The sequence below is a fragment of the Somniosus microcephalus genome, chromosome 3, assembly GCF_052327205.1.
Source record: "Somniosus microcephalus isolate GS21.2 chromosome 3, FLI_Smic_1.0, whole genome shotgun sequence".
Taxonomy (NCBI): domain Eukaryota; kingdom Metazoa; phylum Chordata; class Chondrichthyes; order Squaliformes; family Somniosidae; genus Somniosus; species Somniosus microcephalus.
This window is the reverse complement of record NC_140989.1, coordinates 273,730,855-273,791,802: the sequence shown is the minus strand read 5'-3', so window position 1 is coordinate 273,791,802 and position 60,948 is coordinate 273,730,855. Positions and strand designations below refer to the sequence as shown.

Genomic DNA, 60,948 nt, shown 5'->3' with positions numbered 1-60,948 from the left:
GGAAAAAATTATAAGTAAAAAAGTAATAGGGGCCGAGGTTATGATCTGAAATTGTTGAACTCGATATTGAGTCCGGAAGGCTGCAAAGTGCCTAGTCGGAAGATGAGTTGCTGTTCCTCGAGTTTACGTTGAGCTTCCGTGGAACAATACAAGAGGCCAAGGATGGTGAGGTCCGAGTGGGAATGGAGCGGTGAATTAAAATGACAGGCAACCGGAAGCTCGGGGTCACCCTGACGGACTGAACGGAGGTGTTCCGCAAAGCGGTCACCCAATCTGTGTTTGGTCTCCCCAATGTAGAGGAGACCGCATCATGAGCAGCGAATACAGTATACTAGATTGCAAGAAGTACAAGTAAATTGCTGTTTCACCTGGAAGGGGTGTTTGGGGCCCTGGACAGTGGGAAGGGGGGAGGTATAGGGGCAGGTGTTACATCTCCTGCGCTTGCACGGGAAGGTGCCAGGCAAAGGGGAAGGGCTGTTTAGGGTGATAGAGGAGTGGACTAGGGTGTCTTGGAGGGAGCGGTCCCTACGGAATGCTGAAAGGGGAGGGGAGGGGAAGATGTGTTTGGTGGTGGGATCACTTTGGAGGTAGCGGAAATGGCGGAGGATGATCCGTTGAATGTGGAGGCTGGTGGGGTGAAAGGTGAGGACAAGGGGAACCCTATCGTGGTTCCGGGAGGGAGGGGCAGGGGTGAGGGCAGAAGTGCGGGAGATAGAATGGACACGGTCGAGGGCCGTGTCGACCACGGTAGAGGGGAATCTTCGGTTGCAGAAAAAGGAAGACATGTCGGAAGCACTGGTGTGGAAGGTGGCATCGTCGGAGCAGATATGGCGGAGACGGAGAAACTGGGAGAATGGAATAGAGTCCTTACAGGAGGCGGGGTGGGAGGAAGTGTAGTCCAGGTAGCTGTGGGAGTCAGTGGGCTTGTAGTGAATATTGGTTGATAATCTATCCCCAGAGATGGAGACGGAGAAGTCGAGGAAGGGAAGGGATGAGTCAGAGATGGACCATGTGAAGGTGAGGGAAGGGTGGAAATTGGAGGCAAAGTGAATGAAATTGTCTAGTTCGGGGCGAGAGCAGGAAACGGCACCAATATCGGAAAAAGAGGTGAGGGAGGGGACCTGAGTAGGACTGGAACAAAGATTTTTCCACATAGCCTACGAAAAGGCAGGCGTAGCTAGGACCCATGCGGGTACCCATAGCAGCACCTTTGATTTGGAGGAAATGAGTGGAGTTAAAGGAGAAGATAACCTAGATAGGTGTAAAAGGTGGAAGTTAAGGGGAATTGCTGAAGTGCCATTTTAGTCATTTTCCCTCGATGTGTCCGTTTCTCCTCCCCCGTTAAGTGTAATTGTGCTGCATCCAGTGATTTTCTTTGTATAGTAATCGTTCTCTACTTTAATAAACATTGGTTTTCTTTGCACTGAACCACTGGTCTCGTTTGTCTATATTGCTACTTGTAAATAAGTCCGGTGCTCAGAACCAAAGGGGAAGCGATTCGAACCGCACGGGGCTGGGGCAGCTCAGGCAAATGACTGACTGAGCAGACACAAACCCCAAACCAAAACCCCCTACATAACCAATAATGGAGGTAGCTCGCTGATCAATGTGTTACTTTTTATTGAAAGGCACGTTAAACCCGTAACAATATGACAGAAGAGTGTATATCATGTAGGATTCTGTCTCTGTAGGAGCAAGTATATTAGTCAGGATTAACAAATGACTTGGTAAATACAGAGAGGGTGATCACATTTCTGTAAAGATGGAGTGATAGGATTGTTTTTCCAATCAGCTGGATTCTCTCACCACGGTCGCTCTTGCGAGTTGATCACAGGTATCGTCTTTCTATGTTTGGTTCTGAAATAAGAGCACTGTCACACTGGTATTGATCAGGAGTTCTCTAGGTGAGCACACTGGTACAAAAAAGTACAAGAATTACAGAGTATTTGCCCTAACCACAAAAAAAATTATACTTGATGTCAATGTGGATTTGGGGCAGCAGAGTAAAATATGAAAATGCTGCACTCTTTTGTATGTCTGTGTACCAGCCAAAGTTATTGAACATTTAAATATGTTCCTTTAACATTGTAGCTCCCCTCCCATTCCTGTATTAAGTGTGACACAAATAAAGGGAGCTATTATTTTAGTCAGCGTAAACACCATTTTCAAGGGGTGCTATACTCTGCTGGTATTATAACCATGACCTTTTGCATAATTTATTACTTTACTAGAGTTTACTTTATCTATATTCCTGTACTATGTGTACCGGGGTGGGTGTGTAAAAGTTATGGAAAATTGCTACAGTTAAGAAGAGCGCATTGAGTAATCTAACTTGTGTTACAATACATTATGTAATCTTACATTATTTCAAATAAAGCTAGAGAAATTTTAGTTACGTATAAAGTCGATTCAAATATTATTGCTTCGCACACAACTATTTTTTCATATCATTTAGGACCAGTTATTAAATAGTTTAAAATAAACTTGACATTCTTCAATCTGCTTTTATTTAGCATCTAAAACAAGGCCTTGGACAACGTGGACCACTTTCCATACCTCGGGAGCCTACTGTCAACAAGGGCAGATGTCGACGACGAAGTCCAACACCGCCTTCAGTGTGCCAGTGCAGCCTTCGGTCGCCTGAGGAGGAGAGTGTTTGAAGACCAGGACTTCAAACCTGGCACTAAGCTCATGGTCTACAGAGCAGCAGTGATACCCGCCCTGCTGTATGCCTCAGAGACATGGACCATGTACAGCAGGCACCTCAAAGCACTGGAGAGGTACCACCAACGCTGCATCCGCAAGATCCTGCAAATCCATTGGCAGGATAGGCGCACCAATGTCAGTGTTCTTGCTCAGGCCAACATCCCCAGCATCGAAGCTTTGACCATGCTCAATCAACTCCGATGGATGGGTCACATTGTCCACATGCCCGATACGAGACTCCCAAAACAAGCGCTCTACTCGGAGCTCCGGCACGGCAAGAGAGCCCCAGGTGGGCAGAGGAAATGCTTCAAGGACACCCTCAAAGCCTCCTTGAAAAAGTGTAACATCCCCATTGACACCTGGGAATCCCTGGCCCAAGACCGCACAAAGTGGAGGAGAAGCATCCGAGAAGGCGCCGAACACCTCGAGTCTCTTCGTCGGGAGCAAGCGGAAGCCAAGCGCAGGCAGCACAAGGAGTGCACGTCAACCCAAGTACCCCACCCACCCGCCCCTTCAACCGCCGTCTGCCCCACCTGTGACAGAGACTGTAGGTCCCGCATTGGACTCATCAATCACCTGCAAACTCATTTTTAATGTGGAAGCAAGTCATCCTCAGTTCTGAGGGACTGCCTAAGAAGAAGAAGAAATATGTGTGTGTATATAGGAAAAGATGAGTATTAAAGGAGTACATGTTCCCATTTATAACTATTAATTAATTATTGAGCTTTCCTTTTTATGCAATCTATTCATTATTTGATTATAGTTGCCTCTCCCCATACACACTCTGATACTCTGTGAGGTTTGATATAACACACATTATAAACCTGTTAGCAAAATTGAAGCCCATGGGATAAAAGGGGCACTAGCAGCATGGATACAAAATTAGCTAAATGATAGAAAACAGAGAGTTGTGGTGAATGGCTATTTTTCGGACTGGAGAGAGTATACAGTGGTGCTTCCCAGGGATCAGTACTAAGGCCACTGCAGTTTTTGATATACATTAATGACTTGGACTTGGGGGTACAGGACACAACTTTGAAATTTTCAGATGATACAAAACTTGGAAGTGTAGTAAACAGTGAAGAAGACAGTAATAGACTTCAAGAGGACATAGACAGGCTGGTGGAATGGGCGGACACATGGCAGATGAAATTCATTGCAGAAAAGTGTGCGGTGATAGATTTTGGTAGGAAGAATGAGGGGAGACCGTACAAGCTAAATGGTACAATTTTAAAGGGGGTGCAAGAACAGAGAGACCTGGGGGTGTTTGCACGCAAATCTTTGAAGGTGGCAGCACAGATTAACAAAAGCATATGGGATCCTAGGCTTTATAAATAGAGGCATAGAGTACAAAAGCCAGGAAGTTATGCTAAACCTCTATAAAATGCTAGTTCGGCCCTAACTGGAGTATTGTGTCCAGTTCTGGGCACCGCACTTTAGGAGAGATGTGAGGGCTTTGGAGAGGGTACAGAAGAGATTTACTGGAATTACTCCAGGGATGAGGGATTACAGTTACGTGGATAGACTGGAGAAGCTGAGGTTGTTCTCCTTAGAACAGAGAAGGCTAAGAGGAGATTTGATAGAGGCGTTTAAATGATGAAGGGTTTAGATAGAGTAAATAAAGAGTGCCTGTTTCCAATGGCTGAAGGGTCAATAACCAGCGGGCACAGATTTAAGGTGATTGGCAAAAGAACCAGAGGCGACATGAGGAAAAACTTTTATACGTAGCGAGTGGGTAGAATTTGGAATGCATTGCCTGATGGTGGAAACAGATTCAATTGTAGCTTTTAAAATGGAATTGGATAGATATTTGAAGGAGAAAAATTGCAGAGATATGGGGAAAGGGCGGGGGAGTGGGACTAACTGGATTGCTCTTCGAAAGAGCCGGCGCAGACTCGATGGTTGAGTGGCCTCCTGTGCTGTACTATTCTATGATTCTATAATTTATGGCTCTCTCCATAACAGGTCCTTCACTATAACATGTAATTTAACACAATCTCTAATCATTTTTATGGCTTGCTTTCTCTTTATTACACACTGTTCACAATGACATGCTGTTCATCTGGTTCCCAGAAGAGCTAGTGTAATTGTAGCTTTTCGCAGTTCTTTACATTTGCTGTCTCTGTCCGAATTCTAATGTGATGATTATTACTGGATGTCAGCAACCTCTGCCTGCACTTGGATTTAGCTTTGAAGGAGTAACATACTAAACAAGTTGTCCCTGCGTAACTGGGTACTCTCTGAATGTTTTCACAGATAATGTGTGGTAAAACATAAGTGTATTTCTAACCTCTAATCAATTAAGTATCATTTACTGTACTTGAGCCAAGCTCAAGTACAGTAAATGGAGCTGGCCTCGTAAAAAGTGAAACATTCTTTGTGACGAGAAGACACAGAGCCAAGGATTCGTGAATCTAAAGTTGATACATATATTAAGGGTCTTTTTAAAAATAAATCATTCCTTTCCAAATCTACAATAAAAACAAATCTTAAATTTTAGGATCTTACAGGAGATGGTATCTTTGGATCAATACTATTATTGAGAAGTGCTTAGCTGCTTCCTCCATCCTCAGATTATATATTTTTTTAAGTTTTCAATATTTGTACAAGATACCATTGGCAACAGGAGTGAACATTCTCGAGCAACCTCATACACCTCCATTGCACAGCATGACAATTTCTACAGTCTCATTCGAGTTAATCATGGATGGGGTTCTGTGGGTTGTTTCTCAGCATCTCTGCAGAGTTGAGTTCTGCTCTTTAGAGAGCTGTTCCTGCCCCATGTCACAAGTCATACTTCACACCAGTCCTAGAAGTCACTGAAATACTGTTAGAAGCTACTAAATTTTCATTTTACCCATGTGAGCAATTTAACACTGGTTGCAATCCAAAACATCAGACAGTTAAACTGCAGTTGTTTCCATATTTTCTTCATTTCTGTAAGGTGAAACAAAATATTTAAAGCTTTAACTGTTGCTGCTGAGCATATTCGTATAATGAATAACAAGGAGTCGCTGTAATCTAATTGAAGGGTTTCCACACAGCATCATATTTGTGAACTTGTGACTCCCACAAGTTAGGTCACAGCCTTGAAATTACTCCTTTCTATCTGTTTTACATTATATACACAGGAGGCTTTTGTTAAGTCACTTGTTAGCCTTATCATTTAAACCGTCTTTGTTTTATCCATGGAAATAATATTTCACTTTCCATGGGCAATGGATGAGGAAATTCTCCAGTTCATTTGTGTACACATTTATTTGACATTTGCTGATTCTTCAATGATTTCTTCAACAAACTTGCTGTACAATTATTGAGAGTAACTTTTCTGACTTCAGTTCACTATAGGTATGAAATTCCTATTATAGTTTTAAAATACATACACTGAATCCTAAACTCAGATTAAGTTTTATTTAAACTAACCAGCTGTGTAGTCTGAAGGTGTACTTAAAGATGTCAAAATCTCTTACTCTGAGGTTTTTATCATTTAAAATTTTTGTTCCCAGCTCGTATGTTTCATTCTGCAATTTCTTCAGGGTGCTGATTTGAAATTAGCCATGTTTTTCAGAATGTTTTCTGACATGGTGCAACCAATTGGTGCACACTCCCCCAAAAGTGCGAAGCAAATTTGGATAAAATTACTTGTTTTAAATTTGGAAATGTAAATGGAGGGTTAAGTCCCATAGTGCAGATCATGAGAAAGGTTGAAAATAGGAGGAAAGGAAACAAGGTAGGCAAAGTAGTGATGAGGTGAGATGCATCTTGGGACCTGTCAATTATAGGATGAAATTGAGGGAGGTTAGAGGTTCCACAGTTTTGATCTCCTAGGAAAGACCAAAGTGGGAGAGCTATGGAAGAATGAAAGGCAAATAGCACAAAGTGGAAACCTTGGACAAACGCTAAGAACCGAAAGTTGGGTGCGAGCAGGTAACTTTCTACAGTGATTAGACAGGGAGTAGATAAGGGTGAAAGAAAAGAGTAAAAAAAAATCCTGACAACCGTATTGGAACATCCACATCAATAGGTAAAGATCTTTGAATCCTGGATGAGATGCCCCAGCCCCAATTCCTGCTGTTGAAGCAAAGACTCTGAACTTAAAACGGGAAACTTCCCAGCCACTTGTAGGTTGGTTGATAGCTTAACAGTCATGGCTCAATGGTAGCACTCTCGTCTCTAGGTCAGGTTGTGGGTTTGTCCCACTCCAGAGACTTGAGCATAAAATCTAGGCTGATACTCCAGTATTACTGAGGGAGTGTTGCACTGTCAGAGGTGCCATCTATTGGCTGAGACGTTAAACCGAGACCCCATCTGCCCTCTCGGGTGGACGTGAACAATACCAAGGCATTCGAGAAGAACATATGGGACCTTTGAGCACACGCTGCCCACATTTTTTCCTACTATTAATGGTTGGAAAATCATAGGCAGTACATGCCGTAATTTCTGATACGCTAGTGGATAAGGTCTCTGCCAGTAGCACAGATTCGTAAAATTACCCTTGTAATGGGTACAAAGATTACCTTGTAAGTGGAGTTTTTTCTTGTTTTACTGTAAAAGGAAATGAATATTGTTAATGTATTGATCATAGCTCTTAAATAACTTACATCATTTCTTTTTTTCCTCCCCACCTTGATCCCCCACTGTGTCACACCACATTCTGCAGTCACAACTGCAACCAGGCCACTTGCTCGCAAACCTCTGTAATTGCTGCTCTTGGGCAAGCCAATCGGATGTGCACAAGAGTAGCACAGAATGATGTTTGATGTTTAGTTCCTTGCTCTGAGGTCACATTTGAAGGCAGGTTATCCTAGTTCTGTGCCCAGGCACGCTGGATTGACTGAGCCAACGAATATCAGAAAGTTAGACATGTCAGAGTGCATGCCTATAAAGGAACCCACTCCATTTTCCTCCCATTAATTGAAATGGAAGGAAAATCAAGCATATCTTTGTTTGCAGCCGCTCCTCGTGGTGGAGCTCAGATCAGGAAGTAACCTTCAAGGAAATTAGGGATGCTAACTCGTATCTTATCATTCCAAAGATCCCATGGCGCAAATTCAAAGAGAGTAGGTTGTTCTCTCCGTCTCCTAGCCAGTTTTCATCCCTCAATCACCACCACCAAAACAGATTAACTAATCATTTATCTTGTTGCTGTTTGTGGGATCTTAAGGTGTGAAAATTGGCTGCTGTGTTTGCCTATGTAACAACAGTGACTGCAGTTCAAAAGTAATTCATTGATTGTGAAGCACTTTAGAACATGCTGACAATGTGAAGAGCGCTATATGAATGCAAGTTTGTATGTTGGCTTCTTTATTTCCTGATGTCACTTAAGCCTCCAAGAGGAACGGCTAGATGCTTCCTCGCAGGGAGGAAAGAAACAACAGATGACAAACCTTGAACCACTATCCCTCATCTCCTAAGGCCTAGCTGTACAGCAGCATTTGCAGAGGCCTAGTAGCAAGCTTACCTAACCACTCTTAACGACAGAGAGCAGTGCAAGGCTTACAGATGACTAAACAAGAGAAAATCATATTTTATAAATTAATAAAAATTATTTTCATAAAATCTTACCTTTTCTACACTGACGTATAAAAGCCCAAACTACGAATGACAGAAGCAGCAAAGCGAGTAATGTTCCAGTGGTTGCTCCTATAGATTTACGCGGTTCCCACATTCTGTCAAAAGTATAAACTGCACCAAAACAAAGTTTAAAAACAAGAGGATTAATTAAAGTGTAGGAAAACACAGTGTCATAGTAACAGCACTGTTAATCCTATGTCGACGGACAACAAGGAAACAACAATTTACTCTCAGAGAAAATGTTGCTAACACTGGGATTTGACCACAGAATTTAATTTCACCTTAGACCCCTAGAGACAGAGAAAGGTAAAGCATTAGGATCGATATTATGTTATCTGCTTGCACTGGGCTTATAAATTGACTGTATATCTCTGAGAGCCGATGGACCCATTGACATCACGATTCCACTGATGAGTTTAATACTTGATGTCATACCATGGTTCTGGTCACAAAATTCCAATGTGACTCATCCTAAATAGAATTGAATTATCTGTCTAAGTTGCTTCCTTATATTGTTGTAACTTTGGTTGTATCAGTTGGTAAGTCAATGCTTTATATTGAAAGAATGTAAAAATAGCCATGAAGGTGCAACCAGATATCACATTTGTGAAACAGGCTCATTGTTATATGTTAAGCTCCCATTTCAATAATGCCTTCATAATGTGCTGAGATCTTGATGTATCTAATTTCTGAATCACTAGCTGAATCCCAATCTCCTCTCATGAACTGATCATGGAAATCTGGCAGATTTTTACTGCAGTAGAATCATGAGCTCAGTCCAATGTAGGCCACATTGGTTCATCTCATTGATTGAGCCTCATTACTTCATTCATGGTAAGGGCTCTGGATATGATCATTTTCCTACAGGGTAATTGTAGTGTATGTGCTTTAAGTCAGAACTACTTTTTACAGCTCCTGTATACTGTAGTACCGGCAGTAACCACACTGGTATATAAGCTGTGCGCATGCCTCTGTACCCCAGTCTAGAGATTACCCTCCTCCAGTAAAGACCTGTTATTTGTTTATGTACAGCATCCGTGTAATTATTTATCCACTGAACCACGGATCTAACAGTGGCGACGAGTGTTGATGCGAATCTACCTGCAACATAAAAAAAAAGTCGAGTCCAGGAACACGGGCATCGACCGCGAGCAACCGCCCAGCAGTCAGGCAGAGATCCAGCTTCGCTGGGGAGGCTGTGGAGAGCCGGGCTTGGTTCCCCAGCCACAACGAGCAGTAAGAGACCGACGACAGGTCGAGAGCAGACCCTTCCCGAGCAGCGGCGGCTGGAGCCGACAGACGGCAGAGAGAGAGAGCCGAGCAGCATCGACGGGGTAAGAAAGAGGGTGAAGAGAGCAGGGCGCAGCCGGGGGTTGATCACCGAGCGGCGTCGAGGAAAAATACTGCAAACTGGAGAGAGAGAGGGTAAGAAACAGCCGGGTTCTAGACTGAGCGGCGTCGACAAATATCAAGAGAAGAACGCGCAGAGCACAGCCAGGGATCACGGGCTGATCAGGGTCCGCAGGGCGAAGCAAGGGGAGATGCCATTGAGCCGCGGAGAAGCAGGGAGAGCACGGGAGATGCCATTGAGCTGCGGAGAAGCAGGGAGAGCGTGGGAGGCACCATTGAGCCGCGGAGAAGAAGGTAGAGCGCGGGAGACGCCATTTTGCGAAGCCGCAGCGGAGCAGACGGGCGAGCGCGGGAAGGAAGGAAAGCGCGGGAGACGCCATTTTGTGCCAGCGGAGAAGAAGGGGAAGCGCGGGAGGCGCCATTGGTCATAGTTAACGCACAACCAAGGATGCCGAAGAGTGGCAGTATCTCTACGTTCGACAATGAAGTCGAAGATTGGGTGACATATGTGGAACGTATTGAGGTGTACTGCAGGGCGAATGAAGTGCCAGATGCTAATAAAGCACTGGTTCTGTTAAATTCCATGGGTGCAAAAACTTATGGGTTACTGCGAAATCTAATAACCCCAGAGAAGCCGGTAAACAAGAATTTTGAAAGCATAGTAGAAATCCTACAGGACCACTTAAACCCCATACCGCTGCTGATAGCAGAACAATTTAAGTTCCATAAAAGGAACCAACACAAAGACGAAAGCAATGCTGAGTACCTAACGGAACTGCGCAAGCTATCGAAATACTGCCAGTTTGGAGCGGGACTAGCAGACATGTTAAGGGACAAGTTTGTGTGTGGGCTACAAAAAATGAAGGAACCCAGAAACGGCTTCTATCAGAAAAGGACCTTATGCTGGACAAAGCTTTCAGTATGGCAGTATCACACGAAGCAGCCGCAAGGGGCGCTGCAGAGATACAACGGAGACCGCAAGAATATGGCACCAATGAAATGACCTATGGAACAGGGAAGTGCTATCGCTGCGGCAGAACGACACATGACCAGAAAGATTGTTGGTTCAAGGACTAAGTGTGCAGACAGTGTGGGAAAGCAGGACACATAGCAAGAGTCTGCAGGTCTGGGAAGAAAACCAACAGTAAGAAATCTCCACAGGAGAAGTACAAAAAGGTACACCAGGTGATGGACAGTGATTCAGACGAACAGAAAAGTGACACAGACTCCGGAACCAAGGAGCTGGGTTGTCTGAAACTACATAATGTAACCGAAATGGAGGATCACCAGACTATCTGGGTTACACTCAAGATAGACGGAGTCCAAGTGGAAATGGAATTGGACACAGGGTCAGCTCTAACAGTCATAAATCAAAGAGACTACAAGCGGCTATTTTCACACAGACCCTTGAAAGCTACAGAGATTGTCTTGAAGACGTATACGGGGCAAAAAGTCTACCCCAAAGGAAAAATAAGGGTGAAAGTGACATATAAAGGTCAGGAAATACCTAAAATGGATATATATGTATTGCCAAATGGAGGACCACCACTGCTAGGACGTGAATGGATCCGGAAGATACATTTAGATTGGCATTCCATACAGGCACTGAAGGTGGAGGCCAAAAAGGATGACGACGTCACACCTGGACGACTGTCAAAAATGCTAACTGATGCAAAAGAAGTGTTCCAGGAGGGACTAGGAACACTAAAAGGAATAACAGCAACAATTAAAATAGAGGATAATGCAAGCCCAAAGTTTCTGAAGGCCAGACCAGTGCCTTATGCGATCAGACCAGCGGTTGAAGCAGAGCTGGAAGGGTTGGAACGTTCAGGAGTACTGTCCAAAGTGGACTGGAGCAAGTGGGCTACACCCATTGTTCCTGTAATGAAGAGGTCGTTGAGTAATACGCCTGGGGAACCAAAGAAGGTCCGCATCTGTGGGGATTTTAAGGTGACAGTGAACCCAGTCCTTCACACGGTGCAATATCCGCTTCCACGTAGTGAGGATATTTTCGCCTCGCTATCTGGTGGTAAACGCTTCACCAAAATTGATCTAGCCCAGGCGTACTTGCAAATGGAGGTAGAAGAAGCTTTGAAACATTACCTTACGATCAACACCCATAAAGGTCTCTATCAATACAACCGGCTGGTGTTTGGAGTAGCCTCGGCTCCGGCTATCTGGCAAAGAGCGATGGATCAGGTCCTGCAAGGGATTCCAGGGACCCAGTGTTATTTGGACGACATCTTGGTCACGGGCGAAAATGACGGTGATCACCTCGCTAACTTGGAGAAGGTGCTCGCCAGATTAAAGGAATATGGGCTACAAGCTAATCGCCACAAGTGCGAGTTTTTCCAGAAACAGATCTCGTATTGCGGCCACGTCATCGATGAAGAGGGGTTACATAAGTCCCCTGACAAGATTGAGGCAGTAGTCAAGGCTCCAGCACCGGAAAATGTGTCGCAACTGAGGTCGTTCCTCGGGCTGGTAAACTATTACCACAAGTTCTTACCAAATTTGTCTACGGTATTACACCCGTTGAACACCCTACTGCAAACAGGGGTACCATTGAAGTGGGATGATGAACGTAGACGAGCTTTCCAGAAGTGCAAAGAATTGATTACATCAAAAGGGGTGTTGGCCCATTTCAACCCAGCACTACCAATTCGTTTGGCATGTGATGCATCACCCTACGGCATTGGAGCGGTGCTGTCGCACAAATTCCCAGACGGGTTGGAGAGGCCAGTAGCCTTTGCGTCTCGGTCACTAACCTCAGCCGAGCGCAACTACGCCCAGATTGACAGGGAGGCCCTCAGCCTAGTATGGGGAGTAAAAAAATTCAACCACTATCTGCATGGACAGAAGTTCACCTTGCTGACTGACCACCAACCACTTGTCTCCATCTTTAATCCTAAGAAGGGCGTGCCAGTAATGACTGCACAGCGGTTACAAAGATGGTCCCTGTTTCTAGGGGCGAATCAATATGAAATAGAATATAAAGGCACGAGACAGCATGGGAATGCTGATGGGCTATCGCGCCTGCCACTGCCTACTGTGGAGGAAGCACCAGCAGTGGACCCTATCGAGATATTTTATTCGTCGATAATTGAACAATTGCCAGTAACAAACGCGGATATAGAGAAGGAGACCCACAATGATCCGACGCTGTCACGGGTATATGAATTGACGGTGAGGGGATGGCCAACACATGGCGACTCACTGTTGCCAGCATTCTTATCCAGAAGAGAACAGCTGTCAGTATGCCAGGGGACAGTGATGTGTGGATCCAGAGTGGTGATTCCACCCAAGTTAAGGGAGAGAGTGCTAAATGAGGTCATCTGGGGGGAGTGAAAATGAAAAGCCTAGCTAGGGCTTATGTGTGGTGGCCGGGAATCGATCAACAAATCGAAGACCTAACTAAGAGCTGCTTAGGATGCTAAAAGGTCCAAAATGCACCACCACATGCCCCTCTACACCCATGGGAGTGGCCCTCCTCTCCATGGCAATGGGTGCACATTGATTTCGCTGGTCCATTCATGGACTCAATGTTCTTAATAGCAGTGGATGCTCATTCAAAGTGGCCTGAGGTGATAAAAATATCTTCAACCACTACAGAGAAAACGATTGCAGTCCTACGGACCACATTCACCAGAAACGGTTTGCCAGAGCAGATCTGCTCTGATAATGGACCACAGTTTGTGTCCGACGAGTTCCAAAAATTCATGAAAAGGAATGGGGTAAGGCATTACACATCCGCCCCGTATCATCCAGCCACCAATGGATTGGCTGAGAGGTTCATACAAACCTTTAAGAAGGCGATAAAGGCCACGTGCGATGAGGAAATTCCACTACAGCATAAGATGGACAATTTCTTATTAGCCTACCGAAACGCGACACATGCAGTTACCAACCAGACCCCGGCCATGATGTTCTTTAACCGAAGGTTGAGATCTCGTCTGGACTTGCTCAGACAAAATGTGCGAAGAAATGTTGAGGACAAACAATTCCAGCACATCAACGAGAAGCTGACAAGGAGCTTCAATGTAGGGCAACCAGTCTTGGCCCGGGACTATCGAACAGAGAAGTGGCAACCCGGAACGATATGTACAAGGCAGGGACCATTAATGTACACAGTAGCTGTCGGGGAGAACATTGTGAGACGCCACGTCGATCAGATCTTAGCATCACAGGAATGCGTCAACCCCATGTCTCGAGTACCTGGGGATGAACCCGACATACCGATAGCATCTACTTCAGACCCAGTAGCAGTGGAACCCGATGAACTACCCGATGAAAGGGGGTCAGAATCGCCTCTGCACCAAGAACCTCCGGAAAGGCGCTATCCTGAAAGGGTCAGGAAGCCGCCCCAAAGACTGAATCTATAAATGGACTTTTGTTATTGAATGTACATGTAAAAATGTAATTGTTATTTGAATATTAAGGGGGTATTATTAATCTAAAAAGGGAGGAATTGTAGTGTATGTGCTTTAAGTCAGAACTACTTTTTACAGCTCCTGTATACTGTAGTACCGGCAGTAACCACACCGGTATATAAGCTGTGCGCATGCCTCTGTACCCCAGTCTAGAGATTACCCTCCTCCAGTAAAGACCTGTTATTTGTTTATGTACAGCATCCGTGTAATTATTTATCCACTGAACCACGGATCTAACAGTAATAGTTTCAACATTGAGTACTCTAAGCTCAGGTGTTCCCTCTTCTCTACACCAAGAATTTACCTAACATCAGAAGAACACCCCCTACTGTACCATTGTAGCATTTTACTACTTACCACAATGGCATGAAAATCAGGTGGATTCTATAAAGGGTGAATGATCCTCTCAGCCAAATTATTGGCCAGGCGGTGAAGACAAAAATCTACCCCTAGGTGTCAAAAGTTGAAGAAGGGCTCCACTCTCAAGCACTGAGATCCTTCACCTTGACGAGTATCAACTTCACCTAAAAGATCTACTTCTACAGCAATAATTTTATCTTGCAATGATTGTCTGAAGGATTTATTCAGGCCTTTTGGACCCTTGAATACACCAGCAGCCTTTATTGGCCCTGGAGTGTCGCCATTTGCAGTGATGACACAGGAAGGTGCTGGGCAGCATTCCTGGGGTCAGGGGAGCAACACTATACCTTTACAGATGGACATCCTTCCTATTCGTTATTCAGAAGCTCCACAGTGGCGTCTGACTGATCTATGTAGCTCAGACCCTTTGGCACAACTAATGTCACTTGTTGAGTTGTAAATGAAATCTCCAATCTGATGGGAGCAGTTCATCAGTCCTTGTCCAGGAATATCTGGGAGTTCACACTTTACAACTGAAATGTACATTTTGGAAATCAATGCATAGTTATAGACATATATTAAATTACTGACTAACTTACAATCATAGATGATTTTTGTTCTCACTTATATTCTAGGTATTGCAGTAATTGTGTGTACCTTCACAGGTGGGGGGCTGCGCTGTCCAATTCCCAGAAGCTCCACACTCCAGTATGTCTGCCCCATGAAGCTCCAACCCTTCAGTACAGCTAAAGTTACACGTTGAGTTGTAATTGAATTCTCCAATTGGATGTGTACAATTCATGAATTCTTGTCCGAGAATCTGCGGACTTCCACACTGTACAACTGAAGAATACATTCAATTAAGCACACATTAAATCAAGCTACTGTAATAGGCTTAGACAATCTTCCATCTACTTTCTTATTTTTTCTAGTATTACTGTAACTGATTGTACCTTCACAGTTGGCTTTCTGCCCTATCCATCGTCCAGAAGCTCCACACTGAAATCTGTCTGATCCACGAAGCTCAAACCCTTTATCACAGCTAAAGTCACATGTTGAGTTGTAACTGAAATCTCTGAAGGGATGCGAGCAGTTCATGAATCCTTGTCCAGGAATCTCCAGACTTCCACATTTTATAGCTGAAACATGAACGTTAAGAAGTTTGATGTAAACTCAAACACGCAAAAAGTTACTCATTTACATAATTCAGCTAACATTCTAAAATCTGATTCTGAATTTTCTCTTTGGGGGAAAAATTCAGTTGATTGCGCCTCCTGTTAGCGCCTTAAGAGGGCGCCAATTGGGGCACAAAGCAACTAGAGGCCGGGCGCGGCAATGTTGTGCCGCTCGCGAAATTAACTAGACATTATGCGGCAGCGCTAAACATTACCGCCACGATCTCCTGCACCGGCAGATTGGGACGTCAGTCGAGTGCGCAACGCCCCGTTAGCGCCCCGTACCGGATATTTGAGTGGCGCCCCCTGCCTTACCGCCTGCCACTAGCAACGACAGGTTGTGGGGAGCGTTATGCTGTCAGAAAGGGACTAGGGGAGCGCTATTTAAAGGCGACCACTTCCTGCCTTTTTTTGTCGGTGACATTTTTGCACCACGCATTCTGAGAGAGAGAGAGACTTCTGAAGAGATTCAATGCTGTGTGAAGGAGTTTTGAGTACTGAGCAGCACTTTGCAGGTTTATTTTGATTTGCCCTTCCTTGCTTCGCCAGCACTCTGAGGTAGCGCCTCACTCTTCGGCCTTTGCACCTTAAGACAGGTGTGAAGCGCCTGATTTAGCGCTCCAATCACCTCCAGGGGAGATAAAAGCCAAGTTTGCTGTCGGAGGCGATAATTAGCGCCAGGCACTAAACTTTGCGCACGGCCGATAACGGCGCCCCAAATGGGGCGATACTGAATTTTTCCCCCTTTTTGTCTTGTTTGACCCTGTACCTTCACAGCTGGGTGTCTCCGCTGTCCATATTCCTGTCACATTGCACCGGAGACTCTGTGATCCCTGCAGTGTAAACCCTGCTGCACAGTGAAAGTCACACGTGGAGCTGAAGCTGAACTTTCCATTAGGATGGGTGCAGCCCATAGTCGCTTGGTCAGGAGCATCGAGAGTGACACACTGCTCAACTGGACAGGAGGTATTGGAATGATACATGAATTATTACGTAATTATATATTATAATAATTAGTTGTCTAAGATCAAATATTTTCTTGTGTTGATACCATTCAGTAGTTGGTCTTGAGTGTGACAGATTAGAGATCTGTCCTGTTTCTTATATAAAGACTGTTATTTTATATTTTTTTGTGTTTTAGTGTTGTTTCAAAGGGCAGATGAGTTTTCTCTATCTAACTAGACTGCCTAACAAGCATTAATTGCTAAGTCTACATAGACGGCAGGAACACTTAACATTGATTACCAGGCTATGAGATGGTAACAGAGCTCTGACCACTGTCTCAGACTAAAACAGACTATTCACAAGCTGAGCATCCTGTTCAACCTCAAGCTGAGCTTCCAACCCCATGTCCTCTCCATCACAAAGACAACCTATTTCCAATTCCGTAATATTGCTCACCTCTGCCCATCTGCCACTGAAATCCTCATATATGATTTTGTCACCTTCACACTTGGTTACTCCAATGCTCTTCTGGACAGCCTCCTATTTTTTGCATTTCATAAACTGCAGCTCACCCAAATCTCTGCTGCCTGTATCCTATCCAGCACCAAATCCTACTCACCTATCACCCCTGTCCTTACTGACCTATATTGTTCCCTAGTACCTCAAATTTAATATTCTCATTCTTGTGTTTAAATCAGTCCATGACTTCACCCCTCCCTGTCTCTAACCTCCTCCAGCCTGACAATCCTCCTCCGAACCCTTTATTCCTTTGACTCTTGTGATTCTGCCCTCTCCGTTCACCCAATCATTAGCAGCTATCTTGGTCCCACTCTCTGGAATTCCTCAAACCCTTCACACTATGGATCAGTGTCCGTTTTTATCCTCACAAACTGTGAGGCACCTTGGGATGTTATTCTACATTAAAAGCTCGATATAAATGCAACAAAGTTCTTATATATTGGCTTTGTCTTGAAAGGGAGTGGATGACTAGAAATCGGTTTTTGGGAGATGCGCCTGATACCGTTGATCCCTACTTTGATTGACAGAGTATTTAATTGTGAAAGTCACTGTTTTGATATTTCTTTGTTTTAATTTGGATTTCAAAGCACAGTGTGGGTATAACTGTTGCGCCTGTTTTTTTGTGATTTTCTGCTCTGTCAGGCAGCATGCTCCATGAAATCTCCAGTTTCACAGATTAATTTTGCATCATGGACTAGGGTCCAAACTAAAGGGAAAATTTAACCTGGCGGGATCGGCTCAACCACCTGTTTTACCTCCCACCCAACTTTGCCTTCCAGTGATTTGAGTCGCCACTCAGATGCAATCCGTTTCCCACTGGTCGGGATAGGTTAAAATTATCCATTAAGTGTGTTAACTCTGAGATCATTGTGAATTTCAAGATTTTTATAGTTCTGGAGCAGGGACTTTTAAGTGTAACGTAAAGGTTTGTAATCTGGTTCAAAGATGCCGTGTTATTTGAAGCGACTTCAGCAATTTGCTGAATTGCTTCTTTCTGTAAATGGCTCCATGAATAAACCTTGTTAGTCGGTTATGAAAATGTCTTGCATGACTAATGTTAATCATTTTCTGAAGTGATGAGGGCACATAGTGAAAATTCTGAGACAATAAACGGGTCTATTTTTTGATCAGGGCACACTATCCAATGTTACTTTCTTGCTTGAGTTCAGAGCAAGCACAGGCTTGCCTACAGAAGCTGATGTTTGTGGGGCATGAGGAAAAGTATCTGGAGGAGTCCAAATCGCTCATAGATTTGTTGGATATGAGTTCCTCATTTCAGGCACAGATTCAGTAGGGAATATTAGAAACTCTTATGACCGCAACTGATTTCAAATTACATAGCTGAAGGTATTTTAAACTGAGAGTGCGCCCCCTGCAGCAGCCTTTCCACTATAAGTCCTTTGCTTTTGGTTTCACAGTAACAGAGAACATGACTCTTACCAAATTCACACTCCAGTCCATAGAATCCTTCATTGCATCGACATGTATAATTTCCAATAGTTTCCACACATTTTCCGCGATTACTGCATGAAGTAGGCTTGCATGAAGCTGTTAAAGAAAGCAACACAAACCCAGAAACACATATATGTTCAGGAAAATATGCTTACAAGCAATGTGATGTGCACAGTAATGGGTAGAACCTTGAGGATTTAATTTTGCTTGCAACCCAGTAAAATCTAATTAATTAAGATTTCTTATGTAGACAGGCCAATGTGCTAGATTTAAAGATAATCTCTTCGGTAATAATTAGTTGCAAAAAGTATTTACTTTCTTCTGGTCATGCAATTGTTAGTGCATATGCATAAAAGATGTTGTGCCATCATAATGCAGTCATTACCCCTTTTATTTTATTAGCTGTTGGAATAGCACGGAAAGTTATTTTATATGAGCACGTTAACTGGTGCATTGTTAGGGGATAGTAAACCTCTCGAGGTCTATTTCTATTTCTGTAACTTATTAGCATTGTAAAAAATTGGGATTTTGTAATGAAACTGAAATGGAGGCTCATGAGCATGAACTATACAACACACAATGAAAGTGAGTTATCAATTTGGCTTCACTGATGCAAACAATTCCAGATTCAAGATTCCGGCATTTATTAACCTGGAAATGATAAACACTGCCGGTTATACTGGAACAAAATAAAAGTTTAAAAATCTTTTTTCAAAACAGCTGTGTGAGTGCACCCTGCTGTAAACCGGGGTCGGTGGGGGGGGGGGGGGGGGGAGGAAAGAGCGTGAAACCAATCACTGCCAATGTAATAGTTTGCAGATTATCTCCAGAAATCCAGAGGTAGAAGATCAGCCATGATCTCATTGAATGGCGGAGCAGGCTCAAGGGGCCAAATGGCCTACTCCTGCTCTTATTTATTATGTTCTTATGTTATGAGAGCTCAAAGAGGTAAGCCACAGACTTCTGCTGCAACTTGCTAATTATGCCGACTAAAGATCATGCGGCAGATTTCCCTGTTCCTGCATCTGGGCGTATTGGATCCCCTGGGCACAGTGAATAAGGAAAATCAGCCGGGGAGAAGCATAGACCTAAAAGGGGCTCTGCTTGATTGTCCATTCATTTAAATTAATGATGGAAATTTGGTTGGCTCCGTTATAGGCGGGTGCTCCTCCTTGCCTCATTTTCCTCTGTTCGCTGCATTCTTATGATCCAACACGCCCAAGTGCAGGAACAGGAAAATCTGCGTTATGTGTAAAACCGAACACAGCAATTGTATTCCAAATGTAATTATCCTTCAGATGGCTATCAGATACTATAACCTAGAACCCCTGTATGATATTAGCGCATCAATGCTTAGTGTCCTTATAACATTACTTGTCTGCTATTTTTTGGGGGTATTAACTATATTTATTTTAAACAAGTTTAACTCTTCAGTCAAAGTAGCAAAGTAATTTCATAAGAATGGATTAAGCACTCATACTCTTCTCACTCAGTGTAATTCGTAGGTTTGTATTACATCTTTAAAAACTAGGAAAAAACAAAATCCAATAAATGCATACATTATGCAAATAGTATAGCGCACTATAATATTTAATGAACTATATTACAATTATAAGCTGTCCTTGGCTCTACATTTATGGTTAAATATTTTTTCTAAATTAATTCTTGGGATGTGGGTGTCACTGACAAGGTCAGCATTTATTGTGCGTCCCTCGTTGTCATGAGACGTTGGTGGTGGGCAATCTTCTTGAACTGCTATGGTTAGATACCACTGAGTGGCTTGTACACCAAGAGCTGGATTTTCCAAGCCCCGAGGAGGCGGGCATGGAGGTGGGGCAGCCGGTAAAATCAGAGAAAGTGGGGGCAGATGGCAAACCCATCCCCATCCCGCCTCCGTGCCCTTTTGCCAGGAGGCAGGAAGATGTGCAGCTTCGGGTCCCGCCTCCTGGAGATGGGAAAGGCATTTAATCCTTTTAACTGCCTGTGGTCAGAGGCACCTGGAAGTAAGGTGTAGAGGTGAGTGATGGGTGCAAGTGTGGAGTGGTAAGTATGTAAGGTGAGTGATAAGTTTAAAAAAGTGTGCACTTACCTTGTTTTCTTTCTACAGCCTTTAGCTGCACTGGATTGGGAGAACTGATATTCTCCTTGTCAATTTCACATAATGGCTGTTGGATCCTCCAATCTTACAGACATGTGAAATTTACAAAGTTGAAAGGTTTGATAAATCCGCACCACAAAGTCTCATCAAACTAAAGAGAATGGCAGTGTTTGACAGCTTCACAAAGCTGTCAAATGCTGTTATTTCTTCTTTCAAGAAGTCATGACAGATAGCATGTCTGACGTTGACGTGATCTGTCAGTGACTTCCTCCCTAATTGGCCTGCTGAGCCCGCAGGGCGGACTTAACAAGCTCAATCAGGGGAAAATCCCTCTGATTGGTCAGACAAGGATGAAGGCGGGACATTGACACAACAAGCAGCAGTCCCGCCTCCAACTCGCATCCATTCACAAAATCCAACCCCAAGGGTCAAGCACATTCGTGTGGGACTGGAGTCACATATAGGCCGGACCAGGTAAGGATGGCAGGTTTCCTTCCCTAAGGGACATTAGTGAACAAGTTGGCTTGCTATGACAATCCAACAGCTTCACAGTCACTTTTACTGATACCAGTTTTTTTTTTCCAAAGTATTTTTTAAAAACTGAATTCAAATCCGCAAATAGTCTTGCTAGGCTCACGTTCTCTGAATTATTAGTCCAGGCCTCCAGATTACTAGTCCAATAACATAACCATTATGGTACTGTAGCCAGATGTATTGCACTTCTCTTTTGTCCTTGAAGTTTATCTTGTTTATTTGAAAGAAAGACTTGCATTTATATAGCGCCTTTCACAACCACCGGACGTCTCAAAACGCTTTACAGCCAATAAAATACTTTTGAAGTGGAGTCACTGTTGTAATGTGGGAAGTGCAGCAGCCAATTTGCGCACAGCAAGCTCCCACAAACAGCAATGTGAAAATGACTAGATAATCTGTTTTTGTTATGTTGGTTGAGGAAGAAATATTGGCCAGGACACATATTTGAAGATACATAAAGAAAGCAACAGAACTGTCAATTTGATATTTTGATCTTTTGAAATTATGAAACTTTTTTCAATGGAAAAACCCACGGTGAAGGGCCAAAACCCGTAGTTAACCCCAAAGTTGAAGCCTAAAAGAGATGAGGTAAATCACAAAAGTAGTAGTCGTGACACACCAAGCTGGTGTAGGAGATTGTAGGAGGGAAGAAATTAAAGTGTGAGGGCAGAAGTTGCAAGGCTTTGATTCTGGCGAAGGGTTCCAGACTGAAACGTTAACTCTGTTTCTCTCTCCACGGATGCTGCCTGGCCTGCTGAGTGTTTCCAGCGTTTTCTGTTGTTATTTCAGATTTCCAGCATCTGCAGTATTTTGCTATTGTATTTGATTCTGGTGTTGTGTCTTATTAGATGTGGGCATAGAGAAAATAATCAGGGCTACAATCTCTCCCTCTCTCAGCTTTATATATTGATAATGCTACAGTGTTGCAACGATATCTCTGGTCCTCACTCACAGCTAGTGAAGGTTCGCACTGGTGGCAGGGCTGTGCAGTTCCTGTCCTAAGAAGTTTCCCAATTTTGGGAAAGAATGAGTTAGAGTAGGACATTGTGTGCGATGTGTCTTGTTTTCAACATAGTGTCAGGCACAGCATATTTACAGCTTAAAGGGAACAAGAGTGATCTGAGGAGCACTGACCTTATCATGATCAATAAATAAAGCTGAGACAGAGAGAGATGGGTTGGAGATTGGAGCTGAAAAATGAATCGTTTATGAGACAATGGGGTAGAAATTCCTTCGCACCCTACCGATTTTTAGAGTGAATTCAGTGTTGAACTTTCAAATTTCGCAAAAGCAAAATACTGTGGATGCTGGAAATCTGAAATCAAAACAGAAAATGCTAGAGATACTCAGCAAGTCAGGCAGTCTGATGAAAGGTCATCAACCTGAAACGTTAACTCTGTTTCTCTCTCCACAGATGCTGCCTGACCTGCTGAGTATTTCCAGCATTTTCTGTTTTTATTTCAAATTTTGCAGTCAGACGTCCCACACCGGAAGTGTGCACAAAAAAATGGCCACCGCCATATTGGTAAAAGCAGATATCAGGCGTCCCTGGCAACTGCCTGAATTGATTGCTGGCCTCACAAAAATATGTCAATAGGGGTCATGTGTCCTGTGTTGAATTAGGACCCCTTTCCGAAATTGGTGCCTGGGAGCTTTTCATTTGCACTTCCTTACACCCACCTAGAGAAACATGGTGCAAAGGGGTCTGTGAGTGCTGAGACTTCAGGTAGTGCAGGCTTTTGCAGAGAGTGATGTGAGATCGGAGTTGGAAGTCTTACCTTAGTAACCCTCATCAAGTCATTAAACTTCTTCCTACATTGGAGTCAGTTTTGTGGGGCGATGCTCTTGGCACACACCACCTGTGCCCCTGCCACCAAGCAGCTTGGTGGGGTAACTTCCTGCCACTTGGTGGGAAGAGGGCATTCCTCGTCCTGCTGCCTCATCCACCAGGATCTCCATTGCAGTGTCGAAAAAGTGAGGGGCCCTTGAAGTCTCCTGCCATCTCAATTTCAATTCAATTTCAATTTTATTGGTCACATAACTAAATACAAGAAGTGTAATCTAGTCAGTGAAATGTTTTTTTTTTGACGAGCCGAGAGCACCAAGCAGCAAGAACACTTAGCTGCCTGGTACGCACGGAGCTCGCAAGGACGGCAGCCATCTTCATCGGTGCCATCACAAAAAAACACATACTGACATATACACGCATACATACTTTAAATATAAATAAAGCAGACATAAAATAAATAAAAGACATAAAAAGACAGCACATAAAATGAACAAGCAATAATGTAAAAAAAGTAATTTCTACAGTAATTACATTGATATTTCTACCCAGGCTTCTAGAATAATCTCTGGTTACAGGGTGGCCGCACTGGGAGAGCATCGTGAGGAACACACAACTTATAATTAAATAAATTTAATTAATTAATTAATTAAATTAAATAAATAAAGTGCCCCCTCAGTCTTTCTCGATGTTTCCATCTTGGTCTCTCTCGATGTTTCCCCTCTCTCTCTCTCTCGATGTTTCCTCTGTCTTTCTCGATGTTTTCTCTCAGTTTTTCTCGGTATTTCCCCTCGGTTTCTTCCACACACCTGGCCTGCACATTACCCCTGGCTGTCCAACTTGGTGTCCTGGTAACCGGGTTCCGCTCCAGCTCTCATCCTTCAAACTGTCACTCCAGCTCTCAACCTTCAAACTGTCTCTCCAGCTCTCATCCTTCAAACTGTCACTCCAGCTCTTGTCCTTCAAACCGTCTCTCCAGCTCTCGACCTTCAAACTGTCCTCTCTCCAGCTCTCGACCTTCAAACTGTCACTCCAGCTCTCATCCTTCAAACTGTCCTCTCTCCAGCTCTCGACCATCAAACTGTCCTCTCTCCAGCTCTCATCCTTCAAACTGTCACTCCAGCTCTTGTCCTTCAAACTGTCTCTCCAGCTCTCGTCCTTCAAACTGTCACTCCAGCTCTCATCCTTCAAACTGTCACTCCAGCTCTCGACCTTCAAACTGCCACTCCAGCTCTCATCCTTCAAACTGTCTCTCCAGCTCTCAACCTTCAAACTGTCACTCCAGCTCTCAACCTTCAAACTGTCACTCCAGCTCTCGACCTTCAAACTGTCACTCCAGCTCTCGTCCTTCAAACTGTCTCTCCAGCTCTCGTCCTTCAAACTGTCACTCCAGCTCTCAACCTTCAAACTGTCACTCCAGCTCTCAACCTTCAAACTGTCCTCTCTCCAGCTCTCGACCTTCAAACTGTCACTCCAGCTCTCGTCCTTCAAACTGTCTCTCCAGCTCTCGACCTTCAAACTGTCCTCTCTCCAGCTCTCGACCTTCAAACTGTCACTCCAGCTCTCCACCTTCAAACTGTCACTCCAGCTCTCGACCTTCAAACTGTCCTCTCTCCAGCTCTCGACCTTCAAACTGTCACTCCAGCTCTCGACCTTCAAACTGTCACTCCAGCTCTCGACCTTCAAACTGTCTCTCCAGCTCTCAAGCTTTATCTCCTGAGCTCCCATCCGGTTGCCTGCAGTCAAAATGCACCTCCCCTTTAAGAGCTGCAGGCTGCCTTTAAGTAGCAGCAGGAACATTGGAAATTGAAAGCTCCAATTGGGCATTCTGCCAATCAGCAGTAGGACTAATGGTGGCAGCCCACTTATTTCATTTATAATGAGGGCCCCTGACCAATTTGCTAGTCTTGTCCCGCGCATGTGATTAGGCGCACACTGCTAGCGTTGTGGCAGCCCGAAAACGGGCCTACATGAATTTCAACCCCAATATGTTTTTCCCTTTATCTTATCTAAGAGTGAGAGAGAGCGAGATTGCATATTAGAACTTTAAATAATTTGTATTGTTAGGCCAAAGATTTAAAGAATGTGCAATTGGTAACAATTATTTAGCAAATGTAATACCCACTGGAAATGTTATGTACGCTAAGTATGGTTATCAATCTTTAACTTAGACACTGTATTATCATTGTTATAAATCCCTGGGTTAAAGCTGCCATGTGAAGGTACGGCAAGAACTTTTAAGGACACAATGTGACTAAGAGCAGACTTTCCATAATTCTGCACCAGTATCAACTGTTGCAGACAGTGAGGCTGCGCTGTCTCCAGGCAGAAACCCCAGGAGGAAGGGGTGGAGTTGGGTTTTTCGAGCGGGAAAAGCTGCAGAGAGCGACTGGAAGAGAGGAGGGCAGGAGCTCTGAGAAGAGGGCTCAGGAGGCAAATGGCTGCCGCATCCCGTCCCGGGCTTCCAAACTCAGCCGCCGCCCTTCGTATTAGTAGCACTGCATCCTGAACTGGCTGGCTGCAAGTCACCAGTACCGGGGGATCGTCGTCTGAACCCAGATCTGCAAGGCAGAGGTCTGGGGAGAGCTGCTTGCCTCGTGCTGATGGGGAGCTACTTGGAAAAGCTGCAGAGAGAGAGAGAGAGAGAGTCACCAACTCCAGCGGCTGCTGTGTGCTCTGCATCCAGAACTCAAAGTGGGATTCAGTGATCGTGAAGAGAATTCAACGAAGGGGTTCGGAGTCGTAAGTCTTGCAGACATTGTACATACCATGAGCTCCAACTTAAGCGTGCCAACGAAAGAGTGCACTCGAATTTGGACACAGGGACAGTCCTTTGAATCCATGTAAATGGAGAATGTATGTTTATTATGTCTAGAGTCATTCTAATGTATGCAAATGTCTAATTTAGTTCATTGACCTGTAATCTTCTTACACTGTCTGATGTTAAAACTATAAAGTAAGATAGTTAGAATTAAGCCATTGTAGTAGTGATCTCCTTACTGGACTATAGAATACTGTCTACAACAGAGACCACATCTCACATATATCTAAAGAACTGTGAAGGGGTTACATTTTGGGGGCTCGTCCGGGATTGTGGTCTATTTATGTCAGTAAACTAACAGTATTGAATGCTCATTGCTAAGAGAGTGGTTTGTGGTTTCTACTGGGCTGTTTGAGCATAAAAGATGGATGTTATTGAGGTTGAAGATTGGTGCAAACGGAAGCAGATAGCTACTACCCATGCCATTGTGCTGAATCGTGTTGCTAACGATGACCCTAATGATGTCTTGCTAAGGGCTCTGAATTGTGTCAATGCCTTTGGAAAGGTTAGGATAGTTGAGCGCTGCTTGGATACAGCTACCAAGAAGCAGTTTGTGTTGATCCAGACATCAGAGAACCTGCGAGGTCATGGTTTACCTGAGGCAGTTGGGCTTTCTGAAGAGGCTGGTCCCTGGCCAGTTCAGTTTGTCCCTATTACTATTAAGGAAGAAGAAGGGTTTCAGACCAAGTTGTTGTCATTCTTGAGACAAGAAGGAAAGACTGTTGCTGATGTCAAAGGTCTGATAGGTCCTTCGGCCCTGGATATGAACACTCAGTTGGTCAGTGCCATTAGTTCTCTGGTGGATAAATGCACCAATCTGCCCTTTGAGGCTCAGGGATACCGTAAGCTCCGTATGTTCTCAGGAGTGAGACCAACTCCCAGTGGGGAAGAGGAGTACGACGCCTGGGCTGAGCAGACCCTGTCTCTGCTAGAGAAATGGCAGTGCAGTGACAATGTGAAGAGGCAGAGAATAGTAGAAAGCCTTAAGGGTCCTGCTGCTGACATTGTAAGATTCTTAAAGGCGCAGAACACCTCTGCTACTTCCTTTGACTACATGCAGGCTCTAGAAACTGCCTTTGGAACTACTGAAACCATTTCAGATTTGATGGTCAGATTCAGAAGCACATTCCAGTGTGAGGGAGAGAAGCTGTCCAGTTATCTGCTGAGAATAGACAAACTGCTGCATTGTATGTTACGGAAAAGAGGGATTGAGTTGCCTGAAATGAATCGGTTCCGCATTGAACAGGTTGTGCGAGGTGCATTGCTCGAAGACGTGACTGCTCTTCGCATACGCATGACCCATAAGTTGCGAGATCCACCTACCTTCACTGAGCTGCTAAGGGAAGTCAGAGAGGAGGAGGATATGCTTCAGGCCCAGAATGTAGCAAAGAGTGCTGTGATGTCCAAGCTTGTTTTGGTGTATGTAACCTGTTCCACCTTAAGAGATGTACTACTTTCTCTGGCTGTTGTATACGTAATACCGGTGGTGACCACACCGGTATATAAGCACTGTGTAGTAATATTTGTATTCAGTATAGTCCCGACCTCCAACCAGTAAAGACCTGTTCAATTTACTCTTGTAGTCTGTGTAGTAATTATCACTATAACACACAGACTTAACAGTGGCGACGAGTCCGATTCTTACCCTGCGGCAGTTATTTCCACGGCGGCTTCGTCCACAGACAGGACGTCGAAGAGAGGTTTCCACCCTCATCACCCTACTGGAAGACACGTCAAGCGGCAGGCATCGAGAAACCGGAGTGCAGAAGACATCCTGACCTCGAAGCCTCCATCAGCGACTGTCAGCTTTCTTCTTTCTACCTCGGTGGTGGGTAAGCCGGGCAGCGACGCGACAGAAAGTCAACTGCGTTGGCTGTACAGACGGGGCTGGGAAGACGGAGGAATAAGGGCGGTGAGATCGATCGCGACCGGAGATAAGGGCCGGGCCGCTTTCGAGCGAGAGGCGCAGCGCGGGGACATCGATCGCGACCGGAGATAAGGGCCGCATTCTGGCTAAAAGGCGCAGCGTCTGGGAAAATGAAGGCGCGAGAGCCGCGGTGAAGCGGAGACAGCGTCGGGGGACGGTTGAAGACCACCAAGCGTGGGAAAACCGCCATTTTGTGGGCGGAGGACGACGACAAGAGCGGGAAGCCGCCATCTTGGATAACATAAAAATACAATAAATTGCAACGATGCCTAAACATGGGAACATTAATACCTTTGATAGTGACATCGAAGATTGGGCCATGTATGTAGAACGCATACAAAATTATTGTAAGTCAAATAAAATTCCTGATGCAGATAAAGCACTAACATTATTAAATTTAATGGGTGCGAAGACATATGGGCAATTGAAACACCTGTTATCACCAGATGAACCAGCGGATAAGACGTTCGATGAGATTGTTACTGTCCTGAAAAATCATCTAAACCCCACGCCACTGATGCTAGCGGAACGATTTAAATTTTATGACAGAAGGCAGCTGCAGAATGAAAGCAATGCTGAATATTTGATGGAATTACGTAAGCTAGCAAAATATTGTCAGTTTGGAACGGGACTGACAGAGGCACTACGAGATAAATGTGTGTGTGGTTTATTTAAACAGGATACACAAAAGTGACTGCTCGAGGAGAATGAGCTGATGCTTGAGAAGGCGGTCACTATGGCGGCAGCACACGAAGCCGCAGCGAGAGGCACGGCAGTAATGCAGCTACGGTCACCGGAACTCGGTACAAACAAATTGGGTTTGAGTTCTGTCAAATGTTATCGTTGTGGAAAGACAACGCACGATCAGAACCAGTGTTGGTTTAAAAACCAACAATGCAGAACGTGTGGCAGGCTTGGCCACATAGCTAAAGTATGCCGGTCAGGAAAGAAGACCAGCAACAAAAAGTCACCGCAAGGAAAATACGCAAAGGTACACAAGGTGACAAAGAACAGTTTGACCGAACAGAAGTCAGATTCAGACGCTAGCAGTAATGAACTGGATAGCTTAAGAGTACACAACGTTGGTAAGGATGCAGATCTCCAGGCAATTTGGGTCACTCTTCAGATAGCAGGAGTCCAAGTAAAAATGGAATTGGACACTGGATCGGCATTGACGGTCATGAATAAGAAAGATTACAGAAGGTTATTCCAACATATTCCCCTACAGGATACGGAGATTATATTGAAAACATACACGGGGCAAAGAGTGTACCCCATCAGAAAAATAGAGGTAGAAGTGGTCCACAAGGGCGAAGAAAGCCAAGTAATGGACTTATATGTGCTACCTGAAGGAGGTCCACCACTACTAGGACGGGAGTGGATTAGGAAAATGAATATGGACTGGCACTCCTTGAAGGCACCAACGGTAGATTCCGGGGAAACAGATGTCAAACCTAAACGATTGTCCAGAATATTGGATGATGCTAAAGAGGTGTTCCAGCAGGGACTGGGAACACAGAGGAATTACGGCAAACATCAAGATTGATGAACATGCACAACCAAAATTTTTTAAAGCCAGACCGGTACCCTATGCAATACGACCTACTGTTGAAGCGGAACTGGAAGCACTAGAACGTTCAGGTGTACTGTCTAAGGTAGATTGGAGTGAGTGGGCTACGCCCATTGTTCCCGTTATGAAACGTCCTGTGAGCAACAAGCCAGGAGATCCAGGGAAGGTTCGCATCTGTGGAGATTTCAAAATCACCGTTAATCCGGTGCTTCACACGGTGCAGTATCCGCTTCCACGGATTGAGGATATTTTCGCTTCATTGTCTGGCGGGAAACACTTCACCAAGATAGACCTGGCGCAGGCGTACTTGCAGATGGAGGTTGAGGAAGAGTCACGTCAATACCTCACGATCAACATGCATCGAGGGTTGTACCGGTACAATAGGCTGGTTTTTGGAGTGGCATCGGCTCCAGCAATTTGGCAGAGGGCCATGGAGCAGGTATTACAGGGAATTCCAGGCACACAATGTTACCTGGACGATATTCTGATCACAGGTGATGGTGACGAACAACATCTCGCAAACTTGGAACTGGTGCTCAACAGACTGAAAGAGTATGGACTTAGAGTAAATCGGCAGAAATGTGAGTTCTTCCAGAAGCGGATCTCGTACTGTGGCCATGTCATTGACCGGGAGGGGCTTCATAAGTCTCCTGACAAGATTGAGGCAGTTGTAAAGGCTCCCGCTCCGGAGAATGCCTCTCAGTTGAGGTCGTTTCTAGGATTAATTAACTATTACCATAAATTTCTGCCAAATCTATCCACGGTACTGCACCCATTAAACGCTCTTTTACAGAAAGGGGTACCATGGGAATGGGGCGAAAACTGTAAGAAGGCATTTCGCAAAAGCAAAGAATTGATCACCTCAGAGGAAGTGTTGGCTCACTTCAACCCGACACTGCCTATTCGGTTGGCTTGTGATGCTTCTCCATATGGTATTGGGGCAGTACTCTCACACAAGTTGCCAAATGGCACGGAAAGGCCAGTCGCGTTTGCATCCAGATCATTGACCTCCGCTGAGCGCAACTATGCGCAGATCGATAGGGAGGCTCTTAGCCTTGTATGGGGAGTGAAGAAGTTTAATCATTACCTGCAGGGCCAAAAATTCACGCTTCTGACAGACCATCAACCGTTGGTATCCATTTTTAACCCTAAGAAGGGTGTTTCGGTGATGACAGCGCAGCGTCTCCAGAGATGGTCTCTTTTCCTAGGGGCACATCAATATCAAATAGAATTCAAAGGTACGAAACAGCATGGCAATGCTGATGGGCTGTCGCGCCTGCCACTACCTGAAGAAGAAGACACGACGAAAGTTGACCCTGTTGAGTTATTTCATTCGACCATCATCGAGTGTTTACCAGTCACCAATGCAAGTATTGAAAGAAAAACCAGGAACGACCCGACACTGTCCAGAGTCTACGAGGTGACAGTGAAAGGATGGCCAACACGGGGTGATCCTCTGTTACCGGCATTTTCGGCAAGGCGAGACCAGCTGTCCGTCTGCCATGGTACCTTGATGTACGGGACAAGAGTGATTATTCCTCCCAAGTTAAGGGAAAGAGTTTTAAACGAACTGCATGAAGGTCATCTGGGGGGGGGGGGGGGGGGGGGGGGGGGGGGGGGAGTTCAAATGAAAAGTCTTGCTAGGGCTTATGTATGGTGGCCGGGTATTGACCAACAGATTGAGGAGTTAACGAAAAGCTGCGCTGGGTGCCAAAAAGTGCAAAATGCACCTCCGATAGCACCGCTACACCCATGGGAATGGCCTTCAGCCCCATGGCAACACGTACACATTGACTTTGCTGGTCCATTCATGGACTCCATGTTCCTAATCGTGGTGGACGCACATTCCAAATGGCCAGAAGTCATCAAGATGAATACCACTACTTCAGAAAAGACAATTACGGTGTTAAGAACAATATTCGCAAGGAACGGATTGCCAGAACAGATCTGTTCGGACAACGGACCACAGTTTGTATCGGAAGAATTCCGACAATTCTTAAAGAAGAATGGAGTAAAACATTATACCTCTGCCCCATATCATCCGGCGACAAACGGGTTGGCTGAAAGATTTGTCCAGACATTCAAAAAGGCAATTAAGGCCATGAACGATGATCAGATTCCGCTGCAACACAAGGTCGACAAGTTCCTGATGTCATATCGAAACGCCGATCATGCAGTGACTAACCAAAGTCCTGCCATGATGTTTTATAACAGGAGGTTGCGGTCCAAGTTGGACTTGTTAAAACCAAATGTGCGGAGGGAAGTGGAAAACAAACAGTTTCGGCATATTAACAACAAGACCACTCGAACTTTCGACGTAGGACAACCAGTGTTGGCAAGGGGCTATGGAAACGAAAAATGGCAGTCCGGAACAATTCGGGCCAGACAACGACCTCTGATGTACACAGTAGATATTGGTCATAATGTGATAAGGCGTCATGCGGATCAACTGGTAGAGCCGAGAGCAAGGGTCGAACCCATGGTTGTGACAGAGGCAACTGTGGAAGACGTTAATGAACCTGAAGCATCTACCTCGGCAGGGAATGTACTTGATGATGATGACACCCAATACATTGGAAACCAAATAGAGGAGGCACCTCAACAACAAGAATCAGAGACTACTGAGAGGCGTTATCCAAGCCGCATCAGAAAGCCTCCTGAGAGACTGAACCTTTGAACTGTTATACCTGAAGTTATATATGTATATATGTTATTATGTTATGTTAAATGGGGATATGACTGTTAAGCTAAAAAGGGAGGATTGTGGTGTATGTAACCTGTTCCACCTTAAGAGAACTTAAGCCTGTTCCACCTTAAGAGATGTACTACTTTCTCTGGCTGCTGTATACGTAATACCGGTGGTGACCACACCGGTATATAAGCACTGTGTAGTAATATTTGTATTCAGTAAAGTCCCGACCTCCAACCAGTAAAGACCTGTTCAATTTACTCTTGTAGTCTGTGTAGTAATTATCACTATAACACACAGACTTAACACTTGTGGCTCCTGTTACAGTTCCTACTCCTAAGGGTGATGTCAACCCTGAGATGGAACAGCTGAAGAAGGAAAAAAATGTCATGAGAGCCGAGATGGCATATTTTCGGTCTAAGCCCAACACAGAAAGGGATGACGCACGGGTGCAAAAGGTTGAACACCCTGCGAAGTCTAACAGCAAAATGAATGATTCCTCTAAAGGATATCCCCATGAAGGAGATAGACCTGGAGTCTTTTGTTATAACTGTGGAAAGGTTGAACACCCTGCAAAGTCGAACAGCAAAATGAATGATTCCTCTAAAGGATATCCCCATGAAGGAGATAGACCTGGAGTCTTTTGTTATAACTGTGGAAAGGATGGACATTTCAAGCGAGAATGTAGAGGTGAGGAAAATCTAAAAAAAGTAAATGACCGTCTCATAAAACTTACCAAGAAGTCGGGAAACTACAAAAGGGGCACAGTAACAGAACGGCCTGCTGTCCCTGTAGTTAAGACACGTTCCACTAAGTGCAATAATAGACGAGGGGAGAAGAAAGTCATCGCAACAAAGGTTCTTGAAACAGTAAAGTAGTTCAATGTACGAAATGGCTATGGATTCATCAACAGGAATGATACAAAGGAAGATGTATTTGTACATCAGACTGCCATAAAGAAGAATAACCCACGGAAGTATCTACGCAGTGTTGGTGACGGTGAAACTGTGGAGTTTGACGTAGTGGAAGGTGAAAAGGGTGCAGAGGCGGCAAACGTCACTGGTCCAGGTGGAGTTCCAGTTCAAGGAAGCCGATATGCCACGGACCGAAATCGTTGCCGTCGCTACAACCCTCGCCGCCGAGGGCCACCACGTAATTACCAACAGAACATTGACGCAGATGCTCTGTCTCGTCGCCCACACTACCAGAAACCAGAGTGGAAAGATGTTGCTTCAGCAGATGTGAAAGTAATGTGTCAGATGTCCGTGGTATCTGGACCAAAGAATTCATTTCATGCCCGAGAGATTGACCACTTGGGAGCGTCAATGCATGCTGTTCCCCAGGCATTTTGCAACCTTTCCAGTTTGGATGTACAAAACTTACCCATGTTGTGTTCATCTGAAATATCCAAAGTACAACAGGAGGATCCCTGTATTCATGAGGTGTTTTCAGCTCTTCGTCTGGGTGATATTACACAGATCGACAAATCAAAACATCCTGACTGTCATCTGCTCCTAAGAGAATGGAACCGCTTGGAAATTAAAGAGGGAGTGTTGTGTAGAATCACTCACCCACCCACTAAACCATGTCATTCACAGTTGGTCCTGCCTGAAAAGTACAGGGAAATAGTGATGAAGTCTTTGCATGATGACGCAGGTCATCTGGGAGTAGATAAGACCTATGGGATGGTCAAGGACAGATTCTATTGGCCGCGTATGAAGTCTGCGGTTGAGGAGTTCTGCAAGTCCTGTGCACGTTGTGTCCAGAGAAAGACTTTACCTAAAAGAGTTGCTCCTCTGTTTCACATGCAAAGTGACTAGGAGTGCCAAGTGTAATGATAGCCCCTATGGTTCGATATGTTACCTCCCTTTATACATGGTTGGGAAGCATGCAACCACTTATGTGTAAAGTTCATTAGTCATGGGGACATGCCTATATTTGGTAGGGGGGGGGGGGGGGGGGGAGTGTAATACCCACTGGAAATGTTATGTACGCTAAGTATGGTTATCAATCTTTAACTTAGACACTGTATTATCATTGTTATAAATCCCTGGGTTAAAGTTGCCATGTGAAGGTACGGCAAGAACTTTTAAGGACACAATGTGACTAAGAGCAGACTTTCCATAATTCTGCACCAGTATCAACTGTTGCAGACAGTGAGGCTGCACTGTCTCCAGGCAGAAACCCCAGGAGGAAGGGGTGGAGTCGGGTTTCTTGAGCGGGAAAAGCTGCAGAGAGCGACTGGAAGAGAGGAGGGCAGGAGCTCTGAGAAGAGGGCTCAGGAGGCAAATGGCTGCCGCATCCCGCCCCGGGCTTCCAAACTTGGCCGCCGCCCTTCGTATTAGTAGCACTGCATCCTGAACTGGCTGGCTGCAAGTCACCAGTACCGGGGGATCGTCGTCTGAACCCAGATCTGCAAGGCAGAGGTCTGGGGAGAGCTGCTTGCCTCATGCTGATGGGGAGCTACTTGGAAAAGCTGCAGAGAGAGAGAGAGTCACCAACTCCAGCGGCTGCTGTGTGCTCTGCATCCAGAACTCAAAGTGGGATTCAGTGATCGTGAAGAGAATTCAACGAAGGGGTTCGGAGTCGTAAGTCTTGCAGACATTGTACATACCATGAGCTCCAACTTAAGCGTGCCAACGAAAGAGTGCACTCGAATTTGGACACAGGGACAGTCCTTTGAATCCATGTAAATGGAGAATGTATGTTTATTATGTCTAGAGTCATTCTAATGTATGCAAATGTCTAATTTAGTTCATTGACCTGTAATCTTCTTACACTGTCTGATGTTAAAACTATAAAGTAAGATAGTTAGAATTAAGCCATTGTAGTAGTGATCTCCTTACTGGACTATAGAATACTGTCTACACCAGAGACCACATCTCACATATATCTAAAGAACTGTGAAGGGGTTACACAAAAAATGCTAGCATTATACTAAAAGGGATCAAAGATAAATACAAGGGGGGTAATCGTGACTTTGGGTGAAGTCAGTAGAAATAAAATTCAGGAGAGATGTAAAATGGGTTGCTGATTCACTATCACCCATTTTACACTATCACACAATGTCAAGATTGACCCCCAGAGAGATTAGGAAAGAGAAAAGACCATTTTGATCCTTCCAGAAATTCCCATACAAAATATTTTAGTTGTGAGCTCAGTTAGGGTTTGGAGTTGTGCAAATACAAATGTTTGAAGATCACTCATCATAGTCACCAAGCTCTGATAATTGCAATAAGGTTTTGATCTTACCTAAATAGCATATTGCTCGTTTCTTTTTTTCACAGGGATCATTATTCCACTTTCCTGCATCTTTCTGTCTCTTTATATAAATTTCTACACAATCTTCTGCCCCAGGAGTTGGTTCACCTTCAGCCCAGTTTTCTGCCTCTTTATCCAGTGATTTGTTAGTTCCAACCCAGGTCCAAGCACCATGAATCTTTCTTATTCCAATCCAGTAGTAACTTGGATTTCTTGGTAACACCATATTCAGATGTTTATTTTCTTCACTGTTCTGAATTGCAACCAGGTCAGTGAAGGACACTCGGCAGAATTCTCTGGCAGCTGGCCATGTCACATCTGCTTCTGAATAGCTATAGTTCCAGCTGCGGACTCCTTCCAAAATTGCTAGTTCTGTGAAGACAATACACTTCCCTGTAACACCTGAACTAGTTGTATAATAAACACATCGCAATTCATATGACCTGTTCCACAAGATTGTTGCATGCTTAAGCAGAATGTTAGAAATTTGAATCTAAATCTAGACTGCACTGGTACTCACTAATGTTCATTGGTTGAGCATTGAAATTCTCAGCAAGAACAGTAGAAGATGCCATCCTGAAGGGTGAGGGATACAGGTAGGAGAGAAACAGCTGGCTGGACCAGTCCACCTGCCTAACAGTTCATCTCCTGTTGAAGAATCATTAAGTGGTAATTATGACAGAAGTCTACAGTCCATGAGTTCTCTCCCACCCAGTAGAAAGAAGGAAAGGAGATTCACGGAGGGACCTTAAAAAGGCCTTAAAAAAACAGTGGTTAACAGGGATTCATTATCTAGGAAAATAGTTGACATCAGATTAGAAATCAGAATCTGAAATCTGATAATAAATACACTAGCTACAGAAGTGAGGCAACAGAAGCCTAGATTTTCCGATAGATGGTATTTAATACTAGTGTTGTCCCATAATCGTCTTAATGTGTTAAAATGCAGTTGACTGGAAAATCTAGGCTAGTGTTCCTAAATCACCAAAGAACACAGACTTCCCCCATACTACAAACCACAGTGAATTTAATATAGCTCCCAAAAAGCTCAAAAAATGGTCTGACTGTAAGCCTTATGAGATGCGAAGACGAGGGGTTTGATTGAAAGTACAGCAGGACACGGGCTTGTCACAACTTAAGCTGCAGGTGTATTGAACAGCTGGGGGGAAAAAATACACAATAGTGCAGTTTACTAGAGTGGCGAATTTGGGAATATGAGTGAGATGTCAGTAGTAAAGCTTTAAGATTTATTTTCTAGCAGAGTTACTTTCTCTTCTCTTCCCCACGATAGATTTTTTCCACTGTATTTGGTGCATTTTCTGGCATTTTGGAGCCTATTGTAATTCTGCCCTTCATGCCAACAACTATTTGCCCAGCAAGGGTCACAGATATTTTAATATAAAAATAAAAGCCGCTGTAAAGACTTCAATACTATTTTACAGGGTCCACTTCCTTTCGTTGCGAATCTAACCCCAGATCCATCCCATTAATTTGTGAAATTAAACCGTTTACAACACACACTTAACAATAATCACAACTGGCACAGCTTTCCACATTCACAGAACAAAAGTGGTTCAATATTGCATCTGCCCCGCCCTGCCCCAGGCCCCATGGTAACCCAGAGCCAGATTGCGGATTACCTGCATTGAGTATATGCTGATTTAACTAAACAACTTTTATTTTAAAGTATCTTCTAGGGCGACAAGGGTGAATTCATGTCATCAAAACAAAACCTTTAGAACTAAGTTTTGATGAAGTATCACACTGAAACATTAGCCTGTATTTTCCTCTTTTAGATGCTGATCAATCTGTATATTGTGTATTTCAAACATTCCTTAAAGCTTTTAAATATATGAGGCTGTAAATTACTTTTGGCGATTAATAGTAGACAAACACATATCAGGGCCAATTTTCTTCTACTGGTGTAAATCAGGTCTAAATTGTTAAGAACTGTAGCCAATCCCATCATGGTAATGTAGGAATAGCACTCAAATTTTGTGGGTCAGCTCATTGACATAATTCTAATTATCTGTCCCTATAAATGGTCATCCAAGCTGCCTATCCTGCACCAAGTCTGACTCACCCATCACCCTTTCCTCGTTGACCTATGTTAGCACCCAGTCCCCAAATGCCTTCAATTTCAAATTATCTTTTAGTAATTTTATTAATTTTGTGAGCTGCCATTAAGGGGACCTGGAATTTAAATGGCTAATAAGTTTCATGCACTTCCCTCTTACTATTGTGGTTGCTTGCTGGCACAGATTAATCTTTCTTCTCATACTCTTCTCTCCAGTAGTTCAGTATTAGAGTGTTAAATTGAGTAGTGTTCCTGAAGTAACTGCAAAGGATTGCCAAATATATGCCATCATGAAGGTCACAGGAAGGCTATAGCATGAGAGTAAAACCTTACCATAGATGACGACTAAAAGCCAAAATTGAGTAGTGCTCCTCTGAGTCTGGTGGTGCCTTTGCCAATCATAGATTTCCATGCAAGATGCCTAGTGAAGGGAAACCCACCATTATATTATTATTCCAAGCAAACAAAGCTAGAATGCAACATTAAAAAAAATCCCTCTACATGTCTTTTAGAATAGAACAAACTTTATCTCATAAATGTTAGTACTTGTAGCTCCTAGTGTAACATTTTCACATTGTCACAGGTCATGACGCCGTATTTCAAAAACTGGAAACATGTTATCCAATTTAGACAAGTTTCTCGTTGGAAAATGAGAAAAAAACATGACCGCAGTGAAAAAACAATTAAATATTAGCTGAGAATTGAGTGTTGGTGATATTAGTGGATAAACAATACGATCTGTGACATTTCACTGCACGTTGCTTTGGCTGGGGCACTAACCTATTTAAATTAAATGAGCTGACACCTACATTAAAATTGTGGCGAGAGGAACGTTGTGCAAAAAGCATTCAGCTTTCAACCACTCGTCTCGCCAAGTGTCATTTCTAGACTTTAAAATGATCAAAACTAGAAGAGGGGATACAATAATACATGTTACAATTAAAATTCCGGAAACCCATTCCATTTGACACCAGTGCTTTCTTTTCCTGCTCATAACCATCAGTGTTGTTGTCATATATGCCACAAACTGGCTCTGGTTCCCGCAGATGCTGCAGAAAGCATGCAGAGTGTCCCTCTGCATGACAAACTCCAGCATAATATTCATCTTAAGGTATTATTCACAATCTCATCATGGAAGTCGAAATAACAATCCAGATCACATTTGCAAGATACTGCTTTTCTTTACCGTTTTATGTATATTTATTATTTCATATTTCAGTATATATGGAAGCTCAGTTTTTAAATATTTTGTCATCTTGTTTTCTGCTGGACGGATCAAAAAAATCCCTCCCAGAAGCAAATGTACCCTACCATTTCTTTAGCCTGCAGAATCCTGTCTTCGCTCCTCCAAGTCTCCATGCAGATATTCTGTTGGTGAAGAATCCAGTGGAATATATCTCTAGTGCTGCAACTCTGTGGTTCTGCACACTAACTCTTTCAGTGTTGTTCAGGGCTTTATATCCTCTAACATTGACCCTCCGATGACGTCGGACAATCAACATTAAATAATTGCGTGTTCCTGCTTAAACACGCAAAGCCACCAAAAACAAAAAGATTTTATCTGCCGTCCGCATCCCATTCACATTAAAAGTTATTTCCAAGTGAATTAAATATTTAATTTCGTATGCAGAAAAGAAGGAGAATTGTTACATCATGTGGCTGAATGGAGACACTGTTACAAAAGTTTCCAAAGCAGAAAACAAAGTTAGAATTAACCTTTTAATTAGTGCAGTTTATGTACTTTTAAAAGAAACCGTTTAAAGTTTCATTTTCAGTTTGCCAACTTGGCTCAGTTGGTGGCACTCTTGCCTCTGGGTCAGAAGGTTTAAGTCCCACATTGGTACTCAAGTGCATTGTCAGGATTGGAGGTACCATTCTTTGGGTGTGTTGCTAAACACTGATGTTCATTCTGTCTGTTTAGGTGAACGGTCATGGTATATTGGTAAGAAGAAGAGATCAAATGGGCCAAAAGGCCCTCTTCATCTGATGTGATCTTGTGAAGATGTTGCATTTATTGAATGAATTTGCTGTTGAGGAGGTAGCATGGTAGCATAGCACATCAAAGCATCAACATGTGCTACCCTGGAACTGGCCTTTCCTACAACTCTCCTGATTTTCTGATCTCTATGCCCTATAAGGAGGCAGGAGGGGAATATTGTAAGAACCTTCATCTGATTGCTCTCATGTGCCATCTGGTGGCTGACTCAAGAACAGCGTTAGTGGAGACTTTTGAGATGGACGGGACTGTATGGCATAAGTAAGCGGGTTGGAGGCAGTTTCTCGACTGCTGACAGGAAAGATTGCCAGACGAGAAATAAAATGGGGAAAGGAAGAACATCCTCAAAGAGGCATCATAGTATAAAATGCTTTTTATGCTGAATTGATATTCAAACAAAAAAGCCAGCTTTTATTTTATAATATTTCACTCATTAAAGGAACAAAAATCTTATTAAACCTTTGGATTGTGTTAGAAAGGAAATGGCTTGGCTGCGATATTAATCTGAATACAATTTTTGGAGCCGTTAATTAGCTGTTGAAAAAAGCCAGTGCAAAAGTTTTATTTACTGCTAATGCTTCCTGTATATTCTCAAATGAAATCATATTCTTACTTTCTTGGCAAAGAGAACGCGATTAATTGACAGAAGTTAGGCAGCTTAATTTTACTCACAGTTACTTCACCCTTTTCCTGGTTTTCACCCATATTCCTGGGTCACGCTAAGCTCGTGCTTTGTTTCACTATGTAGGCAGTTGCATGATGGACAGGTGTAGACCTTTCACTTCAGTTCTAAATTGAGATTTAAGTTAAGTGTGAGGTGGTACATTTTGGTAGGAAGAATAAGGCGGCCACATAGTCCTTGGAAAATTAAAGACTGAACTTTAACCTAGAAGAGCGGGTGGGTTTGGGTGCAGGTGGGGGGGATAAAACCGGAGAAAATGTCAGCAGTCGAGAAACTGGCTCCAACCCGCTGACTTATGCATTTAAGTCGAACGTGTTAGCTGCGTGAGTGCAACTCGCTTGGGAGAGGCAGATTGCCAATTACCATATGTTAATTGCTCAATTAGAATGATATTAACACACACTTTTGACTCTTTCGTGACCGGTGGGCGCCGCGGGGTCTGGAGTGCGTACTCGATTTAAGGGGCCAAATTTTAATTTGATTTATCGGGTTTATTTAAAGGGTTTATTTGTTTAAGGGTTCTTTTGGGTTTAAAAAAGAGGACACACTTTTGACTCTTTCGTGACCGGTGGGCGCCGCGGGGACTGGAGTGCATAATCGGTCCAAATGACCAAATTTTAATTTGATTTCTGAATTGTTTTATTTAAAAAGTTACTAGATTTTTAGTTGCATTTGTTTGTTTTTGATTTAACACAAGAGGAACCAGTGACCCTCACACAAGCTCATTTTGTACCTTGCAGCGAGAGGAGCAGGTTGTGTTGCTGAGCTGCTGCTGCTGCTGCTGTGGGGAGAGAGTGTGTTTGCTCCAACCTCCCCCACCAACTCATCAAACCCATCAACATCATCAACAGAGGTGCCTGGAGAGGAAGGAGTGGAGGACAGAGGAGGAGGCCAGCATTGCAACGGGAGAGGCCTTTTTCATCACTGCCTCCCAATTCGGCCTCCAGCCCAGGAGAGGGAGAGAGGGAGAGAGGACACACTTTTGACTCTTTCGTGACCGGTGGGCGCCGCGGGGTCTGGAGTGCGTACTCGATTTAAGGGGCCAAATTTTAATTTGATTTATCGGGTTTATTTAAAGGGTTTATTTGTTTAAGGGTTCTTTTGGGTTTAAAAAAGAGGACACACTTTTGACTCTTTCGTGACCGGTGGGCGCCGCGGGGTCTGGAGTGCGTACTCGATTTAAGGGGCCAAATTTTAATTTGATTTATCGGGTTTATTTAAAGGGTTTATTTGTTTAAGGGTTCTTTTGGGTTTAAAAAAGAGGACACACTTTTGACTCTTTCGTGACCGATGGGCGCCGCGGGGTCTGGAGTGCGTGCTCGATTTAAGGGGCCAAATTTTAATTTGATTTATCGGGTTTATTTAAAGGGTTTATTTGTTTAAGGGTTCTTTTGGGTTTAAAAAAGAGGACACACTTTTGACTCTTTCGTGACCGGTGGGCGCCGCGGGGTCTGGAGTGCGTACTCGATTTAAGGGGCCAAATTTTAATTTGATTTATCGGGCTTATTTAAAGGGTTTATTTGTTTAAGGGTTCTTTTGGGTTTAAAAAAAAGAGGACACACTTTTGACTCTTTCGTGACCGGTGGGCGCCGCGGGGTCTGGAGTGCGTACTCGATTTAAGGGGCCAAATTTTAATTTGATTTATCGGGTTTATTTAAAGGGTTTATTTGTTTAAGGGTCTTTTTTTGGGTTTAAAAAAAAAGAGGACACACCTTTGACTCTTTCGTGACCGGTGGGCGCCGCGGGGTCTGGAGTGCGTAATCGATTTAACGGGCCAAATTTTAATTTGATTTATCGGGTTTATTTAAAGGGTTTATTTGTTTAAGGGTCTTTTTGGGTTTAAAAAAGAGGACACACTTTTGACTCTTTCGTGACCGGTGGGCGCCGCGGGGTCTGGAGTGCGTACTCGATTTAAGGGGCCAAATTTTAATTTGATTTATCGAGTTTATTTAAAGGGTTTATTTGTTTAAGGGTTCTTTTGGGTTTAAAAAGGAGGACACACTTTTGACTCTTTCGTGACCGGTGGGCGCCGCGGGGTCTGGAGTGCGTGCTCGATTTAAGGGGCCAAATTTTAATTTGATTTATCGGGTTTATTTAAAGGGTTTATTTGTTTAAGGGTTCTTTTGGGTTTAAAAAAGAGGACACACTTTTGACTCTTTCGTGACCGGTGGGCGCCGCGGGGTCTGGAGTGCGTACTCGATTTAAGGGGCCAAATTTTAATTTGATTTATCGGGTTTATTTAAAGGGTTTATTTGTTTAAGGGTTCTTTTGGGTTTAAAAAAGAGGACACACTTTTGACTCTTTCGTGACCGGTGGGCGCCGCGGGGTCTGGAGTGCGTACTCGATTTAAGGGGCCAAATTTTAATTTGATTTATCGGGTTTATTTAAAGGGTTTATTTGTTTAAGGGTTCTTTTGGGTTTAAAAAAGAGGACACACTTTTGACTCTTTCGTGACCGGTGGGCGCCGCGGGGACTGGAGTGCATAATCGGTCCAAATGACCAAATTTTAATTTGATTTCTGAATTGTTTTATTTAAAAAGTTACTAGATTTTTAGTTGCATTTGTTTGTTTTTGATTTAACACAAGAGGAACCAGTGACCCTCACACAAGCTCATTTTGTACCTTGCAGCGAGAGGAGCAGGTTGTGTTGCTGAGCTGCTGCTGCTGCTGCTGTGGGGAGAGAGTGTGTTTGCTCCAACCTCCCCCACCAACTCATCAAACCCATCAACATCATCAACAGAGGTGCCTGGAGAGGAAGGAGTGGAGGACAGAGGAGGAGGCCAGCATTGCAACGGGAGAGGCCTTTTTCATCACTGCCTCCCAATTCGGCCTCCAGCCCAGGAGAGGGAGAGAGGGAGAGAGGACACACTTTTGACTCTTTCGTGACCGGTGGGCGCCGCGGGGTCTGGAGTGCGTACTCGATTTAAGGGGCCAAATTTTAATTTGATTTATCGGGTTTATTTAAAGGGTTTATTTGTTTAAGGGTTCTTTTGGGTTTAAAAAAGAGGACACACTTTTGACTCTTTCGTGACCGGTGGGCGCCGCGGGGTCTGGAGTGCGTGCTCGATTTAAGGGGCCAAATTTTAATTTGATTTATCGGGTTTATTTAAAGGGTTTATTTGTTTAAGGGTTCTTTTGGGTTTAAAAAAGAGGACACACTTTTGACTCTTTCGTGACCGGTGGGCGCCGCGGGGTCTGGAGTGCGTACTCGATTTAAGGGGCCAAATTTTAATTTGATTTATCGGGCTTATTTAAAGGGTTTATTTGTTTAAGGGTTCTTTTGGGTTTAAAAAAAAGAGGACACACTTTTGACTCTTTCGTGACCGGTGGGCGCCGCGGGGTCTGGAGTGCGTACTCGATTTAAGGGGCCAAATTTTAATTTGATTTATCGGGTTTATTTAAAGGGTTTATTTGTTTAAGGGTTTTTTTTGGGTTTAAAAAAAAAGAGGACACACTTTTGACTCTTTCGTGACCGGTGGGCGCCGCGGGGTCTGGAGTGCGTAATCGATTTAACGGGCCAAATTTTAATTTGATTTATCGGGTTTATTTAAAGGGTTTATTTGTTTAAGGGTCTTTTTGGGTTTAAAAAAGAGGACACACTTTTGACTCTTTCGTGACCGGTGGGCGCCGCGGGGTCTGGAGTGCGTACTCGATTTAAGGGGCCAAATTTTAATTTGATTTATCGGGTTTATTTAAAGGGTTTATTTGTTTAAGGGTTCTTTTGGGTTTAAAAAGGAGGACACACTTTTGACTCTTTCGTGACCGGTGGGCGCCGCGGGGTCTGGAGTGCGTGCTCGATTTAAGGGGCCAAATTTTAATTTGATTTATCGGGTTTATTTAAAGGGTTTATTTGTTTAAGGGTTCTTTTGGGTTTAAAAAAGAGGACACACTTTTGACTCTTTCGTGACCGGTGGGCGCCGCGGGGTCTGGAGTGCGTACTCGATTTAAGGGGCCAAATTTTAATTTGATTTATCGGGTTTATTTAAAGGGTTTATTTGTTTAAGGGTTCTTTTGGGTTTAAAAAAGAGGACACACTTTTGACTCTTTCGTGACCGGTGGGCGCCGCGGGGTCTGGAGTGCGTACTCGATTTAAGGGGCCAAATTTTAATTTGATTTATCGGGTTTATTTAAAGGGTTTATTTGTTTAAGGGTTCTTTTGGGTTTAAAAAAGAGGACACACTTTTGACTCTTTCGTGACCGGTGGGCGCCGCGGGGACTGGAGTGCATAATCGGTCCAAATGACCAAATTTTAATTTGATTTCTGAATTGTTTTATTTAAAAAGTTACTAGATTTTTAGTTGCATTTGTTTGTTTTTGATTTAACACAAGAGGAACCAGTGACCCTCACACAAGCTCATTTTGTACCTTGCAGCGAGAGGAGCAGGTTGTGTTGCTGAGCTGCTGCTGCTGCTGCTGTGGGGAGAGAGTGTGTTTGCTCCAACCTCCCCCACCAACTCATCAAACCCATCAACATCATCAACAGAGGTGCCTGGAGAGGAAGGAGTGGAGGACAGAGGAGGAGGCCAGCATTGCAACGGGAGAGGCCTTTTTCATCACTGCCTCCCAATTCGGCCTCCAGCCCAGGAGAGGGAGAGAGGGAGAGAGGACACACTTTTGACTCTTTCGTGACCGGTGGGCGCCGCGGGGTCTGGAGTGCATCCTCGATTTAAGGGGCCAAATTTTAATTTGATTTATCGGGTTTATTTAAAGGGTTTATTTGTTTAAGGGTTCTTTTGGGTTTAAAAAAGAGGACACACTTTTGACTCTTTCGTGACCGGTGGGCGCCGCGGGGTCTGGAGTGCGTGCTCGATTTAAGGGGCCAAATTTTAATTTGATTTATCGGGTTTATTTAAAGGGTTTATTTGTTTAAGGGTTCTTTTGGGTTTAAAAAAGAGGACACACTTTTGACTCTTTCGTGACCGGTGGGCGCCGCGGGGTCTGGAGTGCGTACTCGATTTAAGGGGCCAAATTTTAATTTGATTTATCGGGCTTATTTAAAGGGTTTATTTGTTTAAGGGTTCTTTTGGGTTTAAAAAAAAGAGGACACACTTTTGACTCTTTCGTGACCGGTGGGCGCCGCGGGGTCTGGAGTGCGTACTCGATTTAAGGGGCCAAATTTTAATTTGATTTATCGGGTTTATTTAAAGGGTTTATTTGTTTAAGGGTTTTTTTTGGGTTTAAAAAAAAAGAGGACACACTTTTGACTCTTTCGTCACCGGTGGGCGCCGCGGGGTCTGGAGTGCGTAATCGATTTAACGGGCCAAATTTTAATTTGATTTATCGGGTTTATTTAAAGGGTTTATTTGTTTAAGGGTCTTTTTGGGTTTAAAAAAGAGGACACACTTTTGACTCTTTCGTGACCGGTGGGCGCCGCGGGGTCTGGAGTGCGTACTCGATTTAAGGGGCCAAATTTTAATTTGATTTATCGGGTTTATTTAAAGGGTTTATTTGTTTAAGGGTTCTTTTGGGTTTAAAAAGGAGGACACACTTTTGACTCTTTCGTGACCGGTGGGCGCCGCGGGGTCTGGAGTGCGTGCTCGATTTAAGGGGCCAAATTTTAATTTGATTTATCGGGTTTATTTAAAGGGTTTATTTGTTTAAGGGTTCTTTTGGGTTTAAAAAAGAGGACACACTTTTGACTCTTTCGTGACCGGCGGGCGCCGCGGGGTCTGGAGTGCGTACTCGATTTAAGGGGCCAAATTTTAATTTGATTTATCGGGTTTATTTAAAGGGTTTATTTGTTTAAGGGTTCTTTTGGGTTTAAAAAAGAGGACACACTTTTGACTCTTTCGTGACCGGTGGGCGCCGCGGGGTCTGGAGTGCGTGCTCGATTTAAGGGGCCAAATTTTAATTTGATTTATCGGGTTTATTTAAAGGGTTTATTTGTTTAAGGGTTCTTTTGGGTTTAAAAAAGAGGACACACTTTTGACTCTTTCGTGACCGGTGGGCGCCGCGGGGTCTGGAGTGCGTACTCGATTTAAGGGGCCAAATTTTAATTTGATTTATCGGGTTTATTTAAAGGGTTTATTTGTTTAAGGGTCCTTTTTTTGGGTTTAAAAAAAAAAGAGGACACACTTTTGACTCTTTCGTGACCGGTGGGCGCCGCGGGGTCTGGAGTGCGTACTCGATTTAAGGGGCCAAATTTTAATTTGATTTATCGGGTTTATTTAAAGGGTTTATTTGTTTAAGGGTCCTTTTTTTGGGTTTAAAAAAAAAAGAGGACACACTTTTGACTCTTTCGTGACCGGTGGGCGCCGCGGGGTCTGGAGTGCGTACTCGATTTAAGGGGCCAAATTTTAATTTGATTTATCGGGTTTATTTAAAGGGTTTATTTGTTTAAGGGTCTTTTTTTGGGTTTAAAAAAAAAAAGAGGACACAGTTTTCAGTCTTTCGTGACCGGTGGGTGCCGCGGGGTCTGGAGTGCGTACTCGATTTAAGGGGCCAAATTTTAATTTGATTTATCGGGTTTATTTAAAGGGTTTATTTGTTTAAGGGTCTTTTTGGGTTTAAAAAAGAGGACACACTTTTGACTCTTTCGTGACCGGTGGGCGCCGCAGGGTCTGGAGTGCGTACTCGATTTAAGGGGCCAAATTTTAATTTGATTTATCGGGTTTATTTAAAGGGTTTATTTGTTTAAGGGTCTTTTTTGGGTTTAAAAAAAAAAAAAAAGAGGACACAGTTTTCAGTCTTTCGTGACCGGTGGGTGCCGTGGGGTCTGGAGTGCGTACTCGATTTAAGGGGCCAAATTTTAATTTGATTTATCGGGTTTATTTAAAGGGTTTATTTGTTTAAGGGTTCTTTTGGGTTTAAAAAAAAGAGGACACACTTTTGACTCTTTCGTGACCGGTGGGCGCTGCGGGGTCTGGAGTGCGTACTCGATTTAAGGGGCAAAATTTTAATTTGATTTATCGGTCTTATTTAAAGGGTTTATTTGTTTAAGGGTTCTTTTGGGTTTAAAAAAGAGGACACACTTTTGACTCTTTCGTGACCGGTGGGCGCCGCGGGGTCTGGAGTGCGTACTCGATTTAAGGGGCCAAATTTTAATTTGATTTATCGGGTTTATTTAAAGGGTTTATTTGTTTAAGGGTTCTTTTGGGTTTAAAAAAGAGGACACACTTTTGACTCTTTCGTGACCGGTGGGCGCCGCGGGGTCTGGAGTGCGTGCTCGATTTAAGGGGCCAAATTTTAATTTGATTTATCGGGTTTATTTAAAGGGTTTATTTGTTTAAGGGTTCTTTTGGGTTTAAAAAAGAGGACACACTTTTGACTCTTTCGTGACCGGTGGGCGCCGCGGGGTCTGGAGTGCGTACTCGATTTAAGGGGCCAAATTTTAATCTGATTTATCGGGTTTATTTAAAGGGTTTATTTGTTTAAGGGTTCTTTTGGGTTTAAAAAAGAGGACACACTTTTGACTCTTTCGTGACCGGTGGGCGCCGCGGGGTCTGGAGTGCGTACTCGATTTAAGGGGCCAAATTTTAATTTGATTTATCGGGTTTATTTAAAGGGTTTATTTGTTTAAGGGTTCTTTTGGGTTTAAAAAAAAGAGGACACACTTTTGACTCTTTCGTGACCGGTGGGCGCTGCGGGGTCTGGAGTGCGTACTCGATTTAAGGGGCCAAATTTTAATTTGATTTATCGGGTTTATTTAAAGGGTTTATTTGTTTAAGGGTCCTTTTTTTGGGTTTAAAAAAAAAAGAGGACACACTTTTGACTCTTTCGTGACCGGTGGGCGCCGCGGGGTCTGGAGTGCGTACTCGATTTAAGGGGCCAAATTTTAATTTGATTTATCGGGTTTATTTAAAGGGTTTATTTGTTTAAGGGTCTTTTTTTTGGGGTTTAAAAAAAAAAAGAGGACACACTTTTGACTCTTTCGTGACCGGTGGGCGCCGCGGGGTCTGGAGTGCGTAATCGATTTAACGGGCCAAATTTTAATTTGATTTATCGGATTTATTTAAAGGGTTAATTTGTTTAAGGGTTCTTTTGGGTTTAAAAAAGAGGACACACTTTTGACTCTTTCGTGACCGGCGGGCGCCGCGGGGTCTGGAGTGCGTACTCGATTTAAGGGGCCAAATTTTAATTTGATTTATCGGGTTTATTTAAAGGGTTTATTTGTTTAAGGGTTCTTTTGGGTTTAAAAAAGAGGACACACTTTTGACTCTTTCGTGACCGGTGGGCGCCGCGGGGTCTGGAGTGCGTGCTCGATTTAAGGGGCCAAATTTTAATTTGATTTATCGGGTTTATTTAAAGGGTTTATTTGTTTAAGGGTTCTTTTGGGTTTAAAAAAGAGGACACACTTTTGACTCTTTCGTGACCGGTGGGCGCCGCGGGGTCTGGAGTGCGTACTCGATTTAAGGGGCCAAATTTTAATTTGATTTATCGGGTTTATTTAAAGGGTTTATTTGTTTAAGGGTCCTTTTTTTGGGTTTAAAAAAAAAAGAGGACACACTTTTGACTCTTTCGTGACCGGTGGGCGCCGCGGGGTCTGGAGTGCGTACTCGATTTAAGGGGCCAAATTTTAATTTGATTTATCGGGTTTATTTAAAGGGTTTATTTGTTTAAGGGTCCTTTTTTTGGGTTTAAAAAAAAAAGAGGACACACTTTTGACTCTTTCGTGACCGGTGGGCGCCGCGGGGTCTGGAGTGCGTACTCGATTTAAGGGGCCAAATTTTAATTTGATTTATCGGGTTTATTTAAAGGGTTTATTTGTTTAAGGGTCTTTTTTTGGGTTTAAAAAAAAAAAGAGGACACAGTTTTCAGTCTTTCGTGACCGGTGGGTGCCGCGGGGTCTGGAGTGCGTACTCGATTTAAGGGGCCAAATTTTAATTTGATTTATCGGGTTTATTTAAAGGGTTTATTTGTTTAAGGGTCTTTTTGGGTTTAAAAAAGAGGACACACTTTTGACTCTTTCGTGACCGGTGGGCGCCGCAGGGTCTGGAGTGCGTACTCGATTTAAGGGGCCAAATTTTAATTTGATTTATCGGGTTTATTTAAAGGGTTTATTTGTTTAAGGGTTCTTTTGGGTTTAAAAAAGAGGACACACTTTTGACTCTTTCGTGACCGGTGGGCGCCGCGGGGTCTGGAGTGCGTGCTCGATTTAAGGGGCCAAATTTTAATTTGATTTATCGGGTTTATTTAAAGGGTTTATTTGTTTAAGGGTTCTTTTGGATTTAAAAAAGAGGACACACTTTTGACTCTTTCGTGACCGGTGGGCGCCGCGGGGTCTGGAGTGCGTACTCGATTTAAGGGGCCAAATTTTAATCTGATTTATCGGGTTTATTTAAAGGGTTTATTTGTTTAAGGGTTCTTTTGGGTTTAAAAAAGAGGACACACTTTTGACTCTTTCGTGACCGGTGGGCGCCGCGGGGTCTGGAGTGCGTACTCGATTTAAGGGGCCAAATTTTAATTTGATTTATCGGGTTTATTTAAAGGGTTTATTTGTTTAAGGGTTCTTTTGGGTTTAAAAAAAAGAGGACACACTTTTGACTCTTTCGTGACCGGTGGGCGCTGCGGGGTCTGGAGTGCGTACTCGATTTAAGGGGCCAAATTTTAATTTGATTTATCGGGTTTATTTAAAGGGTTTATTTGTTTAAGGGTCCTTTTTTTGGGTTTAAAAAAAAAAGAGGACACACTTTTGACTCTTTCGTGACCGGTGGGCGCCGCGGGGTCTGGAGTGCGTACTCGATTTAAGGGGCCAAATTTTAATTTGATTTATCGGGTTTATTTAAAGGGTTTATTTGTTTAAGGGTCTTTTTTTTGGGGTTTAAAAAAAAAAAGAGGACACACTTTTGACTCTTTCGTGACCGGTGGGCGCCGCGGGGTCTGGAGTGCGTAATCGATTTAACGGGCCAAATTTTAATTTGATTTATCGGATTTATTTAAAGGGTTTATTTGTTTAAGGGTCTTTTTTTGGGTTTAAAAAAAGAGAGGACACACTTTTGACTCTTTCGTGACCGGTGGGCGCCGCGGGGTCTGGAGTGCGTAATCGATTTAACGGGCCAAATTTTAATTTGATTTATCGGGTTTATTTAAAGGGTTTATTTGTTTAAGGGTCTTTTTGGGTTTAAAAAAGAGGACACACTTTTGACTCTTTCGTGACCGGTGGGCGCCGCGGGGTCTGGAGTGCGTACTCGATTTAAGGGGCCAAATTTTAATTTGATTTATCGGGTTTATTTAAAGGGTTTATTTGTTTAAGGGTCTTTTTTTGGGTTTAAAAAAAAAAGAGGACACAGTTTTCACTCTTTCGTGACCGGTGGGTGCCGTGGGGTCTGGAGTGCGTACTCGATTTAAGGGGCCAAATTTTAATTTGATTTATCGGGTTTATTTAAAGGGTTTATTTGTTTAAGGGTCTTTTTTTGGGTTTAAAAAAAAAAAAAGGACACACTTTTGACTCTTTCGTGACCGGTGGGCGCCGCGGGGTCTGGAGTGCGTAATCGATTGAATGGGCCAAATTTTAATTTCATTTATCGGGTTTATTTAAAGGGTTTATTTGTTTAAGGGTCTTTTTGGGTTTAAAAAAGAGGACACACTTTTGACTCTTTCGTGACCGGTGGGCGCCGCGGGGTCTGGAGTGCGTGCTCGATTTAAGGGGCCAAATTTTAATTTGATTTATCGGGTTTATTTAAAGGGTTTATTTGTTCAAGGGTTCTTTTGGGTTTAAAAAAGAGGACACACTTTTGATTCTTTCGTGACCGGTGGGCGACGCGGGGTCTGGAGTGCATACTCGATTTAAGGGGCCAAATTTTAATTTGATTTATCGGGTTTATTTAAAGGGTTAATTTGTTTAAGGGTTCTTTTGGGTTTAAAAAAGAGGACACACTTTTGACTCTTTCGTGACCGGTGGGCGCCGCGGGGTCTGGAGTGCGTACTCGATTTAAGGGGCCAAATTTTAATTTGATTTATCGGGTTTATTTAAAGGGTTTATTTGTTTAAGGGTTCTTTTGGGTTTAAAAAAGAGGACACACTTTTGACTCTTTCGTGACCGGTGGGCGCCGCGGGGTCTGGAGTGCGTACTCGATTTAAGGGGCCAAATTTTTATTTGATTTATCGGGTTTATTTAAAGGGTTTATTTGTTTAAGGGTCTTTTTTTGGGTTTAAAAAAAAAAGGACACACTTTTGACTCTTTCGTGACCGGTGGGCGCCGCGGGGTCTGGAGTGCGTAATCGATTGAACGGGCCAAATTTTAATTTCATTTATCGGGTTTATTTAAAGGGTTTATTTGTTTAAGGGTCTTTTTGGGTTTAAAAAAGAGGACACACTTTTGACTCTTTCGTGACCGGTGGGCGCCGCGGGGTCTGGAGTGCGTGCTCGATTTAAGGGGCCAAATTTTAATTTGATTTATCGGGTTTATTTAAAGGGTTTATTTGTTCAAGGGTTCTTTTGGGTTTAAAAAAGAGGACACACTTTTGATTCTTTCGTGACCGGTGGGCGACGCGGGGTCTGGAGTGCATACTCGATTTAAGGGGCCAAATTTTAATTTGATTTATCGGGTTTATTTAAAGGGTTAATTTGTTTAAGGGTTCTTTTGGGTTTAAAAAAGAGGACACACTTTTGACTCTTTCGTGACCGGTGGGCGCCGCGGGGTCTGGAGTGCGTACTCGATTTAAGGGGCCAAATTTTAATTTGATTTATCGGGTTTATTTAAAGGGTTAATTTGTTTAAGGGTTCTTTTGGGTTTAAAAAAGAGGACCCACTTTTGACTCTTTCGTGACCGGTGGGCGCCGCGGGGTCTGGAGTGCGTACTCGATTTAAGGGGCCAAATTTTAATTTGATTTATCGGGTTTATTTAAAGGGTTTATTTGTTTAAGGGTCTTTTTTTTGGGGTTTAAAAAAAAAAAGACGACACACTTTTGACTCTTTCGTGACTGGTGGGCGCCGCGGGGTCTGGAGTGCGTAATCGATTTAACGGGCCAAATTTTAATTTGATTTATCGGGTTTATTTAAAGGGTTTATTTGTTTAAGGGTCTTTTTGGGTTTAAAAAAGAGGACACACTTTTGACTCTTTCGTGACCGGTGGGCGCCGCAGGGTCTGGAGTGCGTACTCGATTTAAGGGGCCAAATTTTAATTTGATTTATCGGGTTTATTTAAAGGGTTTATTTGTTTAAGGGTCTTTTTTTGGGTTTAAAAAAAAAGAGGACACACTTTTGACTCTTTCGTGACCGGTGGGCGCCGCGGGGTCTGGAGTGCGTGCTCGATTTAAGGGGCCAAACTTTAATTTGATTTATCGGGTTTATTTAAAGGGTTTATTTGTTTAAGGGTTCTTTTGGGTTTAAAAAAGAGGACACACTTTTGACTCTTTCGTGACCGGTGGGCGCCGCGGGGTCTGGAGTGCGTACTCGATTTAAGGGGCCAAATTTTAATTTGATTTATCGGGCTTATTTAAAGGGTTTATTTGTTTAAGGGTTCTTTTGGGTTTAAAAAAAAGAGGACACACTTTTGACTCTTTCGTGACCGGTGGGCGCCGCGGGGTCTGGAGTGCGTACTCGATTTAAGGGGCCAAATTTTAATTTGATTTATCGGGTTTATTTAAAGGGTTTATTTGTTTAAGGGTTTTTTTTGGGTTTAAAAAAAAAGAGGACACACTTTTGACTCTTTCGTGACCGGTGGGCGCCGCGGGGTCTGGAGTGCGTAATCGATTTAACGGGCCAAATTTTAATTTGATTTATCGGGTTTATTTAAAGGGTTTATTTGTTTAAGGGTCTTTTTGGGTTTAAAAAAGAGGACACACTTTTGACTCTTTCGTGACCGGTGGGCGCCGCGGGGTCTGGAGTGCGTACTCGATTTAAGGGGCCAAATTTTAATTTGATTTATCGGGTTTATTTAAAGGGTTTATTTGTTTAAGGGTTCTTTTGGGTTTAAAAAGGAGGACACACTTTTGACTCTTTCGTGACCGGTGGGCGCCGCGGGGTCTGGAGTGCGTGCTCGATTTAAGGGGCCAAATTTTAATTTGATTTATCGGGTTTATTTAAAGGGTTTATTTGTTTAAGGGTTCTTTTGGGTTTAAAAAAGAGGACACACTTTTGACTCTTTCGTGACCGGTGGGCGCCGCGGGGTCTGGAGTGCGTACTCGATTTAAGGGGCCAAATTTTAATTTGATTTATCGGGTTTATTTAAAGGGTTTATTTGTTTAAGGGTTCTTTTGGGTTTAAAAAAGAGGACACACTTTTGACTCTTTCGTGACCGGTGGGCGCCGCGGGGTCTGGAGTGCGTACTCGATTTAAGGGGCCAAATTTTAATTTGATTTATCTGGTTTATTTAAAGGGTTTATTTGTTTAAGGGTTCTTTTGGGTTTAAAAAAGAGGACACACTTTTGACTCTTTCGTGACCGGTGGGCGCCGCGGGGACTGGAGTGCATAATCGGTCCAAATGACCAAATTTTAATTTGATTTCTGAATTGTTTTATTTAAAAAGTTACTAGATTTTTAGTTGCATTTGTTTGTTTTTGATTTAACACAAGAGGAACCAGTGACCCTCACACAAGCTCATTTTGTACCTTGCAGCGAGAGGAGCAGGTTGTGTTGCTGAGCTGCTGCTGCTGCTGCTGTGGGGAGAGAGTGTGTTTGCTCCAACCTCCCCCACCAACTCATCAAACCCATCAACATCATCAACAGAGGTGCCTGGAGAGGAAGGAGTGGAGGACAGAGGAGGAGGCCAGCATTGCAACGGGAGAGGCCTTTTTCATCACTGCCTCCCAATTCGGCCTCCAGCCCAGGAGAGGGAGAGAGGGAGAGAGGACACACTTTTGACTCTTTCGTGACCGGTGGGCGCCGCGGGGTCTGGAGTGCATCCTCGATTTAAGGGGCCAAATTTTAATTTGATTTATCGGGTTTATTTAAAGGGTTTATTTGTTTAAGGGTTCTTTTGGGTTTAAAAAAGAGGACACACTTTTGACTCTTTCGTGACCGGTGGGCGCCGCGGGGTCTGGAGTGCGTGCTCGATTTAAGGGGCCAAATTTTAATTTGATTTATCGGGTTTATTTAAAGGGTTTATTTGTTTAAGGGTTCTTTTGGGTTTAAAAAAGAGGACACACTTTTGACTCTTTCGTGACCGGTGGGCGCCGCGGGGTCTGGAGTGCGTACTCGATTTAAGGGGCCAAATTTTAATTTGATTTATCGGGCTTATTTAAAGGGTTTATTTGTTTAAGGGTTCTTTTGGGTTTAAAAAAAAGAGGACACACTTTTGACTCTTTCGTGACCGGTGGGCGCCGCGGGGTCTGGAGTGCGTACTCGATTTAAGGGGCCAAATTTTAATTTGATTTATCGGGTTTATTTAAAGGGTTTATTTGTTTAAGGGTTTTTTTTGGGTTTAAAAAAAAAGAGGACACACTTTTGACTCTTTCGTCACCGGTGGGCGCCGCGGGGTCTGGAGTGCGTAATCGATTTAACGGGCCAAATTTTAATTTGATTTATCGGGTTTATTTAAAGGGTTTATTTGTTTAAGGGTCTTTTTGGGTTTAAAAAAGAGGACACACTTTTGACTCTTTCGTGACCGGTGGGCGCCGCGGGGTCTGGAGTGCGTACTCGATTTAAGGGGCCAAATTTTAATTTGATTTATCGGGTTTATTTAAAGGGTTTATTTGTTTAAGGGTTCTTTTGGGTTTAAAAAGGAGGACACACTTTTGACTCTTTCGTGACCGGTGGGCGCCGCGGGGTCTGGAGTGCGTGCTCGATTTAAGGGGCCAAATTTTAATTTGATTTATCGGGTTTATTTAAAGGGTTTATTTGTTTAAGGGTTCTTTTGGGTTTAAAAAAGAGGACACACTTTTGACTCTTTCGTGACCGGCGGGCGCCGCGGGGTCTGGAGTGCGTACTCGATTTAAGGGGCCAAATTTTAATTTGATTTATCGGGTTTATTTAAAGGGTTTATTTGTTTAAGGGTTCTTTTGGGTTTAAAAAAGAGGACACACTTTTGACTCTTTCGTGACCGGTGGGCGCCGCGGGGTCTGGAGTGCGTGCTCGATTTAAGGGGCCAAATTTTAATTTGATTTATCGGGTTTATTTAAAGGGTTTATTTGTTTAAGGGTTCTTTTGGGTTTAAAAAAGAGGACACACTTTTGACTCTTTCGTGACCGGTGGGCGCCGCGGGGTCTGGAGTGCGTACTCGATTTAAGGGGCCAAATTTTAATTTGATTTATCGGGTTTATTTAAAGGGTTTATTTGTTTAAGGGTCCTTTTTTTGGGTTTAAAAAAAAAGAGGACACACTTTTGACTCTTTCGTGACCGGTGGGCGCCGCGGGGTCTGGAGTGCGTACTCGATTTAAGGGGCCAAATTTTAATTTGATTTATCGGGTTTATTTAAAGGGTTTATTTGTTTAAGGGTCCTTTTTTTGGGTTTAAAAAAAAAAGAGGACACACTTTTGACTCTTTCGTGACCGGTGGGCGCCGCGGGGTCTGGAGTGCGTACTCGATTTAAGGGGCCAAATTTTAATTTGATTTATCGGGTTTATTTAAAGGGTTTATTTGTTTAAGGGTCTTTTTTTGGGTTTAAAAAAAAAAAGAGGACACAGTTTTCAGTCTTTCGTGACCGGTGGGTGCCGCGGGGTCTGGAGTGCGTACTCGATTTAAGGGGCCAAATTTTAATTTGATTTATCGGGTTTATTTAAAGGGTTTATTTGTTTAAGGGTCTTTTTGGGTTTAAAAAAGAGGACACACTTTTGACTCTTTCGTGACCGGTGGGCGCCGCAGGGTCTGGAGTGCGTACTCGATTTAAGGGGCCAAATTTTAATTTGATTTATCGGGTTTATTTAAAGGGTTTATTTGTTTAAGGGTCTTTTTTGGGTTTAAAAAAAAAAAAAAAGAGGACACAGTTTTCAGTCTTTCGTGACCGGTGGGTGCCGCGGGGTCTGGAGTGCGTACTCGATTTAAGGGGCCAAATTTTAATTTGATTTATCGGGTTTATTTAAAGGGTTTATTTGTTTAAGGGTTCTTTTGGGTTTAAAAAAGAGGACACACTTTTGACTCTTTCGTGACCGGTGGGCGCCGCGGGGTCTGGAGTGCGTACTCGATTTAAGGGGCCAAATTTTAATTTGATTTATCGGGTTTATTTAAAGGGTTAATTTGTTTAAGGGTTCTTTTGGGTTTAAAAAAGAGGACACACTTTTGACTCTTTCGTGACCGGTGGGCGCCGCGGGGTCTGGAGTGCGTGCTCGATTTAAGGGGCAAAATTTTAATTTGATTTATCGGTCTTATTTAAAGGGTTTATTTGTTTAAGGGTTCTTTTGGGTTTAAAAAAGAGGACACACTTTTGACTCTTTCGTGACCGGCGGGCGCCGCGGGGTCTGGAGTGCGTACTCGATTTAAGGGGCCAAATTTTAATTTGATTTATCGGGTTTATTTAAAGGGTTTATTTGTTTAAGGGTTCTTTTGGGTTTAAAAAAGAGGACACACTTTTGACTCTTTCGTGACCGGTGGGCGCCGCGGGGTCTGGAGTGCGTGCTCGATTTAAGGGGCCAAATTTTAATTTGATTTATCGGGTTTATTTAAAGGGTTTATTTGTTTAAGGGTTCTTTTGGGTTTAAAAAAGAGGACACACTTTTGACTCTTTCGTGACCGGTGGGCGCCGCGGGGTCTGGAGTGCGTACTCGATTTAAGGGGCCAAATTTTAATCTGATTTATCGGGTTTATTTAAAGGGTTTATTTGTTTAAGGGTTCTTTTGGGTTTAAAAAAGAGGACACACTTTTGACTCTTTCGTGACCGGTGGGCGCCGCGGGGTCTGGAGTGCGTACTCGATTTAAGGGGCCAAATTTTAATTTGATTTATCGGGTTTATTTAAAGGGTTTATTTGTTTAAGGGTTCTTTTGGGTTTAAAAAAAAGAGGACACACTTTTGACTCTTTCGTGACCGGTGGGCGCTGCGGGGTCTGGAGTGCGTACTCGATTTAAGGGGCCAAATTTTAATTTGATTTATCGGGTTTATTTAAAGGGTTTATTTGTTTAAGGGTCCTTTTTTTGGGTTTAAAAAAAAAAGAGGACACACTTTTGACTCTTTCGTGACCGGTGGGCGCCGCGGGGTCTGGAGTGCGTACTCGATTTAAGGGGCCAAATTTTAATTTGATTTATCGGGTTTATTTAAAGGGTTTATTTGTTTAAGGGTCTTTTTTTTGGGGTTTAAAAAAAAAAAAAAAGAGGACACACTTTTGACTCTTTCGTGACCGGTGGGCGCCGCGGGGTCTGGAGTGCGTAATCGATTTAACGGGCCAAATTTTAATTTGATTTATCGGGTTTATTTAAAGGGTTTATTTGTTTCAGGGTCTTTTTGGGTTTAAAAAAGAGGACACACTTTTGACTCTTTCGTGACCGGTGGGCGCCGCGGGGTCTGGAGTGCGTACTCGATTTAAGGGGCCAAATTTTAATTTGATTTATCGGGTTTATTTAAAGGGTTTATTTGTTTAAGGGTCTTTTTTTGGGTTTAAAAAAAAAAGAGGACACAGTTTTCACTCTTTCGTGACCGGTGGGTGCCGCGGGGTCTGGAGTGCGTACTCGATTTAAGGGGCCAAATTTTAATTTGATTTATCGGGTTTATTTAAAGGGTTTATTTGTTTAAGGGTCTTTTTTTGGGTTTAAAAAAAAAAAAAGGACACACTTTTGACTCTTTCGTGACCGGTGGGCGCCGCGGGGTCTGGAGTGCGTAATCGATTGAACGGGCCAAATTTTAATTTCATTTATCGGGTTTATTTAAAGGGTTTATTTGTTTAAGGGTCTTTTTGGGTTTAAAAAAGAGGACACACTTTTGACTCTTTCGTGACCGGTGGGCGCCGCGGGGTCTGGAGTGCGTGCTCGATTTAAGGGGCCAAATTTTAATTTGATTTATCGGGTTTATTTAAAGGGTTTATTTGTTCAAGGGTTCTTTTGGGTTTAAAAAAGAGGACACACTTTTGACTCTTTCGTGACCGGTGGGCGACGCGGGGTCTGGAGTGCATACTCGATTTAAGGGGCCAAATTTTAATTTGATTTATCGGGTTTATTTAAAGGGTTAATTTGTTTAAGGGTTCTTTTGGGTTTAAAAAAGAGGACACACTTTTGACTCTTTCGTGACCGGTGGGCGCCGCGGGGTCTGGAGTGCGTACTCGATTTAAGGGGCCAAATTTTAATTTGATTTATCGGGTTTATTTAAAGGGTTAATTTGTTTAAGGGTTCTTTTGGGTTTAAAAAAGAGGACACACTTTTGACTCTTTCGTGACCGGTGGGCGCCGCGGGGTCTGGAGTGCGTACTCGATTTAAGGGGCCAAATTTTAATTTGATTTATCGGGTTTATTTAAAGGGTTTATTTGTTTAAGGGTTCTTTTGGGTTTAAAAAAGAGGACACACTTTTGACTCTTTCGTGACCGGTGGGCGCCGCGGGGTCTGGAGTGCGTACTCGATTTAAGGGGCCAAATTTTAATTTGATTTATCGGGTTTATTTAAAGGGTTTATTTGTTTAAGGGTCTTTTTTTTGGGGTTTAAAAAAAAAAAAAAAAGACGACACACTTTTGACTCTTTCGTGACTGGTGGGCGCCGCGGGGTCTGGAGTGCGTAATCGATTTAACGGGCCAAATTTTAATTTGATTTATCGGGTTTATTTAAAGGGTTTATTTGTTTAAGGGTCTTTTTGGGTTTAAAAAAGAGGACACACTTTTGACTCTTTCGTGACCGGTGGGCGCCGCAGGGTCTGGAGTGCGTACTCGATTTAAGGGGCCAAATTTTAATTTGATTTATCGGGTTTATTTAAAGGGTTTATTTGTTTAAGGGTCTTTTTTTGGGTTTAAAAAAAAAGAGGACACACTTTTGACTCTTTCGTGACCGGTGGGCGCCGCGGGGTCTGGAGTGCGTGCTCGATTTAAGGGGCCAAACTTTAATTTGATTTATCGGGTTTATTTAAAGGGTTTATTTGTTTAAGGGTTCTTTTGGGTTTAAAAAAGAGGACACACTTTTGACTCTTTCGTGACCGGTGGGCGCCGCGGGGTCTGGAGTGCGTACTCGATTTAAGGGGCCAAATTTTAATTTGATTTATCGGGTTTATTTAAAGGGTTAATTTGTTTAAGGGTTCTTTTGGGTTTAAAAAAGAGGACACACTTTTGACTCTTTCGTGACCGGTGGGCGCCGCGGGGTCTGGAGTGCGTGCTCGATTTAAGGGGCCAAATTTTAATTTGATTTATCGGGTTTATTTAAAGGGTTTATTTGTTTAAGGGTTCTTTTGGGTTTAAAAAAAAGAGGACACACTTTTGACTCTTTCGTGACCGGTGGGCGCTGCGGAGTCTGGAGTGCGTACTCGATTTAAGGGGCCAAATTTTAATTTGATTTATCGGGTTTATTTAAAGGGTTTATTTGTTTAAGGGTCCTTTTTTTGGGTTTAAAAAAAAAAGAGGACACACTTTTGACTCTTTCGTGACCGGTGGGCGCCGCTGGGTCTGGAGTGCGTACTCGATTTAAGGGGCCAAATTTTAATTTGATTTATCGGGTTTATTTAAAGGGTTTATTTGTTTAAGGGTCTTTTTTTTGGGGTTTAAAAAAAAAAAAAAAGAGGACACACTTTTGACTCTTTCGTGACCGGTGGGCGCCGCGGGGTCTGGAGTGCGTAATCGATTTAACGGGCCAAATTTTAATTTGATTTATCGGGTTTATTTAAAGTGTTTATTTGTTTAAGGGTCTTTTTTTGGGTTTAAAAAAAGAGAGGACACACTTTTGACTCTTTCGTGACCGGTGGGCGCCGCGGGGTCTGGAGTGCGTAATCGATTTAACAGGCCAAATTTTAATTTGATTTATCGGGTTTATTTAAAGGGTTTATTTGTTTAATGGTCTTTTTGGGTTTAAAAAAGAGGACACACTTTTGACTCTTTCGTGACCGGTGGGCGCCGCGGGGTCTGGAGTGCGTACTCGATTTAAGGGGCCAAATTTTAATTTGATTTATCGGGTTTATTTAAAGGGTTTATTTGTTTAAGGGTCTTTTTTTGGGTTTAAAAAAAAAAAAAAGAGGACACAGTTTTCACTCTTTCGTGACCGGTGGGTGCCGCGGGGTCTGGAGTGCGTACTCGATTTAAGGGGCCAAATTTTAATTTGATTTATCGGGTTTATTTAAAGGGTTTATTTGTTTAAGGGTCTTTTTTTGGGTTTAAAAAAAAAAGGACACACTTTTGACTCTTTCGTGACCGGTGGGCGCCGCGGGGTCTGGAGTGCGTAATCGATTGAACGGGCCAAATTTTAATTTCATTTATCGGGTTTATTTAAAGGGTTTATTTGTTTAAGGGTCTTTTTGGGTTTAAAAAAGAGGACACACTTTTGACTCTTTCGTGACCGGTGGGCGCCGCGGGGTCTGGACTGCGTGCTCGATTTAAGGGGCCAAATTTTAATTTGATTTATCGGGTTTATTTAAAGGGTTTATTTGTTCAAGGGTTCTTTTGGGTTTAAAAAAGAGGACACACTTTTGACTCTTTCGTGACCGGTGGGCGACGCGGGGTCTGGAGTGCATACTCGATTTAAGGGGCCAAATTTTAATTTGATTTATCGGGTTTATTTAAAGGGTTAATTTGTTTAAGGGTTCTTTTGGGTTTAAAAAAGAGGACACACTTTTGACTCTTTCGTGACCGGTGAGCGCCGCGGGGTCTGGAGTGCGTACTCGATTTAAGGGGCCAAATTTTAATTTGATTTATCGGGTTTATTTAAAGGGTTAATTTGTTTAAGGGTTCTTTTGGGTTTAAAAAAGAGGACACACTTTTGACTCTTTCGTGACCGGTGGGCGCCGCGGGGTCTGGAGTGCGTACTCGATTTAAGGGGCCAAATTTTAATTTGATTTATCGGGTTTATTTAAAGGGTTTATTTGTTTAAGGGTTCTTTTGGGTTTAAAAAAGAGGACACACTTTTGACTCTTTCGTGACCGGTGGGCGCCGCGGGGTCTGGAGTGCGTGCTCGATTTAAGGGGCCAAATTTTAATTTGATTTATCGGGTTTATTTAAAGGGTTTATTTGTTTAAGGGTTCTTTTGGGTTTAAAAAAGAGGACACACTTTTGACTCTTTCGTGACCGGTG

The 60,948-nt window shown here is 43.3% G+C and overlaps 1 protein-coding gene across 2 annotated transcripts; it reads right to left on the bottom strand.

The window, feature by feature from the left end:
* Nucleotides 1-5,111: 5,111 nt before the first annotated feature.
* Nucleotides 5,112-40,197, bottom strand: LOC147121960 (L-selectin-like). Of its 2 annotated transcripts, XM_085982551.1 has the most exons (10): nt 39,943-40,197; nt 37,608-37,695; nt 35,189-35,569; nt 18,500-18,607; nt 16,365-16,550; nt 15,374-15,559; nt 15,078-15,263; nt 8,272-8,391; nt 7,224-7,251; nt 5,112-5,643 (listed from the first exon to the last, which is right to left on the bottom strand). In XM_085982551.1, the coding sequence occupies exons 1-10, from the start codon at nt 39,973-39,975 to the stop codon at nt 5,610-5,612; spliced, it is 1,350 nt and encodes a 449-aa protein (XP_085838677.1). In that variant the 5' UTR covers nt 39,976-40,197; the 3' UTR covers nt 5,112-5,609. The 2 variants fall into 2 exon arrangements, with proteins under 2 accessions (XP_085838677.1, XP_085838678.1); XM_085982552.1 differs by lacking the exon at nt 16,365-16,550.
* Nucleotides 40,198-60,948: the final 20,751 nt, after the last annotated feature.

Coding starts and splice junctions, on each gene's coding strand:
- LOC147121960 (XM_085982551.1), bottom strand. CDS start 39,975: ATGGGTGAAAACCAGGAAAAGGGTGAAGTAACT. Junction 35,570..37,607: donor GCTTTTAGTCGTCATCTATG/GTAAGGTTTTAC, acceptor TTGTCTTCACAG/AACTAGCAATTTTGGAAGGA. Junction 8,392..15,077: donor GCAGCCCCCCACCTGTGAAG/GTACACACAATT, acceptor GTTTTGGTGCAG/TTTATACTTTTGACAGAATG.